The 54,214-nt window shown below is 39.3% G+C and overlaps 1 pseudogene; it reads right to left on the bottom strand.

Annotated features, from left to right (window-relative positions):
- Positions 1–954: 954 nt before the first annotated feature.
- LOC139175042 (zinc metalloproteinase-disintegrin-like MTP9) lies at positions 955–32,452 on the bottom strand (annotated as a pseudogene).
- Between the last annotated feature and the right edge of the window lie 21,762 nt (positions 32,453–54,214).

Below are 54,214 nucleotides of genomic sequence, written 5' to 3'. Positions count from 1 at the left end.
ATATTGGACTATCTTATCCCAAGGGTCTGAAAATAGCCTGACCATTTTTGGTGGAGCTCTTGTTTCTGGCCTACTCTGATGGACCCAGGGGTGGTCTGCTGCCCAGATGAGAGAGAACGCAGTAGGGTAGCAAAAATGGAGTTCCACCCCAGAGCACCGAATTTGCACTGAAAGATGTTCAAAGAAAATGCAGGGCATCCTGCATAAGCCACACCCACAGTGTGGTAGAACTTTTTTTTGGGTAGCCCTTTACTGGATATACCCCCCTCCGCCCCCCAAATCAGGAACAAATAGCACTGTGTTGCAGTGTCTATGGAGAGTCTCAATTATCCAGGTCATGGTTGTCTCAGAGGTGCTTTTCAAAAGACAACTGGACTTGAAGAACTGAAGAAGCATCTTGGATGGGCAGTGAAACGCTTTCAAGGAAAAACCAAGAATGTCCAGTTGCCTTTTGAAAAGCACAATGTGTTCCAATGTGCGAGTGATTTATATTTATGGGCTCTTTCTGAGATTGAATTAAACCGGTGACTGTGAATAAACTAATTCCAACTTCTTTAATACCAGTAGATAATTCACCTGGAAGGTTTAACTCATGATTGCATGCAAATTCTTGATGTGGTTTACTTTAGCAAATCAGATTTGAAAGATGAGTCTTTATAAAATTTAGAATGATATTAGTTTATTGATAGAAGCAGCTATGTCTGGGAAAGTCAGCATAAAATTTCGGGAGAAGAAGCATTGACATCAATTAAACCTTTGGTATTGTAGGTATGGCAGGGAAAAGGTTTGATTATAGTAAATCTGATTATAATCAGATTAAATATGGAAAAGAAATATTGCAAGCTAAGAGTGATTTACTAGTATGATAAAGACAGATGGGGTGTCTTTGGACTTGAGGAAAGCCTTCTGGAAGGAGGATCTCCAAAATCAAAAATGAGAGAAGACAGTTGTTCATCAGTAGGCTGTTTTCACGTCAACACATTCCCTGTTGCGACAGACCTGAAAGTTGAAGTAAGAGATTATCAACAGAGTAAGACAGCACCTTCCTACACAATTAACTCTGTCATACCTTAGAACTAATCCATACTTCTTTCTGGTTCTACATTGTATAATGTGGGTGTGGGTGTGGGTGATTCCTGATCCTTTAAGATAAGCTTTTGGGATTGGTTCAACTCTTCTAAGTGGCTTCATTGAACTGGTGTCCTTTAGGTCACAACCAGCTCTGTCCTGATTTTCTCGATGGTGCAGTGGTTACAGTACAGTACTGCAAGCTACTTCTGCTGACCACTGGCTGCCAGAAGATCAAATCTCAGTAGGCTCAAGGTTGACTCAGCCTTCCATCCTTCCAAGGTCGGTAAAATGAGGACCCAGATTGTTAGGGGAAATATGTTTACTCTCTTTAAAATGCTTATAGGGAGCTATATAAAGCACTATGAAGCAATGTATAATTCTAAATGCTCTTGCTATTCTCTCTTTTCCTTTCCACTTTCTCTATGGAGATACCTACAATTTAAGAGAAAGGACAGTCTCTTGACAGTCTGTTGAGAAAGTGCTGCAAAAGAGAAGCACAAAGCTCTGAGAAGGCCCAGCATTTTCTTCTTAGAAGAAAGGAACAGCCCTGGACATTCACTTCATTTGTTGTGGTTGTTGTTTGAAGAAAAAAACAAAAGAATAAGAAAACCTATTCTTTTATGTAGATTCACTGTAGTGAGAAAAATACCTATTTTAAATTAAATTAAAATTAAATTAAATTAAAATTAATTAAATTAAATTAAAAATACCTATTCTTTTATGTAGATTCACTGTAGTGAGAAAAATACCCATTAATTAAATTAAATTAAAATTAAATGAAATGAAAATTAATTAAATTAAATTAAAAATACCTATTCTTTTATGTAGATTCACTGTAGTGAGAAAAATACCTATTAATTAAATTAAATTAAAAATACCTATTCTTTTATGTAGATTCACTGTAGTGAGAAAAATACCCATTAATTAAATTAAATTAAAATTAAATTAAATTAATATTAATTAAATTAAATTAAAAATACCTATTCTTTTATGTAGATTCACTGTAGTGAGAAAAATACCTATTAATTAAATTAAAATTAAATTAAATTAAAATTAATTAAATTAAATTAAAAGTGCCTATTCTTTTATGTAGATTCACTGTAGTGAGAAAAATATAAACCTGGCTTTCAGCAAGATCCATTGTGACATTTTTAGTGATCAACCCTTGGAATCAGATTAGAGGTAATCTTTTACTAACCTTTCCATCTCCACATTTTGTTCCATGATCAACCATTCCATCATCTGGATCACTTCGCATATACTTCACTGAGCATGCTATCATGTTTTCCGGTGAACAGTATAACCTGCCACACTTTACATCCCTGAAAAAGAAGCAGGGAATACAGTCTAATTAAACAGAATGGAGTAACGAGAGGATTTTCCTTTGCTTGTCTCTTGAGTGACTTACACTATAATAAAAAGTTAGAAATGGCTTAAAACAATTATAATTAGAACAAAAGTTAAAAATAAAAGGCCATGATGGTGGGCAGCCTGGGTGGTGAGTATCATCAGCATACTGGTGGTAACTCACCCTGTGAACACCACAAGGTAGGAACCTAGGAGTCGACCTCTGACCCCCTGCTAACACCGACTGCAACCAACAAGAGCGGTAGGAGGAGAACCACCGTAGAACGGTGCCCCCTACTCCCAGCCCCTCCAGTTGGCGCAAAAGGATACTATGATCGATGGTATCAAAAGATGCTGAGAGATCAAGAAGCACCAGGACAGAGGATAAACCCCTGTCCCGGGCCTGCCAGAGATCATCCATCAGTGTGACCGAAGCAGTTTCCGTGCTGTAGCTGGGCCTGAATCCTGACTGCCAAAGGCCTAGAGAGCTTCTTCCAAGAACCGCTGGAGGGACACCACCTTCTCAACAACCTTCCCCATGAAGGGAAGGTTGGAGACAGGACAATGGGTGGCTGGATCCAGGGAAGGCTTCCTCCATTGTCTTTGATTTATTGGAGGCTGGCTAGAAGGTTGCAAAGATGATCATGTGATCTTGAGACACTGCACCTTTCATAAATATATACTGGTTGCCAAGCACCCAAACTTTGGTTACTTGACTATAGGAATAATGCAACAGTTGTAAGTGCAAGGGTCAGTTGTAAATCACAAATGGTTGTAAGTCAAGAATTATCTGTCATTTCTGACACAATCTTTTTAAAGGCAGTTCTATCCTCATGGCACTCCTTTTACACCCAACTTTTGTTATACCTTGTAACCCAAAATGGAAAACAAAGAAAAATTAGCCATTCAGAAATTAGCTCACATTTCTACTGCTTTAGCAATACAGTATTCATATTCCCACAGATGAGGACCCTAAAATATTTCTTATTATCCTTATATTATGTCATCATCATAGAAGGAAATAATTTAGATTGCTTACTTTGGTTCACATGGACTCCTTAAATCATTTACCCTTTTGCAGTAGGCATACTCATCCCCTTTCCGGTTATTTTGAAAACATACATCTGGAGCCACTGGTTTATCTGCAGGAGAGAGTGAGGAACCAACACAAACACATGAGTGTAAAACATGCCAATAGGATAAAAAAATGACTTAAGAGATCTCAGAGAATTAAATAAATTAGGATCAATACTGTATTTGCTTATTTGTAACCAATTATTTTGTAACCCATTATTTATCAAATCCTCATTATGCCTGAATTATATAATAAGAGGCATTACAGATATTACATGTGAGAGAGTGTGGAGACAGCTCCTCCCTAATAATTTACAGACTGTATTGTAGATGCAGACAATAGTCTTTAGTCCAGCAAGATTTTGTCTACAGGAGTGAAAGAAGAAAGAACTCAGCTTGGAAAAATCATCACGTGTCATTCTCGGTTTGAGGCTTATCAAATCCCAGGCATAAGCTTTTTGAATATAATGTTACATCATTTTACACTACTTAACTGACCAAAATAAAGATGTCCTTGTCTGAACTGAAATTTACATTTTCAAAGCAAGGTAACTAATACAGCAAGTGTAGATTTATTTTCTAAATCACATCTTCCATAAATCCAATATGGATCGATTATGTGGAACAATGTTTTAATATGCAATTCGGATTCTCCAATCACCATCACATGTCGTCTGACTTTTCATAAACTATTAAGACAAGGGGATGGAATGGGTGTTGGACCTACCTGATAAGCCCCTGCTTGTAGGTTGGAGATATTTAATTTTTGTTTGTTTGTTTGTTTGTTTGTTTGTTTGTCAAACAAATATAGTAGTTTGTATAAGAATAACATAAGTAGAAATTAATCATAAAAAAGACAATAGGACAGTAGGACAGGGATGGTAGGCACAATGGTGCATTTATGCACGGTCCTTACAGACCTCTTAGAAAAGGGGAGAGGTCAACTGTAGACAATCTAAGGTTAAAGATTTGGGGGTTTGGGGAAGAAACCATTGAGTTAGGTAGTGCATTCCAGGTGATGATCACTCTATTGCTGAAGTCGTATTTTCTGCAGTCTAGTTTGGAGCAGTTTACATTTAGTTTGTATCTATTGTGTGCTTGTGTGTTGTTGTGATTAAAGGTCACTAACAGGAAGGACATTTTGGTATATGGTTTTATGAACTACAGTTAAATCAGAATGGAGGCGTCGTAGTTGCAAGTTGTCTAATTGCAGTATTTCAAGCCTGGGGCAGTAAGGTATTTTGTTGCGAGAGGAGGAGTGAAGGACTCTTCTTGTGAAATATTTCTGGACTCTCTTGATTGCATTAATGTCTGATATGCAATGTGGGTTCCATACAGGTGAGCTGTATTCTAGAATTGGTCTGATAAATGTTTTTTATGCTCTGGTTAGCAGTTCAATGCTTCTAGAGAAGAAACTATGTAAGATAAGATTAACAACTCTTAATGCTTTTTTGGCAATGTTGTTACAGTGGGCTCTAGCACTTAGGTCATTGCATATGAGTACTCCAAGGTCTTTGACAGAGCGAGGGTCATCTACAAGTTCATTTCCGCCAAGTTTATATTTAGTATTCTGGTTCTTTTTACCAATGTGCAAAACAAAGCATTCGTTGGCTGAGATTTGAAGTTGTGAGACAGATAGCCTCCAAGGTTGGGAAGACACTGCCCTTTAGCCAATCAGGGCCAAGTCTGAAGTATAAAAGCACCTATCTACTGTCACACCCCTTCTTTTGATGAGGGACGGCAGTCAGACTTAATTGAATCTCTCATACCAGTCATAATGTGCCTTTTCATACATGAGCCAAAATACCTCACAGCCGGGTTGAGACAAAGGAGGGACTTGAAGGCCAGCTCCAATCTATGAGAATGGGTGTATCAGGTAGGAGAGCAAAGTCGACTGCTCAAACATGTAACATTTTGGGCTTTTACATCAGTCAGCAGTCATTAGACAATCCTGTCTCCCTGTCAGTTGTTAGCGACGGCCAGCTCAGGTGCCTGATCCCAGCGCAATTTGGAAATACAGTGGTACCTCATGATACGAACTTAATTGGTTCCAGCAGGAGGTTCATAAGGTGAAAAGTTCGTAAGACGAAACAATGTTTCCCATAGGAATCAATGTAAAAGCAAATAATGCGTGCAAATCCTTCAGGAAAATCCCAAACTTTAGAAGGGAGGCGGACAGAGGGCAGGGAGGAGCAGCTAAAGGGGGCGGGTGGAAGAAGCAAGGCTAGGCTAAAAGGTGTGTGGGAAGGAGGAAAGGCAAGGGGGGCGCCCCTCCCTTTTCTTTCTTCAAAAGACACTCTTTCAGTGCCTCTGCAAGCAAGCTGTTCTCTGCAAAGTCTTTCCCCCTCCAAGCCGCCCCTCCCTTTTCTTTCTTCAAAAGACACCCTTTCAGTGCCTGCAAGCACGCTGTTCTCCTACTTTTGTTAATGCAAAGTCTTTCCCCCTCCAAGCCGCCCCTCCCTTTTCTTTCTTCAAAAAAGGGAAAAAAAAGAAACCCCTTTATCCCAGCCGCGGCAGCTTGGGTTCGTAAGGTGAAAATAGTTCGGAAGAAGAGGCAAAAAAATCTTAAACACCGGGTTTCGTATCTTGAAAAGTTCATTAGAAGAGGCGTTCGTAAGATGAGGTACCACTGTACTCTATATCTACAAACTACAAAAACATCCTTTCCCCAAAGACAGTTTTTTTTCCAATTTCTTGTCTACAACTGCCATCATCTTGGACCATTGGCCATGTTCTATAAGAATAACTACAACTTTAAACCAGGAGATCTGGAGAGCTGGGCTCTAAAGTTTCCAAAGAAAGAACTTCACTTGTAAAATTATTCCATTTGTACAAATCCATCATAAGTTGTAGATGCTCCAACACTGGAGATCTTTTTAAGAAGAGGCAGGAAATGGTATGTGGTTTCCTACTTGAGCAGGGAGTTGGATGAGAAGACCCTCAAGGCTCCTTCTTATTTTATTACAAAATAGAAAAGTAATGATGAATTCAAAGGAGAAAATATTACATTAATGCTATGACTGTTGTTTGTAATACCACTGTTCTAAAATATTAAGATTGACTTACCTGGCCCAAAGTGAGCAATACATTGTTTTGTCAAGGTGGGACATTTTCCATTGTAGCAGTAACCTTGGTCCTTTTGGCATGGATGTCCATTCTGCTGGAACTCATCCGTGGGACACTCACCGGAACGGCCAGTGCAGCGTTCAGCCACATCACAGTCATCCTTTACTGCCCGACATTCAACTGTTGCTTTCTTAAACTGTGATTGAGAATGAAAAATACTTCCAGCTATCATTGTTTATCAGCAAGGATCAAGAAGTCAAACCATGATTCATAACACATTTCAAAATTTCCTCTTGATCTGTATGAGGATTACTAAGCAAGGAATCCCTGCCATTTTGGAATTGTGTATAGTGCCATGGTGGTGCAGTGGTTAGAGTGCAGTACTGCAGGCTACTTCTGCTGAATGCCAGTTGCCTGAAATTTAGCAGTTCCAATTTCACCAGGCTCAAGGCTGATTCAACTTTCTATCCTTCCGAGGTTAGTAAAATGAGGAGGTAGATTGTTGGGGGCAATAGGATGACTCTGTAAACTGCTTAGAGAGGGCTGTAAAAGCACTGTGAAACGGTATATAAGTCTAAGCGTTATTGCTATTGCTATGGGGAAATGATTGCAATGAAAATTCCTGTAACATCAGATTACAGATTGGCTGATCATAAAATGGAAATCAATTGGACTGCCATAAAAAGGCAGGGAAAAGTTAATTGATGAACTTCTCATGATATATTTTTATTTCCTTACATGGGAAGGAGCATTCACGGAATTTTCTGTTGTGCTGAAAAATACTTTCTCTTGCTGTGAATCTAGGCTTGTGATGAAAATATGGAAAGAACAAAATATTTTTGGCCCTTCTGCTCAAAATATTCACTGCAGAGTCAACTGGGATTACATACAGGAGGAATGAGGAACTTGCACCTCTCTCTTCACAATCCTGCAAAACCTTCAAAATAATTGAATGCAGAGCTTTGGAGAACATTAGAGAATTTAAGTGGAAAAAAGCAATTTTATTTCAAGAAGTATTCTGCACTGATTTTCATCCTAAAAGTCTCAGAGAGAAAAATGACACAGCATTACCAGAGATCTCTCAGAAGCTCCCAAAAAGTCAGGAAGTGAGTAGGGCATCAATTTCAAACATTGGCCAACTTTATTTAAACTGGGTTTCCATGCAAACCCAGCCAAAGAACAAATATATTATTTTCACAGACATGATTTAACATGCAAAAAGAGTGCATTTGCAATTGAGACAAGGCTGGAATTTTGTTAAATTATCCTTCCTATGGATATGTTCCCAAGGGTGAAATAAACTGGAAGAAGGGTTAGGAATAATTTTAACTGTATAGATCATAGTAAACAGTCAAGAGATATTACATATTTATATGGCTAGTATGGAGCAGGTTAAAATCTATCTTGGTGTTAAAAATAAACAAGTCTTACTTTGCATCTCTCACAACACTCTCCAGTGTCACACTTTGCTTGACCTCGCAGTTTACAAGTTGCAGCATTGCAGCAGACACTTTTACAATCCTGAAAACCAAAACATATCAAATGATGTTATAGACTTTTTGGGTTGATCTTTTTGAATTGGTCTATTTTGAAGAGGGAAACTGCCAAGGAAAACAAATATTTCTGCATTGTGTTCCTTCTTGTGGGTTCATGCTAGCAAATGCACAAACTGTTTTTTATTGCTATTTGCAAACTGCAATGCAGCTGCGAGAGCAATCATGGGCTTCCCTAAATATGCCCGTGTCACACCAACACTCTGCAGTCTGCATTGGTTGCCGATCAGTTTCCAGTCACAATTCAAAGTGTTGCTTATGACCTATAAAGCCCTTCATGGCACCGGGCCAGGTTATCTCCGGGACCGCCTTCTGCCGCACGAATCCCAGTGACCAATTAGGTCCCACAGAGTGGGCCTTCTCCGGGTCCCGTCAACTAAACAATGTCGTTTGGCGGGACCCAGGGGAAGAGCCTTCTCTGTGGCGGCCCCGGCCCTCTGGGACCAACTCCCCCCAGAGATTAGAATAGCCCACACCCTTCTTGCCTTTCGTAAGCTTCTTAAAACCCACCTCTGTCGTCAGGCATGGGGGAATTGAGATATTCTTTCCCCCTAGGCTTCTACAATTTATGTACGGTATGTTTGTATGTATGATTGGTTTTAAAATAAGGGTTTTTAGCTGCTTTAGTATTGGATTGTCGCATGTTGTTTTTACCACTGTTGTTAGCTGCCCCGAGTCTACGGAGAGGGGCGGCATACAAATCCAATAAATGAAATGAAATGAAACTGCAAATATCTACGTGAAACAGACTTGTCTGATATTTCCTATATGAAAAGGATAAAACAAATAAAAATATCCTCGTCTCCCAATTGTGAAGCTCACATAACCTATAGCTCTCATTCTTTTCTTATTCATGAGGAATATTCTACTCTTCTTGCCAGCCTTTGGGGTAGGCCAGAGAAGAAGCACCAACCATGAACATTAACACTACCATTATTGTAAAATATCAGTATTAGAATCTTTCAGTTCTGAAAGTATATTTCTACCCCCTCATTTTTATGGACCAAGGGAATGGGTGGGAGGTACTCCTCTTGAGATGTTTGCCATTCTCAATGGCTTCTGCAGGCTAATCAAAGTTTTATATGGCTGTTGAATAGACTTTTCCTTCTCCTTTTGTCTCTCAAAGAGATTCTTACAAATTATTACATTTATTATTTATTTATTTATTTATTAATCAGATTTGTATGCCGCCCCTCTCCGCAGACTCGGGGCGGCTCACAGCAATAATAATACAATGTAAACAAATATAATATTTAAGTTAATTTAAAAAACCCCAATTTAGAAACCAATCATACATACTAGCATACCATACATACATTTTTATAAGCCTAGGGGGAGGGAAAATGTCAATTCCCCCATGCCTGATGACAGAGGTGGGTTTTAAGGAGCTTACGAAAGGCTAGGAGGGTGGGGGCAACTCTGATATCTGGTTCCAAAGGGTCGGGGCTGCCACAGAGAAGCCTCTTCCCCTGGGTCCCGCCAAACGACATTGTTTAGTTGATGGGACCCGGAGAAGGCCAACTCTGTGGGACCTAACTGGTCGCTGGGATTCGTGCGGCAGAAGGCGGTCCCTGAGATAATCTGGTCCGGTGCCATGTTTATTTAACAATACAAAAAGAACACTTCACTAAATTACTGTCCTTATAAAAATATTATTTGGGATTAGAGCGTAGATTAAAAATAATAAGATCTGGGAGGAAACAGCTGAAGAAAATAATCAAACACATAATGTGTCCACATGAACAAATTAAGGGTTTTCAGTAGGGAAAGATTTTCTTGGAGAGGTAAATCAGCTATTTTTTTAAATACACAGTTAAATACTCAAATGGGAGTGAGATACATGTTCTTTATTCCTCTACAGCTGGTTCTCCAAATTCAAGAAACCACTGCATACATGCATGTACATAAAGGGCACAAACCTCTGACATTCACAAACCATCCTCTTGGGTGGCTCAAACCACTTCGAAATCTAGATGATATTTTTTTTAAGGATTCCTATTTTTGAGAATTTTTTTTCAAATCACTTTTGTTGATTAAAAGGAAAACTTACTTTGGGAGAGCCACAGTCGCATTCTTCTCCCACCTCCACAAAGTAATTTCCACAAACTGCAGGTGCAATAATATCTGTGATCAAGGGTTTGTTGAGAATGCATTCTGGCTGCTTTCTAAGAAGATAACTCCGGTGTTCCTCACGACTACAATTGCTGAACTCATAGAGAGGTACAGAACTATAAAGATGAAACAAAATAAGATCAGGGCAGCATCCATATTTGGACTAGGAACAGAATTCATTGCAAAAACATATAGGATGGAAAAGGGATGGCTAGTGAAGAATTACAGTGATCTTTTTCCTAAAACTAACAAAAAATAATAAAAAATAATAAAAATATTATTTAAAAGTCCTACCTGTCAATGTCTACTTCAGCTTCAACCACAACAATACATGAGCACACAAAAGATACAAGCTGAAAGTGAACCGCCCAGATTTGACTGTGGTTAATGCCTGGAACTCACTACATGACTCTGTGGTCTCGTCACCAAACCCCCGAGACTTTACCCTTAAATTATTCACTGTTGACCTCAGCCGATTCCTAAGAGATCAGTAAGGAGCGTTCATATGTGCACCAGCATACCTTCCATCCCTGCCCAATTGTTCCCTCTTATCAGTACCCATGTTAGGTATATAAACAATGTTATATCTATGTACATTACAAATACGTACTTAACTAAATAGAAACATAGAAACATAGAAGTCTGACGGCAGAAAAAGACCTCATGGTCCATGTAGTCTGCCCTTATACTATTTTCTGTATTTTATCTTAGGATGGATATATGTTTATCCCAGGCATGTTTAAATTCAGTTACTGTGGATTTATCTACCACGTCTGCTGGAAATTTGTTCCAAGGATCTACTACTCTTTCAGTAAAATAATATTTTCTCATGTTGCTTTTGATCTTTCCCCCAATTAACTTCAGATTGTGTCCCCTTGTTCTTGAGTTCACTTTCCTATTAAAAACACTTCCCTCCTGGACCTTATTTAACCCTTTGACATATTTAAATGTTTCGATCATGTCCCCCCTTTTCCTTCTGTCCTCCAGACTATACAGATTGAGTCCATTAAGTCTTTCCTGATACGTTTTATGCTTAAGACCTTCCACCATTCTTGTAGCCCGTCTTTGGACCCGTTCAATTTTGTCAATATCTTTTTGTAGGTGAGGTCTCCAGAACTGAACACAGTATTCCAAATGTGGTCTCAACAGCACTCTATATAGCGGGATCACAATCTCCCTCTTCCTGCTTGTTATACCTCTAGCTATGCAGCCAAGCATCCTACTTGCTTTCCCTACCGCCTGACTGCACTGTTCACCCATTTTGAGACTGTCAGAAATCACTACCCCTAAATCCTTCTCTTCTGAAGTATTTGCTAACAAATAAAATAAATAAACAAATACATACATACATACTGTACATGCATACATAAATAGCTAAGAGAACTCATTGTACACCTTGATCTTACTCCCAGATTATTCTCCCTCAATTTTATTTCCACCAACTTTCTTTTCTTTTTTAACCAAATAATTGTTCAATGAGGATATTAGCTCAATCAACTACTTCTTGTGTTTGAGTGGGCTGACTTTCATTTTCATTTTTTACTCAGCCTCTCTGTGGAAGACACTAATATAATTAAAGGGAAAACAATAGAATGTTGTTTTTCTTTTGGACCTTCACTGAGCAACATTGTTTTCTAAGCAAGATCTTCTGTACAAAACACTGTGAAGTGACATATTTTAATTACATGTAGCACAGTGACACCCAGTTACAAAAACCCACTTTTTTTGGTAACTCCCTGACTATTTCATTTTTGTAAATTCTTATTATATTTCATTTTTATAAATTCTTATTATATTTCATTTTTGTAAATTCTTATTATATTTCATTTTTGTAAATTCTTATTATATTTCATTTTTTTAAATTCTTATTATATTTAACAATTAATTGCAAGTATTTTGCAATTAGGTTATTACTTATAAATCTTTATAGATTATTACCTATAAACAGTAATGGGAGCCATTAATTAACAACTATCATGGCCAAATCATATGAATGGTGTGCTTGTGTGTTGTCTGGATAGTCTAATTACGGGTTATAATTAGGGTTTTATAGTTTTAGATGGTACATTTGACTTCTTTTTATTGTTTTGTATTTTATATTGTTGTAAGCCGCCCTGAGTCTTTCGGGATTGGGTGGCATAGACGTCGAATTAAATGAATGAATGAATGAATAGAAACATAGAAGATTGAGGGCAGAAAAAGATCTCACAGCCCGTCTAGTCTGCCCTGATACTATTTCTTGTATTTTATCTTAGGATGGATATATGTTTATCCCAGGCATGTTTAAATTCAGTTACTGTGGATTTACCAACCACGTCTGCTGGAATGAATGGATGAATTTAAAAATAACTTAATTGGAAAGTCATTAAAAATGTTCCTCAATCCTTACCTTATTGTTGGAGACATGACACATGCTTTAGAATTACAATTACAGGAACCTTTGTCATGATTAATGCCCAGATTATGACCCAACTCATGGGCCATTGTAGATGCCATCAAACTTGTTTGATTGCTATGAACCTGAAGAAAAGAAAATACTTTATTGTTATTCCATCAAGAAACTAAAACTGAATCCAATTATTATTAACACTAAGTGTTAAAAAATGTCACTAAGTGACACATTTTGGGTCGAGGATACCATCTCAGAATTCCTCCAGTTCTTCTGAATGCATGTTTGCCCGCCAAAATTCTTGAATATCCACAAATACATCCAGAAGAAAACTTTAAAGCCCAGAAGCTACACCACAGGAGAAGATCAAAACCTATGAATCCATTTGCCTTTTATTTATTTATTAAACTTATATGTAACTTCAGTTCAAAAATATTCATCGTTTTTTGTGTGGGTTAGCATTTTCAGAATATTGAAGGCTGAAGTCCTGAACAGTCTTAACAATGAGTAGTTCTTTCTAAATAAATAATGACTTTGAGCAAAGCAGTTTTGGATTGCCTCATACTACCCACATCCTAACTCTGATTATTAAGAAACAAAACTTTAGGAATTTTGCTGTATGTTTTTTTATTGCCATGTCTTTCCATTCGTTCTATGTGAATGATAAAATAGATTTACTGTTTCTCAATAAGAGGGGTGGCATACAAATCTAATAAATTATTATTAATAATAATTATTATTAACTAATGTGGTTTTCTTGCAAGACGTTAAAATACTGGAGTATTTTTTTCTTTTAAAGTAAATTTAGTACTTAAATTTTATTTAAGTAAAATTAAATACATTTTAAATTTATAAATTTAGTTTATAAATTTATTTAAATAAATTTTATTTAAGTACTGAAGAACTCTCATATTGTATTAATGTACATTAATTCAATCCTATGCAACCTAGATCCTAAATTTATTGGAAGAAAAGAAGAGTGATTTGCATTTGTCATTAGAATCACTAAGAATATTGTTCAGAGGTGTTATTTGGATGAATTGTAACCAGATTTGACCTGCTCATTTGTCAATCAGAGCTCAGTTTGACTCCGCCTGATCCAGAAATATTACAATATACAGTAGGTTTTAACTTAAATATAAATAGGTAACAGGTATGCTTTCTACTAACCTGAATAATTGCTGAAGAATACTTTGGATGGCAGAATTTGCCTACATAACCAAGTCCTAGAGTTAATCCATTAAATTTAATGGACCTATAAGAAAAAAGGGGGGGAGGATAAAATTTATGGAAGATAGAATCACATTATGTAGTCTTAGGGCATATATAACTCTCCATGGCTTTTTGCAAGTTCATAGTCCATCCTCAGTTACTTCTAGTCTTCAGAATGTTAGAATTCAATTTAGACTCTAGTCTCAGAAGCCATTTAGCTAAGCAAATCTGTTAAACATATTCAGGATGCATTTTCACTATATGGTGATGGCTGGTCTTAGCACGAGTTAGCTAGGGAGAGGGGTTAACGTGTTGTCTGAATCCAGTCCACTACATTCATTTAAATTCCATTAACTATGAAAACCCTGGAAAGGCTTAGCCAGCATTGCGGCAAGACAAACACTTTCCTCGGGGGCTTCTGAGGAAATATTGATATCCCAGCTCATTGGAGAGGTCTTGGTTTGACTTAAACCATCATGGAGAGATGATGAACAAGAGAGGCACGGACAGACATGAACAGGGAAATGGCAATTTCCCTGGGGCATTGGTTAAAGACACTCAAACCAGTAGCTAGAAAGATGGCCATTAAAGCCATTATAACCTGGGGAGGCCAGAACCACAAAAGGAGAAAGAAGAAAAGAATGTGGATTGTCTGGGTGAGATGATTGCCTTGATCTAAACATTTGTGCAGGAGCGGTGTTGAAGCAAAATTTTGAAGCCAGTCAGTGACTGCCCAACTTACAGATAAAAGAACATTTAAAATGAGGGGAGTGGCATGATATGACAAGGATAAAACAGTCAGGCAACTCACTAATGATGTATAAAAGATTAATATGTTGGTTTATTGCATAATAATATACAAATGTAGGTTAATACTAGATAAGATGTTATGGTATATGTATTAATATATATATATGTAACATTTTTTGTTGATAATGAAAAGGAAAGGAAACTACTATAGATCTATTTTGGGCTTATTAGCCTTCATCAGCTAGTCACACCCTTTTACTGGTATTTGAACCCTGTCTTAGCAATTAGGCTACAGGCACAACTCCTGTATTAGCTTGTACCAGGGAAGGGTATGTGTGATTCTTTTGTCTAATCACCCTGGTATATTGAAGGAACACCACAGCTCGTTTCTTTGTGTGTGTGTAATGTGGAGAAGAAAAAAATTAAAAGCTGAAAAACCCTATGAGAAACCCAAGTACATATTTAGTTTGTCTAGATTTTGTCTATCAATTTAATTGTGCAGTTATTAAAGACTAGATGGTATTAGAGAAGGAGATTGGGCGTCAAATCAACATTTGTGGCAAAAAATAAAATTGGGGGGTTTTTTTGGTATATTTTAATATTCTCCCATTCACTTAGATCTGCCCTCCATCTAGCCCCGAAGGTATTTCACAAGACCAACTTGTTATGCATGTATCCTATAGAATTGCTCACAAAAAAATTGTTATTTGCCCAATATCTTATAGATATAAGACAATAAATGTGTCAATTACCCACTCATAAAATTGTATGACAATATATAGGCTGATGTGGTGTGGAACTGAGTGGTTAAGAAACTGGGATTATTGACTGGAATGTGGACAGCTTGAGACCTAAGTACTGCCTGATGCAGGGAGGTTGTGTTACTTGCTTCAATTCCTGCCAACCAAGCAGTTCCAAAGCACACAAACATAAGTAGATAAATAGGCACCATTTTGGTGGGAAGGAAACAGCATTCTATGTGCTTTTGGAATTAATAATGCTGGCTATGTGATTATGGAAGCATCTTTTTGACAAGGTTGGCTCTTTAGCTGTGCTATTGCTAAGCACTATAAATAGATTTGAGTATTTTATTGTTTTAGTGTACTCTTGGCTTATTTGTTGTGTAATGTGAGCATTCATTTCATTGATGCAGAATGGGATTAATTACTTAATCAAATTAAAAATGAATGTGTAAGTACAGCCAAAGTATAGCAGGATAATTTACATTTGAGTTTCAATTTTAAATCCAGGTGAAATGAAATCAAGCATTTCTCAAAACCAGCTTTCACCTACAAAAAAAGTGGTTGACTTTGACCCAGAACTATAGTTCATGGTTTAAAGTACGCAGCATAGAACGGAAGTTCTGTGCAAGCATAACATTCCCATAATCCTCCACTCCCAGACTCCCCCACTCCCTTTCCCTCCCAATGAGACGTACGTGAGTAACTGAGCATTATCATGACTTCTGCGTGGCAGCAAATCTGTTTGTCTCCATGCTCCAAATAAGTCCAAAGTGACATTTGCCGCTTTCTGCACATTAATCTTATCTCTGTTAGACCAAAATTCGAGGCCAATCAGTGCTACATGAATATCCAAAGGTTTGTAAATCTGTCAGGGGGACATGGCAACAATCAGATATTCAAATACAAATAAACCTTCAGAAACCTTTCAAGATTAAAAAACAATTGATATTGGCTTCTGTGGGCAGGTGGAAAAAAATTAGGCATGGGCATCAATAGAAGAGAAATCTCCAGAGCTCTGGACTCAGTTGTGGAGTCCTTGGTGCTCTCTGAGTTTCCTGCTCTGCAGACACAAGTAAGTTGTTTAGTGAGATAATGAAATGTCTGCAAAGAAACTACCAAGCTCAGATAGCATTAAGGACTCTCTATATATTGGGGAATAATAATAATAATAATAATAATGATAATAATAGTAATAGTAATAATAATAATAATAATAATAATAATAATAATAATAATAATAATAATAATAATAATAATAATAATACAAAAAAACAAACCTTGGTTATCAAACATCCAAGAAATCTAATAAAATTTCACATTTGCTATACAGGGATGACCTGAAGCTGTATGGAAAAACTGAGCCTGAAATCTACTTTATGACCAATATTGTCCAAAACTTTAGCACTGATATCAGCATGGAATTTGGTTTGGACAAATGTGTCACAGTAACACTGAAGAAGGATAGAATCACTGAAAGCATGGTGATAAATACAGTAATACCTCGTCTTACGAACCTAATTGGTTCCCGGGGGAGGTTCGTAAGGCGAAAAGTTCGTAAGACGAAACATTGTTTCCCATAAGAAACAATGAAAAACGAATCAATGTGTGCAACGAAAAAAAAATGCAAAAAACCGCCGCTGCCCGGCTGTTTCAATTGAAACAGCCGGGCGCTTCTCAGCGTTCTCTCAATGCCAAACCCGGAAGTTCGGCAAAAGTTCGGGTTCGGGTGGCCACCGAGAAGCCCCGCCACCCAGCTGTCACCTTTTGAAACAGCCAGGGGGCTTCTTGGTGGCCTCCCGAACGCCGAACCCGGCAGTTCGGGTTTGGCATTCGGGTTCAGGAGGACGCTGGGAAGCCCCCCGGCTGTTTCAAAAAGCGACAGCCGGGTGGCGGGGGCAGGTTCGTAAGACGGAAAACGTTCGTAAGAAGAGGCAAAAAATATCCGAACTCCGGGTTTCGTATCTCTGGTTGTTCGTATGGCGAGGGGTTCGTATCATGAGGTACCACTGTATGCCTAAAGGTCAAGCCATAAAGTGTCACCAGCCAGAGGCCTATAAATACCTGGGCATATTACAACTGGACAACATCAAACATGGGCATGTGAAAAACATGGTCAGCAAAGAATACACACACAGAGTCAGAAAAATTCTCAAATGCAAGCTCAATGGAGGCAATAGCATCAAGGCCATAAACTGTTGGCACAATAAACTGGACACAGACTAAATTGGACTATTTGGATAGAAAAACAAGAAAACTCATGATCATTCAATATTCACTTCCCCCTTTGATTGCCCCTTGTGGGCGGCAATCAAATCAAATCAAATCAAATCGAATCGAATCGAGTCGAGTCGAATCGAATCGAATCGAATCGAATCAATGAATGAATGAATGAATGAATGAATAAATAAATAAATAAATAAATAAATCTGCCTAGCAATGAAAACCAGAGCCAAAAGCTGGCCCAGTAAAGTTTTGCATGGGCAGTTCCTTGACAAGATTGAAGGAAAGGTTTATAAGAAGAAGACCTGGTTATGGCTCACTAATGGAACATTTGGATCTGCGCACATCATACAAAAATACATCACACAGTCCTAGATGTCGTATTTTTTTCCCAATGAATTGTATCCTGCTGCAGCAAAAATGCATCCAAACATGCAGCCGCATATTGGATGCGTATTGGATGTGTTTTAAATCTGATTGATGCAGCATTTTGGGATGCAATTTATGGACAGCAGTATTCTGTTCAGGAATGCTGCGAAACGAAACATCTCCTACGTCTTACTTTCGGGGAATGCCTTATATTAGGCAATTCTATGAAACCTCTCCAATATCTTACTTTCGGGGGTGACTTATTTTTGGGGAAAGAGGGTAGATACCACAATCCAACTCAAATTGAGTTCCTTTCAACAGGTTTTTTTTTTTTAGGGATCAGTTACATAATCAATTGGAGTTTGGAACAGGCTGATTCTGTCTATCTCTTTCTAATGTCCAAGTTCAGAACCATTAACCACAGCCCTCAAAGAATCCAGATACAGTGGAACCCCGACATAAGAGCTGCTCTACTTAAGAGCAACTCGAGATAAGAGCTGGGAGGGGAGAGATATTTTTGTTCTACTTACAAGCCCAAATTCGAGATACAAGCGCCAAGGAGCTGTCTCCTGAAGCCAAACGCTAACTTCCGCGTTCGGCTTCAGGAGACAGCTGCGAAGCGGCGCGCGTGTTTTAAAAGGTTGCAGCCGGCCTGGGGGGCTCGGGGGGGGGGGTGCTTGCAGCTTTCTTTCTTGCTCTTTTTCTTTCTCTCTTTTACCTTCCCTTCCTCTATTTCTTCTTTTCTTTCTCCTTCCCACCTTCTTCCCTCCCTCCCTCCCTTCACTCATTCCTCTCTTACTCTCCCCTTTCATAAGTTTCCTTGCTTCCTTCCTCTGTTCCTGTCCCTTCCCCCTTTCTTTCTTTCTTTCTTTCTTTCTTTCTTTCTTTCTCTTTTTCTTTCTCTCTTTTACCTTCCCTTCCTCTATTTCTTCTTTTCTTTCTCCTTCCCACCTTCTTCCCTCCCTCCCTCCCTTCACTCATTCCTCTCTTACTGTCCCCTTTCATAAGTTTCCTTGCTTCCTTCCTCTGTTCCTGTCCCTTCCCTCTTTCCTTCCTTCCTTCCCACCCTCCGTCCATTCATTCACCCATTCCTCTCTTGATCGCTTAAAGCCGGTCCCTGGTGCAAAAAGGGTTGGGGACCTCTGTCCTACAGGATTGGGTGGCAGAGAAGTTGAACATATGTAAATTTAAAAGTTTAAGAAAGTTTACAAGTTAAGTGAAAGAAACTTCATTATTCATTTATATGTACATGTACATTTCTTCATTAAAAACATGTCTTTCTGCATAATTTAGACTAACTTTGTGAGTTTTTTGAGGGCTGGAACCAATTAAAATTATTTACATTAATTCCTATGGGGAAAAGTCGTTCGAGATAAGAGCTGCTCGACTTAAGAGCCCAGGTCCGGAACGAATTAAACTCGTATCTCGAGGTACCACTGTATAGGTGTAGTTCTGATTGAGCTCCTGAAACCCTTCTGGATCTGCATCCCCCCAACACAGAAGCTATATTCACATAACAGGCTTATTAACCTAGTTACTGAATTAACCCATTTTCTGGGATGGCCTTATATCCTGGATCACCAGCTGGCCAAATGACATAGTTTTGCCTCATTCAAAGCCACAAAAGTTAACATTCGTACATAAGTCCATCCCCTAGCTCTCTTTACCTGGTTAAGTGTGTTGTGTGAACACAGTGAAAATCTGAGAGAAGTTAATCTAACAAGTGAAATAATTTTTGCCATGTCCTCTTACCGTATTCATATTGTTGACAATTTCGTATACTTTTGTTCTTATAACACTTAAATTATTTGAGTATTTTCTGTACTACAGAAAAGACAAAAAAGTTAAGATGAGGTCATAATTATAAGAAGAAAGGAGACAAAGAAAATATTAGTAAAAGGATCGTTGAATTTGTTGATTCAGACAAATTAGAGTATACAAATGCCTCTTTATTTCATAAATATTAGATGGTCCCAATAATAAAAAAATATCAAATATTTATTGTAAAACACATGTTAAAAGAAATCCAGTTAGGATATTTGTTAGTCTTAAAAAATGCTCACATTAAAAAAGGTGTAAATCAATGCAGAAAAAAAAATAGAATTCTATCCAGGATACTTACCATTCCATTGTCCAGAACTATGAAAAACTCAACATATTTTTTGGAGTCCAAGTATGTGTTTTGCTAAAGAAAACAATAAAAGCAAAAAGCTGTTTAGACATGTTGCTGCCAGCAGCCAACAAGAACCTTGGTCATCATCAAATAATCAGAAAACTGCTTGTTACATTTCCTGGTCAAAATACTGGAACTTTAAGAAATATTGGTTGTTTGAAGAAGACATTTATAGGGGAACGGATTGTTGAAATTTTAGCACTTAGAGCAGGGGACCACTGCCCACTACCAAGCCTTGGGACGAGTTGGTGATCATTGGCATGAGCATGTGCATCTCCTCTTGCATGGCCAGCGAGAAAGCATGGATGGGCATGCTCCATTCGCACATGTGTGTGTGTGTGACACTACTCACACAAATGGAGCTGGGCACACACATGATCCTTCTGCTCACACAGAAGCATTCCCTCTCACCACTGTCAGCCTGCAAAGCTGGAAAGGTTGGGGAACTCTGAGTTAGAGAAGGTGCTGGTACATTTTTGAGGATAAATGGATTGTCAAACAGAAACAAAAGGTTTTTTTGTTTTTTTTAAAGGAATAAAAAACAAGCATGGGAAGAAATCGCTTTCTTTGACCTATTTTTTAGCCTGATGTTCCAATGACTTTCTCACTTTCTCTTCCTTTTCCCTAACAAAGGATATCAACCAATCGTATGAGAAACATGGAGATGTGGTCATGTTATGTAACCAATTAAATGCAATGGTATCACACTCTGCATCAAAGGCAAGATAATAGTTCTGGCCTATTTCATCCTGGGGTCTTTAAGCCCCTACACTTTAAGGCCCAGAATTCTGTAAATCTGGAGCTCCTGCTCTGGCCTCAGCGGATCTGTCCCAAGATGTCACAGACTGACCTTTTGTCTGAGACAAAGGTTCTTCCATCACCGCCTATATTTGTTGAGGTAGTTCGAAGGCAACGGGCCTCCCCTGCTTCAGGCCCTGCTCTTTCTTCCAACACTGGTGGGGGTTTTTTCTCATAGGAGTGGATCTAGCATCCTCCCTCAAGATACCTGCAGTAGATGCTTCTGTCAACGCTCTCTACTCCTCTACTAATATGCTAGGGCACCCGTTGCAGTTTTTGAGACCAGAGGACAGAGGAACGGAGCAGGTGCTCCAAAAGACTCATTAGGGTGCAGGTGGGTGGTGCATGCAGCCACCACCACATCCTTCTTCAGTCACACATCCCTGGTCTGGCTATGCAAACTCCAGGACCAATTACTTCCCTCTTATCTCAGGGTGCAACAAGACTAAGGAACAAGAGTAGGAACATATTATCACATCTGGTGGTTATGCCCGGAAGCAAGAAAATTTTGGACTAGAACTCAGAGCTGTCTGGAAGAAATATTGGAATATAAATTAGAAACAAAACCAGAAATGTATTTATTAGGAATAATCGGAGCTCAACACAGCAAAGAAGACTATTATTTAATAACACACATACTAACATCAGCAAGATTGGCATTCGCACAAACTTGGAAACAAGAAAAGACACCAAATGAAGAGATGGTGATTAAGAAAATGTTAGACTGCGCAAAATTAAGCAAATTAACGTATGAATTACAAGATAAACAAAATAAGAACTACTACAGAGTGTGGGAGAAACTGTATAACTGGATAGAAAAGAAAAAAAACAAGAAAAGGAATTAGTATTAAGGGAATATAATGTAATAAAAACAGAATTGTAAAATATTAATTATTATGCATATAGATAAATAGAAATGTTTAATGTTGTTTGTATGTTTGTTGGTATAAAATAAAAAATAATTTAATTTAAAAAAAAGACTAAGGTGACTAGATGTCCCACTTTCCGCAGGACAGTCACACTTTTAAATTATTTGTCCCATGTCCTGCCGGCAGTGTTCCCTCTAATTTTTTTGGGGGGTGGGCGGAAAAGTATAGTGTCTGAGCAGCAGTCCCCTCAGGACTGGGCGGCACAGAAAAAATAAATAAATAAAATAAACAAACAAACAAACAAACAAACAAATAAATAAAAAACCCACCCTGTTTTGCCTCAAAGAATTTCAAAATAAAATACAGTGGAACCCCGACATAAGAGCTGCTCTACTTAAGAGCAACTCGAGATAAGAGCTGGGAGGGGAGAGATATTTTTGTTCTACTTACAAGCCCAAATTCGAGATACAAGCGCCAAGGAGCTGTCTCCTGAAGCCAAACGCTAACTTCCGCGTTCGGCTTCAGGAGACAGCTGCGAAGCGGCGCGCGTGTTTTAAAAGGTTGCAGCCGGCCTGGGGGGCTCGGGGGGGTGCTTGCAGCTTTCTTTCTTGCTCTTCTTCTTTCTCTCTTTTACCTTCCCTTCCTCTATTTCTTCTTTTCTTTCTCCTTCCCACCTTCTTCCCTCCCTCCCTCCCTTCACTCATTCCTCTCTTACTCTCCCCTTTCATAAGTTTCCTTGCTTCCTTCCTCTGTTCCTGTCCCTTCCCCCTTTCTTTCTTTCTTTCTTTCTTTCTTTCTTTCTTTCTTTCTTTCTTTCTTTCTTGCTCTTTTTCTTTCTCTCTTTTGCCTTCCCTTCCTCTATTTCTTCTTTTCTTTCTCCTTCCCACCTTCTTCCCTCCCTCCCTCCCTTCACTCATTCCTCTCTTACTCTCCCCTTTCATAAGTTTCCTTGCTTCCTTCCTCTGTTCCTGTCCCTTCCCTCTTTCCTTCCTTCCTTCCCACCCTCCGTCCATTCATTCACCCATTCCTCTCTTGATCGCTTAAAGCCGGTCCCTGGTGCAAAAAGGGTTGGGGACCTCTGTCCTACAGGATTGGGTGGCAGAGAAGTTGAACATATGTAAATTTAAAAGTTTAAGAAAGTTTACAAGTTAAGTGAAAGAAACTTCATTATTCATTTATATGTACATGTACATTTCTTCATTAAAAACATGTCTTTCTGCATAATTTAGACTAACTTTGTGAGTTTTTTGAGGGCTGGAACCAATTAAAATTATTTACATTAATTCCTATGGGGAAAAGTCGTTCGAGATAAGAGCTGCTCGACTTAAGAGCCCAGGTCCGGAACGAATTAAACTCGTATCTCGAGGTACCACTGTACTGTACTGTGTGTCTATAACAGTGAGCTCATAATAGGGCAACTCTATCAATATCAAAATGCCACTTAAATAGTTGAGCTAGTTTCAAACTAGATTTTGATTTTCTTTCTCTCTTCCTTACTCCCATTCTTTTTCTTTCTCTTTTTCTTCCTCTCTTTTTTCTATCTGTTTCTCTCTCTTCCTCTCTCTCTCTTTCCCTCTCACTCTTTCCCTCTCGGCTTCTGGGCAGGTTTGAAAAACTCTGAGTTGATGATGATTTTTAAGTGAGCCATGGCTCACTGCTCAGCTTAGAGGGAACTATGCCCGCCGGGTTTCCAAAATGTCCCAATTTTGGAATTGAAGAGTGGGACGGCCAGTGGCTGGAGGAGAAGAGCAGGAGGGGAGCCAAAATGTCATCAGCTGAGTCAAGTGCCAGCCTCAGTTGTGCATTGCAGGGCATCTGGGGTGTTTCGGAGGATCTTCTCCGGGTGACCCCCAGAGCTCCTGAGCCAGACTGGACCAGGCAGGCTGGACCGGGGATGCTTGGAAGGGATGCCACCACCTGGGCAGAAGCCGCAGCCACTCGGGCACCACAGGGACCCCTTGGGGGCGTTTTAAGGGCAGGATAACTTTTCCCACCTTTCTTTCCTTCAAGAGTCCAGCCCAGCTTTGCATTACAAACGATGGGATCTTCTGTGGTAGGGAGAAGGATGCACTAATTGTGCAATTGGCATGCAGACACTGACCACAAGTGGTGCCTGGCATCAGCTCCATACAGGGGAGTCTCTGGATCCCATTTAAGTTGAATCCAGGGATAAACAAAAAAAAATCTCCCTTCCCTTTCCAGAGAAGCCACACCCACAGGACTGGTAAGGAATTTTTTTTGAATTTCACCCCTGGTCACCTCTCTGATGAATTCTATCTAATCAGCCCCCAAAGAATTTATCCTTTGTTTTACATTTTGGAAACAAATAAATGTATCCCTGTTCTCAAATCTCTGTAAAAGAGTATTTCAATGCTAGATTTCACCACTAGAATGCCCAAATTACTCTGGAAGTATGCCTATACTCAGGAAGTACACTTATGCTCTTTTACTTTATATTTTGGAAACAAATATATGTATCCCTGTTCTCATGCCATGTTATATACTTGAGGGTTTTTGAGACTCACTTGTTCAGGAGTAACAGCTAACTGAGATATCTTTTCGATGGGCTCATCTGATTCCCAAGTAGTCTCGGTTACGCCACAGATTCCGAGGGCATTATCCTCCTTGTCTAGACTTTCATATTTGTATACTGCATGGGCTTCATTGTTGGAAAGATCCAAGGGTTCAATAAAGTATGTCTCCCCTTGATGCTTGAATTGTCCTCTGTAAAACAAGGTAGAATAAGGTGATCAGAGATGGACAACTGATAGATGAGAATATTGTTAGTTCAGGGATGACCTACACTAATGTTACCTAGTTGGGTAATAAATTGTCTGCAAGGGAACAACTAAGCTCTGAGAGCCATTTTTTTTAAACCATTAACACCATTTTATTCAGTTCAGGTAAGCAGTACAATTATACATTGTAAGGTATAGGTTATAATACATATAATTCTTGGTAGAGATGTTGTATTTCTTAAACGTTGTAAATAAACAGTGAATAGAAAATATCAAAGATTTCCTTAGATTATGATAATAAATGTTACATCTCCTATTAATATATATTGGCTAATAACAAATTAATGAAATTATTTTCTAAATTTGAAGAATAAAAAGAGAGGATGAGAAAAAAGAAAGGGGGGGAAAGAAGAGAATAAATAAAAGAAAGGAAAGAGTGCAGAAAAGAAAAGAAAGATCTGCGTATGACGCAGACATTTTCAGGGACGACTTTTGTAAAAAAAGTAGTAGGAGGAGTATGTGCACAATATAGTAAATGTATTCTATATATATAAAAGGGGGGAAAATGGAGAGAAAGAAAAAAAAGAATAATAAGGAAGTATATGTTAGTAAATATTAGTAATGATATGTTATGTAATATGTATTAGTTTAAAGACGGATAAAAAGAGATATGATATAAATTTTGTTGCAAATTGATTGGGTTTTGGCGCTAAGTCTTTTAATTGATTTGAATTTAGTTGAAACGTTCAAAAGTGGGATATAGTTAATGGTTTGATAAAATAGTGATTTTATAATGTAAAAGTTTGATATTTTTTGTGTGAAACCCCTGAGAGTCATTTTTAACTAGGTAACCCTATGTTTTTTAATAATAATAATAATAATAATAATAATAATAATAATAATAATAATAATTGCTATTATTATTATTATTATTATTATTATTATTATTATTATTATTATTATTATTAAAAATCTGCTTGGAAACTCCTTTGTCTAGACCTGATTTAGCTGCCTAGTATCTCTACTGGCGGGCAGCAGCTCATCTTGGTATTCAACCAAAGTCTTAATTCATGCAAAACTGATGTCCTTAATTTTAAGCTGGAGTTATGACAACTCCAAGAGTAGTATTTTATTCTTAATAAAATCAATCAGAGACTATCTTACTTCAAACCATTGCATGCACTGATGACTGCAGTTGAGTCAGCTTCATTCTGGATGTGTCCATGATAATAGCAGTGATCCTGTATGGGGGCAAGAGGATGACTCTGGTTAAAGCTTGTTTGTAGGGTGGCTTGATGAGCAGAAGAGCAATGCATTCCACCACATCAATCAAATATGAAAACATTTTGATTCAGGGGGACAGAAGACCTACTCAATATTGATTGTTCCAAAATGAACATAGGATAATACAAGTCTCCATAAACACTAGTCAGGGTGCAGGGGGAGCCCCGTTGATGGTAAAATGCTAAGAACTGTTGGGCAGACAACCAACACACACATAAAAAATACTCTATTGAAATTACAAGCCTTTTTCTCCACCAACCTTGTCTCCTTGGAAATCAATTCTAGTGATGAAGCACAGGATTTGCTGCATAAATTTTCAGTCTTGATGATTGTCTTTACATTCTGAAATCTTACCATACCGCATGAAAAATTCTACATTTACTAATGATACCAATTAATTATTATTTTCTTGAGCCCACATAATGAAAGTTTTAAGAAATATACAAAGAGATATAATTCCTAGCATCATATGGAAGCACGATTGATCTCTCCAGGTTCCTAAGAGGCCAGTAAGGGGCGTACATAAGTGCACTGGTGTGCCTTTCATCCCCTGTCCAATTGTCTTTCCTTTATCTCATATATCATATATATTTTCTTCCTTTCATATATCTTCTCCTCTATTTTTACATATTATATTTATATATATATTACTTCATGTCTATTCTCTTCCATATGTATTGTGTATTGGACAAATGAATGAATAAATAAAATAGACATTAAAGTCAGAAGATTTCTGTTACACACTAAATTGGAGGCATTTTGATGAACTTTGAAGATGCTAAACTGGAAGTAGATAATTTTCAGACACAGAGGATAAAATTTTAGATCAATTTGGGGAGAAGGGGTGAAGGAGTATTTTAGTGCTGTGATATTTTTGGAGCTGGTGGGGCCATGTTCTAGGTCCTTTTAATATGAGAGTATCCAATAAACTTCTCTAAAGGAGCAAATAAACAAATGATTTTGCATTAATCACGGTAATCTGGTTTAAAAATGAAAAGGTAGAAATTATGAACCTGATGTTCTCATAACAAATATATTTGTGAAACTCACTCCCCCAAATCAAAAAATCAAAAAAGCACAACAAAGAATGTTCTTTCTGCACCAACTCAGGAAGCTTTCCCTCCCACTTAAGACTGTATGACTATAACTTGTTGCTTGTATCCTAAGATTTCTATTAATATTGATTGTTTCTTTATTGCTTATTTGACCCCTATGGCAATCATTTAGTGTTGTACCACATAATTCTTGACCAATCTATATTTTCTTTTACGTACACTGAGAGCATGTGCACCAAAGACAAATTCCTTGTGTGTCTAATCATACTTGGTCAATAAAGAATTCTATTCTATTCTATTCTATTCTATTCTATTCAAATGTTTGCTTCTAACCAGGAGGAAAGAACTGGTTGATTGAAAACTTGCCCTACTAATTCAATGAATAAAACAAACTGGATTTAACAATAAGAATCATACATTCTTATATGAGTATTTCAGTCTTTTACACAGTACATATACATTCCTTCTTGCTTGAGTAGCTTGGTCTGAGACGTACATATTTGGAATATTGTGCTCAAATATTCCTCTCAATCTATATCCTAAAAATAAGAAACTCTAGATATTACCTGAACTAGAGGGTTGGTGGTAATTTCTCTGCCATCAGGGGAATAATGAGTTTCACTGTAATCTTCTGAAAAAAGTCCTCTGGAAAGAATGCAAATATTCATATCAGGCATTAAAGAGGACAGAGATAATTTTATAATAAGTTTACAACTACTGCATATTAAGCCTATATTGTTTGGTATCAAAGGAAAGAAGCAGATATTTCAACCTCATGAGGATGCCTGTTTAAGAGGAGTGCTGAGATTCACCCCAGGAAAGATCTGCACCAAGGAAGCTGTGCAATTCTCTTCATAAAGGCTCAGAGGTGGTGACATTGACCAGGAGAAGACATTCTGTATTGCCTCTTCTTTTTGTTCTTCTGGTCTATGCAACAATCTGATGAAACGTCTTGGTCCATTGACCTCTCCTCCTTTCTAAGAGGTCTGTAAGGGGAGTGCATAAGCGCACCATTGTGCCTACCATCCCTGTCCTATTGCCTTCTTTTGTTACTTTTTATCATTACTTATCTAATGTTTAATGTGTACAAATTATCACCCTATAATTGTTTGATAAATAAATAAAATAAATAAAATAAATAAAATAAATAAAATAAATAAAATAAATAAAATAAATAAAATAAATAAAATAAATAAAATAAATAAAATAAATAAAATAAATAAAATAAATAAAATAAATAAAATAAATAAAATAAATAAAATAAAGTAAATAAAGTAAATAAAGTAAATAAAGTAAATAAAGTAAATAAAGTAAATAAAGTAAATAAAGTAAATAAATAAATAAAATAAATAAAGTAAATAAAGTAAATAAAGTAAATAAAATAAATAAAATAAAGTAAATAAAGTAAATAAAGTAAATAAGGTAAATAAGGTAAATAAATAAAGTAAATAAAGTAAATAAAATAAAGTAAATAAAGTAAATAAAGTAAATAAAGTAAATAAAATAAAGTAAATAAAGTAAATAAAGTAAATAAAATAAATAAAATAAATAAAATAAATAAAATAAATAAAATAAATAAAATAAATAAAATAAAGTAAATAAAGTAAATAAAGTAAATAAAGTAAATAAAGTAAATAAAGTAAATAAAGTAAATAAAGTAAATAAAATAAATAAAATAAATAAAATAAATAAAATAAATAAAATAAATAAAATAAATAAAATAAATAAAATAAATAAAATAAATAAAATAAATAAAATAAATAAAATAAATAAAATAAATAAAATAAATAAAATAAATAAAATAAAATAAAATAAATAAATAAATAAATAAATAAACTCTTTACTTTACTCTTTACTTAAGAGTAAAAGGAAGCAATCTCAAAGAAATGGATGCCTTGAACAAAAACAGCTTTCTTGAAGTTTAAAACCAATATATGGAGTCACTTTCCACTCCTAGAGTCACATCTATGCACCTGGCATTGCCTTCTATTTTTCCTTCCTAGTCTTCCGCCTCTAGCCCTGTTTGGCTTCCATGCCAAAAAAGTGATCATCCAGCCCTTGAAATCCAGTATAGTCTTCATATTTAACCAAAACAAAATGGTACAGTAGAATTTCTAAAGCACACATTAGAATTTAGCATGAAATGTCTCCAGTGGTATAAGATAAAGTGACACACAGATACCCACGTAGGCTTCCCATCTATGCAGTACAGGGACAACCATAGTAATTTCAATGGTGATGTGACCTCTACAGGTTTGAGGTTAATGAAAATGGCACATTTTCTTTTAGTGGTGTTAGTGGTGTGTTTACATATGAGAAATCCAACCTAGAATTAAGAGAAATTTCCTGACAGTGAGAACAATTAATTGGTGGAATTTAAATTTTCCATATTGTTCTAGTAAAATTAGAAGAACTTCTGAGTTCACATACTTATTTCTTTCTAGGTGAAGGACCACTGGCTCTCTATTCAGTTGAAATTGATATTGCATTGTATCTTCATAATCGGTCTGAAATGTAAAGAATTCAGTGTTTGTTTTTTAAACAAGAGGCAAATTAATAGCAATAGCATTTAGACCTATATACCACTTCATAGTGCTTTTACAGTCTTCTATAATCAGTTTACAGAATCAGCATATTACCCCAACAATCTGGGTCTTTGTTTTACCCACCTTGGAAGGATGGAAGGCTGCATCAACGTTGAGCTGGTGGTGACATTTGAACTGCTGAACTGCAGCTAGAAATTTAGCTGAAGTAGCCTGCAGTGCTGCACTCTAACCACTGTGCCACCCTGCTCAATCCACAAACAAAATATGTATCTTCTAAAAATGCCCCGAGTTTTCGGAGAAGGGCAGCATACAAATCTAATAAATAATAATAACTCTGCCCTTGTGTCAAATGGAGAGCTATAGTCAAATTGTTTATTAGATTTAGAATATTTCATCTACTGTTTGAAGAGTTTGAATAAAATCTTAAATTAAATAAAACTTTCCTGCATAAGTTCAAGATCTCATTCTCTGAACTTCTTGATGAATGAAGTTGGGCTGGGACAGAGAGGCTGATTTGAAAATTAAACTTTCTTGCATAAGTTCAAGATCTCTTTCTCTGAACTTGGTGAATGAAGTTGGGCTGGGACAGAGAGGCTGACTTGAAAGTCATCCAGTGATGGTCCTGAATCTGGTTCTTCATCCTAACCTTGAGCTATAACCACCTATAACCCTCTTCATCTAGAAACACAACTTCCTCTTCTCTTCGGAACAGATAGATAAGATGTAATGGAACTTCCAGGTGTGTATGTAAGAGAGAGGGGGGGAGAGTGAGGAGGAGGGATGGGGAGGGTGGGAGGGAGAGAGGTTGAAGAGAGAGAGCAGATTTCACTCCTATATCTGTTGCAGCTATGAAATAATTCAAGGCTACTTCCCACTTTGATCCCTCTTCTGTATATGTATATGGCATTTCTCAACACTTTATTTTTATATAGTAACCAATTAATATTAGGAAATTCTGTTCTAAGTTGCTAGGAATCTCCTCAATATTGTGTGAATTGGGTGGCTATATAATTTTGTTAAATGAATGAATAAGTGAATGATTGATAGATAGATAGATAGATAGATGATAGATAGATAGATAGATAGATAGATAGATAGATAGATAGATAGATAGATTGAGTGAGTGAGTGAGTGAGTGAGTGAGTGAGTGAGTGAGTGAGTAAATAAAGCACTTAGGTTGCAATGAAAAAATCCAGATAATCATTAGATGGCAGCGAAGGGAACCCAAAAATTCTGTTGGCTATCAAGAAATATAGTAATTTACTGAGTTCTTTTTCTTACCTTTGGCACGGCATTCTGAAATCCTCTTTTGGGCAACACATGGACTTTTTGTGGATACACTACTTCATATTCATTAACATTCCCAGATTCCAAGATTATAGAGCTCCCTTCATAAGGGGTGGAAAAGAAGAAAAAAGGTTCTGAATTTTTTTCCCCCAGTTATCATGAAGAATGGAATCTTTTTCTAGTGGAACACAGCGCAGATTCTCTCTGGGGATGCAATTTGCTGAATGGTGTTTGAGAGCTGAAAGACTATCTAGAACCCTTGTTTGGGCAAGTGGAAAAGAAAGATTTTTGAGCTTGAATGATCAGAAAACTAAATAAATAAATCTTAATGAATGTGCACATTTGGTCAGTAAGAGATAAAGGTAACATGAGAGCCTGTAAATCATGATAGTCTGATTCACATAATTCAGGAAACCATACTACATTAGGGTTTGCATATTCATCCGTCAAAAAGCTAGCAAACTTAGCTTGTTATACAAATACAGTTTATTAGGAACTCCTTCCAATTGAGCTGCTATTACTTCTTAATGGGTTGGTTGCCTTTGCTTTCTTTCACTTTCAAAAATACTCCATAGCATCATAATTATCTCTTGGGGACCTAACATGTACATAATCAAATTTAGTGATTTCAGAATTAAAACAACGTTGAAGAATTTAGAGTTGGTTACTCTGTACACATTCAATGGTCACCTGCTATTTGTTCCTTAGTATATGTGGTAGTCCAATACATACAATATTCCTGGATATATGATCACAACTGCGGCCAACATTTGTTAAAAGATTAATGGACCCTATCCCACAAAATGAATTTCAATGTGGAGAAAAATAAAATTTTACATTAAAACCTATAAAGAATGGTTGCAGGATTTGGGTTTGGCTAGTCTGAATAAAAAAAGAATTGGGTTTGCCACAAAGAAGAGGCAGTCAACTTATTTCCCAAAGCACAAGAAAGTAGGATAAGAAACAATGGTTGGAAAGTAATTAAAGGTAGAAGCAACCTGGTATTAAGGAGAAACTCCTAACAGTGAGGACAATTAACCAGTGGAACAGCTTCCCCCCAGAAATTGTACTCCAGTACAATATAATTTTAAGAGGAAGAGGGAGATGGAGGGAGAGAGAGACTGGGTTCTAAGCATAATTGGGTTTTAAGATAATTTAAAATCTCGCATTGAGCAAATTTAGTCATATTAATATGACTACATTATAATATGTAGTCATATTACCTTGACTACAGTTGAAAGATTCTCTATAATAACAAGAGCACTTTCTTGTGTTTGCTTGGCTGAATAATATGCTTGCCTGATTACAGGATGTCTAATTGACCAATTTAAAGAAAAGTAAAACTGAAAATGTTTTATTTTTCTTTAACATTTTGTTCTCTGGAATTGTATTGCCACAAACTCTGCCTCTCTGTACTTTTCTAATACTTTTTTTACTCACATTATTGAGAAATATTCTCTCCATGATGGTTAAGCCAAGAACCATATTTGCAATTTTAGAACAAAAGTGATCCTTGAAAGCAAGCACTCTGTTGCTAGGTCTGCAGAAAGTAGCAAATTTTGGTTTAAATATCTAAAGAAAAGCCATAGAAATTTGTTGGGTGCCATAGACTTTTAGCAGTAAGAATCTGAACAAGAAAACTGAAAAGAACATCTTACCTTGATATGGAAAAAACGCGAAGTATATAGTTACCAAGAGAGCTTGGATCATTTTGGAGCCTGGATGGGTTGGTTGGCCGACAGGAATCTATTTCTGCTTCCCAGCCAACCTGAGCTCTTCTCTTTCAGCTCATTCATGCCTTTTATGCAAAGGTGTTTGCTAAAGGATTTGCCCAAATTCTAACTTGTAGCAATATTACTGGAGGGCAGTTTTCCAATCGGCTTAATGCTTGTCACTCCAACAATGACATCTGAAAGAAGCAACAAAGAGAAGATTAAAAGCTCACAGCATTGCTTTCCTTGGCTCACATGTCAATACAACTAAATTCCGGGCCTCTTGGACATGGGTTCTTAAATGCCAAGATTTGGTTTTTATAGTGTAGTATGAGTTAGAGGCACTTTTTGAGCAATCATGCATGCTTTTAATATTGCTAGATTTAGCGCTGATTGCTATTAAGAAAGCTCAATGACCTTACTTGTGGCCTCTGAAAAATGATCTTATTGTGAGAAAGACTGAATCCATGTCAATGCATTTACCTAAGGGATCCCTAACTTCACTACAGGGAGAAAAATTCTTATACCATAATAGATTTCTCCCTTTGTAGATAGTCAAAACCTTTGTAGATAGTCAAAACAGACTCAAGCTCAACCCAGATAAGATGGAGTGGCTGTGGGTTTTGCCTCCCAAGGACAATTCCATCTGTCCATCCATTACCCTGGGGGGGGGGAATCACTGACCCCCTCAGAGAGGGTCCGCAATTTGGGCGTCCTCCTCGATCCACAGCTCACATTAGAGAAACATCTTTCAGCTTTGGCGAGGGGGGCGTTTGCCCAGGTCTTCCTGGTGCACCAGTTGCGGCCCTATCTGGATCGGGAGTCACTGCTCACAGTCACTCATGCCCTCATCACCTCAAGGCTCGACTACTGTAATGCTCTCTACATGGGGCTACCTTTGAAGAGTGTTCGGAAACTTCAGATCGTGCAGAATGCAGCTGTGAGAGCAATCATGGGCTTCCCTAAATATGCCCATGTTACACCAACACTCCGCAGTCTGCATTGGTTGCCGATCAGTTTCCGGTCACAATTCGAAGTGTTGGTTATGACCCATAAAGCCCTTCATGGCACCGGGCCAGATTATCTCCGAGACCGCCTTCTGCCGCACGAATCCCAGCGACCGGTTAGGTCCCACAGAGTTGGCCTTCTCCGGGTCCCGTCAACAAAACAATGTCGCTTGGCGGGACCCAGGGGAAGAGCCTTCTCTGTGGCGGCCCCGGCCCTCTGGAACCAACTCCCCCCAGAGATTAGAATTGCCCCCACCCTCCTCGCCTTTCGTAAGCTCCTTAAAACCCACCTCTGCCGTCAGGCATGGGGGAACTGAGATATTCTTTCCCCCTAGGCCTTTACAATTTATGCATGGTATGTTTGTTTGTTTGTATGTTTGGTTTTACAATAAGGGTTTTTTTAATTGTTTTAGTATTAGTTTTTAGTATTGGATTTACATGATGTTTTCTACTATTGTTGTTAGCCGCCCCGAGTCTATGGAGAGGGGCGGCATACAAATGTAATAAATGAATGAATGAATGAATGAATGAATGAATGAATGAATGAATAAAGGCAAAACAACCTCCTTTTCTTTTGGAAACAAGGAGGCATGTGAGCCTCTGAAACTCTCTTTGGTGCCCACCTTTTCTTTCAGAATTTCTGCTCTTACCATCACCAGAACTCTTCTCTTGCAATGACCCTAAATTAATGAAAAATAGCAAAACCTCTTAGGGAAAGAACTATAAAAGTAGCCTCAAGCCACATATTTTACTGAATTAATTTTTGTTTGAGGGGAGGATAGCAATAGCATTTAGACTTATATACCACTTCACAGTGCTTTCTTATCCTTAACATTGTTTCTTATCCTACTTTCTTGTGCTTTGGTTAATATCCTTCTCTATGTGGTTTGCAGAGAGTAAGCATATTGCCCCTAACAATCTGGGTCCTTATTTTACTGACGTTGAAAGGATGGAAGGCTGAGTCAGCCTTGAGCCTACTGAGATTCGATCAGCCAAACTGCTGGCAGCCATTGATAAGCAGAGGTAGCTTGCAGGCACTGCACTATAACCATGCACCACTGAGACTCTATAGTATTATAATATGCATACTTCTGCAAATAACCTGCTTTTAATATTTTTCTTATTTCTTTGATGCTGAATTTTATCTAAAATTTCTAATTTTTTCTCCCAAAAAAAGGGAGGAAAACTTTCCCTCTCAGTCACCTTAAAAATAAATAACTCAATGAGCTTTCTTGAAATGAGAATTTCTCCAATGCGCTGCTAAGGAGAGTCCAACTGGGTCATACTTCCGTCTGATTGGTAGGGACTGAGTTTAAATTTAAATATTTAATTAGTTAACCCTCCCAGCTGCCCAGAAGGTCAGTTTTTTAAACTCAACACTCACATGTCAGTAGACAAGGAAACCTCTTGACCATAACATTCTTTTCCCCTGTGATAACTTTATCCATTTCCAGGTGATTCTGATTACCATATTTTTTCTGTGTATAAGACGCACTGGTGTGTAAGACGCACCTAGATTTTAGAGGATGAAAACAAGGAAAAAAGTATTTTGAACCAAATGATGTAGTAGTATATTGTTTAATACAGTGATGGCGAACTTATGACATGCGTGTCAGCACTGACACGCGTAGCCATTTTTAGTGACACGCGGCCGCCGGAGAAACTTTCGGAGAGAATGCGCCAAACGCACGCGACGCGAGCCAAAAAAAAAAAAGCCTCCTCACTCTCACCCCTCCCTCCTGTTTCACCTTCATTGCTGCTTGGAGAAGCCCGCGCCTCCTTCGCCTCCCCCCCACCCAGGAAGGAAAAAGCCGGCAGAGCGCAAGCGCAGGTTCTTAAAGGATCCGCGTTGTTGATTTCCGAGCACCAAAAAAAAAAAAGGACGTGCGAAGAGCGAGAATAGGAGCCCGGCCCGGCTGGAGCTTCCCTGGCGGTGATGGCACGTGAGCTTTTGGGGCCCGGTGGGAGGGCGCCGGCCATTGTGTGCCCGCACAGCCATTAGTAACCCCCTCCCCTGGCAGAAATTTTTGAAGTGGCGCAAAGCCACGCAGTCCTGAATCGCTCCCTTCTCCGGCCAGCAAAGTCAGCTGCCCAGGAAAGCACCGCATTTGAAAAGCGCGCGTTTAAAAATCGTGCCACTTTCCCTGGCAGCCGGCTTGCTGGCCGGAGAAGCGAGCGATCCGGGACTGCCTGGCTTTGCGCCGTGATGACAACAACGGTGCCATGGTGGCCTTCAAGCGTCGCCCTTCGTGGCGCTCAACCACCCGTTCCTCAGGTAGATGTCTGGCGCGCTACCGGGAGGCGGAGGCGGCGCGTGGCCAGGCGCTGAGCTCCATGGACACCTGGGAGGGCAAAGGGGTGAATGTGGCTGCTGCCTCTTAGGCGGAGGCGAAGGCGATGGCGGAGTCTGTGCTGGGGCCATGCAGGGACGCTGATCCAGGGGGCCACAGACCGGCAAGCCGCCCTCCACTCTCTCTCCACTCTCTCTTTCTCTCTCTGTTGCTGCCGTGGTGCACGAGAGAGAGAGAAAAAGGAGGAGAGAGAATAAGAGAGAAAGAGAGAGAGAAGGGAAGAGAGAGAGAGAGAAAAAGCAAGGGAGAGAGAGAGACAAAGAGTGTGTGTGTGTGAGAGGAAGAGAGAGAGAGAAAGAGAAAGAAAGCAAGAGAGAGAGAAAAAGAGAGAGAAGGAAAGTAAGAGAGAAAAAGAGAGAGAAAGCAAGAGAGAGAGAAAGCAAGAAAGAGAGGAACAGAGAGAGAAAGAAAGAGAAAGAAAGCAAGAAAGAGAGAGAAAAAGAGAGAAGGAAAGTAAGAGAGAGAAAGCAAGAAAGAGAAAACAAGGGAGAGAAAGAAAGCAAGAAATAGAGAAAGGGAGGAAGAGAGAGAGAGAGAGAAAGAGAAAGAAAGCAAGAGAGAAAGAGAGAAGGAAAGCAAGAGAGAGAGAAAGAGAGAGAAAGAAAGAGAGAGAAAGAAAGAAAGAGAGAAAGCAAGAAAGCAAGAGAGAGAAAGAAAGCAAAAGAGAAAGAGAAGGAAAGCAAGAGAGAGAGAGAGTGAGAAAGAGAGAATAAAAGAGAGATAGCAAGAGAGACAGAGAAAGAGAGAGAGAGAGAGAAAGCAAGAAAGAGAGAAAGAGGAAAGGAGGGAGAAAGAGCAAAAAAGAGAGGAAGGAAGAAAGAAAGAGGGATGGAGAGAGAAGGGGAAAGAAAGAGGGAGAGAGAGAGAAATAGGCGAAAGGGAGGAAAAGGGGGGGTGGGTTGTCCAAACTTTTTTTCTCAAGGTGACACACCACCCGAGTTATGCTTGGTTTTTTGGCGAATTTTGACACACCAAGCTCAAAAGGTTGCCCATCACTGGTTTAATATAATAACACTGTAGCAGAACGCTTTTTGCAATCATGTATACTTTTGAAAACAATGTATACTTTTGAAAACAATGTATACTTTTGAAAACAATGTATACTTTTGAAAACAATCTATCCTTTTGAAAACCATGTACACTTTTTACAAACTTCAAACTTCACAGCTTTAACACTTGTGGACTTCAACTCCAAGAATTCCTCCACCTGTCATACCACACTTGGCTCTCCTCCTGGTTATCTCTCCCACCCCCATACCCACTCACCCCATGGTTCAGATTCACACCCCCTCCTGCTTTAGCTGGATTTAGAGCTGGCATCGCTTTGCAACTGTATGACAGCTCCAGGCTCTGATGACATAGCAGCCGTGAGTGGGAAGCCAAGCCCAGCTGATGAAGATCTGAGGAAGGCTACTCACCTGGTATCAGCTGGGGTTTGAGTTCAGCTGGGGGCGGCTCGCTTTCCACCAGGTTACTTTCTTTTAAAGAGAGTGAGAGAGAAAAGGGGGAAGATGAATAACTAGCTTCTCTAGAGAAAGAAATGTGTATCTCTCATCAATTGCAGTGTAATTCTGTCTTTCTTTCTGTCTTTCTGTCTTTACACTTCAATTGATGGGAGATACACATTTCTTTCTCTGGAGAAGCTGGTTATTCGCCCACCCCTTATCTCTCTCTCTCTTTAAAAGAAAAGAACCTGGTGGAAATCTAGCTGCTTCCATCTGAACTCACACCCCAGTCGATCCCAGGTGTGTAGCCTTCCTCAGATCTTCCTTACATTGCAAATAGAGCAATGGAAAAAACCCTGCAAAGACTTAGGGCTTGGAAAACATTATTCTTTGCAGGGAGTAACAGTAAAAGAGTTTGCAAGCGGGTAAGAGCTGGGAACATTGTTAGCATCTGGTAGGGCTGGAAGGACCTTTGAACTTACCTGAACGGTCTTCTCGATGCATTGCAATGTGATGTCCAACATGGGTAATACTTCAGCCTTATTGGCAGGGACTGAGTTAAAATTAGCATAATAAATAGGTCCCGCCCAGTGCCCTATCTCAGTAGGTCAGTCAAAGAAAAAAAATGAAGGAGTAGTGAAAATACAAATAACTCTTTATTAAACAACTTAACAACCAAGAAACTGTGCCCCTGGGCCAAATGGCTGGGTGGGTTTGGACTCTCCTTGCAGTGCATCAAGAAGACCGTTCAGGTAAGTTCAACGGTCCTTCTGTGGAGAGTGCAACATGGAATATACCCAAGCTATGAAGACAGGGCGGGAACAGGCTGGACCGGGGCGCATGAGTTTCGCACATCTGTTGCAGCACTCTTCGACCGAAAGCCACTTCTGCGGACCTAAAGAAGTCCAGTCGGTAATGTTTGATGAAGGTATCCGGGACGGCCCAGGTAGCCGCCCAGCAAATGTCCTCTAGAGAGGCCTGCGTAGCCCATGCTGCAGATGTCACCGCACTCCTCGTGGAGTGAGCCATGATTCCAGATGGGACAGGCAGGGATTGAGTCTCATACGCTATGGTTATGCAGGAGCTCACCCATCTACTAATTGTTTGAGGTGATACTTTACCCCCATGGATGATGGTAGAAAGGAAATGAAAAGGGCTTCAGTTATGCATAAATGTGCAGTCCTGCATATGTAGATCTTTACAGCTCATCTGACATCGAGTTTATGCCAGCATAGCCGAAGTGGATGGGAACCATGCACGCAAAAGTCCGGAAGGAACAGATCTTGGGATTGATGGAAAACAGAGTTGACCTTCGGCAGAAATGTCCCATTTGAGTACGGGTCCCATTTGAGTATGGTGGAAAGAGCCACTACATGCCTCCGTAATGTGTTGGGAGCAAGCCCTTTGTCAAAAATGGTTTGCAGGAAAGACAGAAGATTCACTACAGATGGAGAGCGTGGATCTGCTTGTATGGTGTTACAGAATTTACAATAGGCCGTCCAAGTGGTCTGATAAATTCTGGTGGTGGCCGGACAATGTGCAGCCTGAATTGTGGAGATTATCATGTCCGGAATAGCAGCCTGCCTCATGCCATCCCCCTCAAATGCCAGACAGCTAGGTTCAACCACTGGGGGTCCGGGGGTAACACCGGCCCCTGGCTGAGGGAGACCCAATGGCTTGGGATACACCACGGGGAGGAGACCATCAAGTCCATGAGGTCCCCGAACCATGGGCGCCAAGGCCAATAGGGGGCCTCCAAGATGAGCTCCGCTCTTTCCGAGATCAATTTTTTGATTACCTTCGGAATCGGGCACGTGGGAAGGAAGGCATACAACAGACCTTGCAGCCAGTGAGCTCTTAGAGCAATGGTGTCCTCCACTCCCGATGATGGAAAACGGGAGAAATAGCGTGGGAGCTGCGTGTTCAGGTGTGTCGCGAACAAGTCGATCAACGGTATGCCGAACCTGTGAGTGATGTCCTGGAATATTGCTGTATCAAGATGCCATTCTGATGGATTGAGCATTGACCTGCTCAACCAATCTGCTTGGACGTTGGAAACCCCAGAGATATGTTCAGTGTGGAGAGAAAGTAGGTTTGCTTCCGCCCAGGTGATCAGGGCAAATCATGTAGCCACATTGTCCATCAGGATGAGTACGTGTTCTCCCCGCACCTGGTTCCGGAATGCTTGTAGTGCCAGGAACACTGCTCTTAGCTCCAGGAAATTGATAGTCACACCTGTGAGGTCCTTGGGGGTCCACAAACCTTAGGCTAACTGTGAATTTGAGTGGGCACCCCAACCACGTAGGCTTGCATCCGTGGTGATGACGATCTCCTGTTGCCTCAAAAAGGGAGAGCCCTGAAGCACCCCTGCTGAACTCCACCACTTGAGGGAGTGTCTGACCCTCCCCGTCGGTGTAATGAGCCAAGTAGAGTGGCTCGTTCGTTGTTTCTGGAACGGCAGAAGGAACCACTGCAGTGGTCTGGTGTAGAGACAGGTCCAGGGCACAATGTTTATACAAGAGACAAATGTCCCCAGCAGTTGGGAAAGAAATACTAGAGACACTTGCTGGTTGCGTTGAAGATATCTCACCATATTCTGGATCTTCTCCCTGCAGTCATAGTTCCCTCTAAGCTGAGCAGTGAGGAATCGCTCACTTAAAAATCATCATCAACTCAGAGTTTTCCAAACCTGCCCAGAAGCCGAGAGGGAAAGAGTGAGAGGGAAGGAGAGAGAGAGGAAGAGAGGAAGAGAGAGAAACAGATAGAAAAAAGAGAGGAAGGAAAAGAGAAAGAAAAAGAATGGGAGTAAGGAAGAGAGAAAGAAAATCAAAATCTAGTTTGAAACTAGCTCAACTATTTAAGTGGCATTTTGATATTGATAGAGTTGCCCTATTATGAGCTCACTGTTATAGACACACAGTACAGTATTTTATTTTGAAATTCTCTGAGGCAAAACAGGGTGGGTTTTTTGTTTGTTTGTTTGTTTGTTTGTTTGTTTGTTTGTTTGTTTGTTTGTTCGTTTGTTCGTTTGTTCGTTTGTTCGTTTGTTCGTTTGTTCGTTTGTTCGTTTGTTCGTTTGTTCGTCCGTTCGTTTGTTCGTTTGTTCGTTTGTTCGTTTGTTCGTTTGTTCGTTTGTTCGTCCGTTCGTTTATTTATTTATTTATTTATTTATTTATTTATTTATTTATTTATTTATTTATTATTTCTGTGCCGCCCAGTCCCAAAGGGACTGCCGCTCAGACACTATACTTTTCCACCCACCCCCCCAAAAAATTAGAGGGAACACTGCGGCTGCAGTCTTAGGAAAGATACACCTTGCCTGCCTGGGTATCTATCACTGTACCCAGATGCTGAAGACACATGGTTGGGACCAGGTGACTCTTGGGAAAGTTCACCATAAACCCATGTGACTGTAACACCTTGATCGTGAGGGAGAGATCTCTCTGGGCCTGCTCTGGGGATTTGGATAGAATAAGTACATCGTCCAAATACGCCATGAGATTCTTTTCTTAGAGGTAGCAATCATAAATTCTTTTGTGCATTGAATGCAGGAAATGGTTTTGGTTGTTTGGTTACTTAAACATGGCTATCCTGAATCTAATCCAACATCTTAGCCTGTATCCCACTGGCCCTTGAAAAAGATACCAAAGTAAAACAATTGTTAAAAAATTTCATTGGAAAGTCTAGGATGGGCCTCGTTAGATTTGCAAGTGATTCAAAACATTTAAAGGTTAGGTAAGGAACCTCATATTTTCTCCAGGAACTTAGAATCCATTTCACCCCACTCACCAGTTGAAAGAAGCATCTTTACAAGTCAAGGAAAACTGAAAATATTTGTATGGGCACAAACTTTGGAGGTTGAAAGATCTTCTGAGTCACAACACCAATAGAAAAGAAAAGTCAACAAGGTTTCATTTGTCATTTGGGAGCTGTCAGTCAGATGTTCTCATCTGGACAAGAGCATGGTGTTTACTATACTTAAGAAGAAATGGCTCTTTGCCAAACCACAATATAACTGGCAGCAGCCATTTCAAACACACTTATAGTATTGTTGCACTAGGATTAAGGTCTTAACTTTCTTGGAAAGTAGACATTAAAGAAAGAAGGGCCAGGTTATAAGTCTTTGGAACCATGACCAGTCCCTGAATTTCAGCACTACCCACAATGTAATACTACCCATAATATAATTATAGACCTATTATCAGGTGCAAATAACTAAGAACAATCCTAGAATGTAGAATGATAAGGTTGGAAGAGACCTTCTAGTCCAAGCTCTATTTATGGAAGGAGATCCTATACCATAGAGACAAATGGCTGTTCAAACTCTTGAAAACCTCCAGTGATGGACAATGTTCCTTCTAATTTTTTTTTCGGTGTGGGCAGAAAAGAATAATGTCTGAGCCACACATGTTATGCCTGCATGTTTTATTTATTTATTTATTCTTTGTCCAATATACAATACATATGAGAGATAATAGACATTAGGTAATGTATATAAAGATAGGAAGTAAAAAAGAAGAGAAGAGGATAGGAAGAGAATATATATAGAGGAGAGAATATATAAGATAAAAGGTAAGGAAAGAGAATTGGACAGGGGACGATAGGCACATCAGTGCACTTATGTACGCCCCTTACTGGCCTCTGAGGAATCTGGAGAGGTCAATCGTGGAGAGTTTAATGGAGAAGTGTAGGGGATTGGGGGTTGACACTATTGAGTCCGGTAATGAGTTCCACGCTTCAACAACTCGATTGTTAAAGTCATATTTTTTACAGTCAAGTTTGGAGCGATTAATATTAAGTTTGAATCTGTTGTGAGCTCTTGTGTTGTTGCTGTTGAAGCTGAAGTAGTCGTTGACCGGGAGGATGTTGCAGCGTATGATCTTGTGGGCGATGCTCAAATCGTGTTTTAGGCGCCGTAGTTCTAGGCTTTCAAGGCCCAGGATGGTTAGTCTATTTTCATAGGGCATTCTGTTTCGAGTGGAGGAGTGGAGGGCTCTTCTGGTGAAGTATCTTTGGACGTTTTCGAGAGTCTTGATGTCTGAGATGTGGTGTGGGTTCCAGGCAGATGAGCTGTATTCGAGAATGGGTCTGGCATAGGTTTTGTAGGCTCTTGTGAGTAGTGTGAGATTGCCGGAGCAAAAGCTGCGTAGGATCAGGTTAACAACTCTGGAGGCTTTTTTGGCGATATTGTTGCAGTGGGCTTTAGCACTTAGGTCATTGGATATTAGTATTCCAAGGTCTTTTACTGAATGTTGGTTGGTAGTGAGGATTTGTTTATTCAGTTCATTTATGTGGTTTGGATTCTTTTTGCCGATGTGGAGGGTAGAGCATTTGTTGGTTGATATTTGAAGTTGCCAGGTGTTGGACCAATCTGAAACGAAGTCAAGGTCTTTTTGGAGGGTGAGTGTGTTGTCAGTGGTGTTGAAAAGTTTCACATCATCGGCAAAAAGTACACAGTTGCTTACGATATTATCGCAGAGGTCATTGATGTATAGGATGAAAAGAGTAGGACCTAGTACGCTGCCTTGGGGAATGCCGCTTTTGACAGGGACAGGGGAGGAAATGGCGCTTCCGATTTTGACAACTTGTTGCCTGTTTGACAAGAATGCGGTAATCCAGTTGTGGAGGAGACCTGAGATGCCATAGGATTTGAGTTTTAGGAGAAGTTTGTCGTGAACCACTAAGTCAAAGGCTTTGCAGAAGTCAATGTAAATTGCATCGATGGATTTTCCTTGATCAAGGTGGGTAGTCCAGATGTTTTTGCAGTGAAGTAGTTGTAGATTGCAGGATAGTTTCTTTCTGAATCCAAATTGTTTTTTTGATAGTAGGTTGTTAGATTCTAAGTAAAGAGTGATTGAACGATTTATAATTGATTCCATGATTTTACAGGGTACACAGCATAGTGATATTGGTCTGTAGTTGTCAACTAGTGATGGGTCTCCTTTTTTGAAGATGGGGATGACTACTGCTTTTAACCACAGTTTGGGGAGAGTGCTGGTCATGAAGGAATTTTGGAATATAATGCTTAGGGGTTCAGCTATGGCAGATGAGAGTTTCCTTAGGAAGTATGCACAAAGACCATCTGGACCGACAGATAGGGAAGGTTTGAGATCACGGATTGCTTTTTCAACGTAGTCTGTGGTGAAGATGATTTGGCTTAGGTTATTTAATGAGTTAGGAGTGCGATTTGCGAAGAGGGGGGATGAGTCATTACTGCTAACAAAAACGGAGCCAAAAAAGGAGTTGAATAGATTAGCTTTGGATGGGTCGTCGTGGTACTCTTTGTTGTGTGGTCCAATGAGAGGTGGAATAGGTCTGGAGTCGTTAAGTTTGTTGTTGACGAAGTTGTAGAAGGCACGGTTAGATTTGGTGCGTAGGAGGTTTTCCTTTTGTTCACTGTGATAGTTTAGACATTCTACTTTTATTTGTTGGCATATTCTTCTGTAGCGGTTTTTAAAGTTGTTTACAGGACCTTTTTTGTTTCTACGCCAGAGGGATCTTTTTTTGGTTTGTAGTTTCTTTAATGAGATGGGAACGTTGTTTTTCTGTTTTCTTCTAGGAGAGGTAATTGGAACATACAGATCTATAAGTCTATTGATTTGGAGTAAGAACGTGTTGTAGAGGTCATCGATGGAGATGCAGTTGGAGAAGAGGGATTGCCAGTTAATAAATGAGAGATTGACGTCTATGAGTTCATAGTTGGCTTTCCTGAAATTGTACTTAGGTGTCGCGTTGTTCTGTTGAGTGTTATGATGGCGTAGGTTGAGGTTGAAGTTGATCATGCTATGGTCGCTGTTGGAGAAGGGTTCTATGATATGCAGTCCATAAATAGCACTTTTACTATTGCAGAAGATGAGGTCGAGGCAGCTGTTGAGTCTGGTGTTGTTTAATACTAATTGTTCCAGTCCCAGGCTGGTGACGGTGTTGTAGATGGCGGTATTTATAGGTTCGGTGGAGCATTCATTTAGTGTCCAGTTGATGTGTGGTAGGTTGAGGTCACCTAGGAAGATAATGGGGTAGGGGCAGGAGGATGCCCATGTTAGTAGGGAAGTTAATTTTGATGCATGGGAAGTGTCATAGTTTGGAGCTCTGTAGCACAGTAAAAAGCGGAGAGTGGTGTTGAGGGAAAGATCGCAGATTAGGGTTTCAGGAAGGAATAAATCTTGTGCGACTTGAATGTTTTTTAGATTGAGTGAGCTTTTGTAGAATATGGCTACACCACCTCCTCTGCGGGATTCGTGGTCGGACCGGAAAACCAGGTAGTTATTTTGTGTAATGATGGAGTCAGGAAAGGAACAGTTCAGCCATGTTTCGCAAACAAAGATTATGTCAAATAAGTTGGTGTTGAGTAGAAGGAGGAATTCTGATAACTTGTTGATTAGGCTTCTTGCATTGATTAGTTTGCATTTGAGGTTGTGTTTGTGTTCAGGAAGGGGATTGGATTGGGTTGAGTTGTGGCAGGATTGAGGCGAGGTAGTAAGGGGCGCATTTTCCTATTCATTGCTGGAGGTGCTGGGGAGGTCCGATTGTTGATGTGGGATGGTGGGTGGAGAAGTGTTGGAAAGTTGAGGAAGGGTAGCGGGTTTGACGATGAAGGGAGGGTTGTGGGGTTTGGTTCTGATGCAATCAGAGCGGTAGTCAATGTAGAGGTTATTTTCGCCGAGTTTGCACCATCTCCTGAGTTCGGCGCGTAGTTCACGGGAGCGGATACGTTGGAGTAATGTTAAGTCAGGTCTGCATCTGAGTTTGTTGTATTTGGTGTTGTTTCTGGCAATGGTGTTCATGGTCCTGATGAGTTGTTGTTTGGAAGTTTCGTTAGTGTAGACTATTCTGCACAGTCGGGGAGCCGTTGATCCGTCGCTGTACTTTAGTGTGGGGCCGCTTCTGGAGACCTCTAGGATGACATCAGGGGTAATTGTTTGAGGATGATGATTGTGGATAATGTCTCGTATATTTGTTAGGTCGGATTCACCGTTTTCCTCGAGTCCAAAAAGGATGGCATTGTGGCATTTTTGTGCCCTTTCCATGGCATCGTTCACCAGGGTGGGGATGTCGGTGGTAGGGTTTGGGGGAAGAGGTTTTGGTGGCCTAGGTAGGGAGTATGGTGGTGGTTGTGAGGTGGTGTGGGGTGCTTGATTAGGTGTTTTAGTGTTAATCAGGTTTTGGATGATTTTTTCTAAGGAGGCGATCCGTGGTTCGATGCTATCAGTGTAGGATTGCTGGGTTTTGGAGACTGCAGATGAGATTACCTCGGACAAGTTCTCGAAGGAGTCCTGTTTGGGAGTGCAAGATGGGCAGGAATAGTAGAAAGAGGGGTTGTCGTGTAGAAAGGTGGCAACATGTTTGTTGATGTTTAAGCAGGTATGGTGAGCTGATTTTTTGCAGGAGTGACACTTTGTGGTTCCTTCTTGTGAATTTATATTGTTGTTGCATATAACGCAGTTATTAACAGAAATGTTAACTTGGATTGTTTGGGGTTTCTTCTTGGATGGCATGGTTGCGGGGGTGGGGTTTGTAAGTCTGTTAGAGGGTTCTGAGTGTCTTGCGTTGATGTGATAGCTGGGCTCCGGGCGAAAAGACTAAGTTGGTTTACCGGTGACTTCTGTATGTGCGATTGTTATTATATTATTATGGTCTTCAGGTTGTGTTCCGGGCGTCTTCTGCTTTCTACTTTGGCTGTGTGCTTGGTTGGGTGTGAAGGCTGGGCTAAGGGGGGGGTGGTCAATTTGGCTATCTCAGGGGAGTGACACTCGACAGCTGGGTGTTAGGTGAGGCCGGCAATTATGAAGGGCTCGGTGGAGGGCTCTAGGCAGTTTACGTTCAAGCGAGGCTAGAGCTTCTTCCTTCGCTGATGTCTGGGGGTTCTGGGAGACCTCCCACGTCAGCTAGGTGTAGGATGCCAGCAGGGTCGTATGTTAGGGCTTCTTCTGCTGTTTTGTTAGTAGAGGAGGTTGTGGGAGCGAAGCCGGGTCACAGAGCGGGCTTGGGCTTCTTCCGTTGACGTTCCTATGTCAGCTGTAAGCAGGTGTCAAGCTCCGCTGTCAGCAAGGTGTTGGGATAACTGCTGGGGGTAAGAGGAGGCTGCGGGTGCAAGGCCGGATTGTGGAGCTTGGGCTTCTTCCGCTGACGTTTCTATGTCAGCTGTAAGCCGGTGTCGGGCTCCGCTGTCAGCAAGGTGTTGGGATAGCTGCTGGGGGTAAGAGGAGGCTGCGGGTGCAAGGCCGGATTGTGGAGCTTGGGCTTCTTCCGCTGACGTTTCTATGTCAGTTGAAAGCCGGTGTCGGGCTCCGCTGTCAGCAAGGTGTTGGGATAGCTGCTGGGGGTAAGAGGAGGCTGCGGGTGCAAAGCTGGGTTGTGGAGTAGGCTTGAGCTTCTTCCACTGACTTTCCAATGTCAGCTAAATGCTGGTGCAAAGCTCCGCTATTTGCTGAGTGTCAGGATTGCAGCTGGGTGCAAGGCAAGGTCGACAGGTGCAATCGATGTGGATCGGTTAGAAACCTGGTCGTTGGCCTGAATCTGGCTTCTCTGCCTCCCCTCCCCCATTGTCTTTGCTTGCGAGACGGTCGCAAAAGGGGGTCATGTGACCTCAAGACACAGCAATGGTCATAAATATGAAACAGCGGCCAAGTTTTGATCACACGGTCGTGGGGCTGCTGCGAAGGTCATGTGAAAAAGGGGCATAAGTCAGTGCCCTAGATGATAGGCTCAAGATCCAGATGGATATTGATAGACTTGAACAATGGGCCCTATCTAACACAATGAAATTGTTCTGAACTACCATCTGTAAGAAATGCTGTAGGGTCTGCATTAGTGACGGATTGGACTAGATGACCAACAAGGTCCCTTCCAATTATATCTGTATTAGATAAATGAGCATATCATGACTAAATTCAATCATTATAAATTCTGTATTTAAAAGAAGCCTGCATTTTGTAGTAATGTTGCTCTAACTGTTTTAGTTCTTTTTGTGTTAGGGACCTTCCCATGTGCATTTTATGAGTTGCAAGTTACATAGTAGCCTTTTGAAAATGGAGGTTGTCATCAGAGTTGACCATTCTAAATTATTGAAAACCTGAGAAATCCTCTTATCTATTTAAGGTTTTGTTTTTGTTTGTTTATTTTTTCATAAAATAGACAATACTGACAAACATAACATTAAACATAAAATGGGGTTGTATCTTCCCTGCTTATTCAAAAAGTAAAAATTTCAGTACAGAAAAAAGAATACTTAAAAAAAAATACTTAAAATCATCTTATTAATGTCAATGAAAAGAAATTTGTTTAACTTTTTTATAATGGGTCTTAATAAACTAATTCTAACATAATTCTAAAATCTTATCTCTGCTAATTCTAATATAACACTTAGATCATAACTCTACTAATACAAAAGATTATGCTTTTTTAATTATTATTATTCATTTCTTCTTATTTATCCATATCTCATAAAATTCTGTTTCTTCTTGGTCTTTTAACCGTCTTGTCATCATATCCATTTCAGCGCAGTCTAATATTTTTTTAACAACCTCTTCTTCTTTGGGAATACTTTCCCCCTTCCAATTTTGCACGTATATTATCCTAGCCGCGGTCAAAATGTGAATAACTAAGTACAAAATTTCTTTTTTGTATTTCTGATTGGTTATTCCCAGTAAATAAAATTCCGGAGTTGTCTCTATCTCCTGTTTTACTATTTCTTTTATTATTCTTTCTATCATTCTCCAGTAAAGCTTAACTTTACTACACATCCACCATTGATGACAGACTGAAGAATTTAGGGAGATTATATTGAAGCAGAGTTTCGCCCAATGAAATTTTGTCCTAGAAATAAATCTGTTTTCTTTGTTTGTTTTTCTTTTTTACAATACTTATAATTCAGCTTTGGAATTGGCTACTATGTGTTGTGAGTGATCCTCAACCAACTCTGGTAATTTATTTATTTATTTATTTATTTATTTATTTAGATTTGTATGCCGCCCCTCTCCGCAGACTCGGGGCGGCTCACAACATAACATAACAGTTTGTAACAAATCAAAATATAATTTAAAACATTTAAAAGAACCCCATTTTGTTAACAAGCATACACTCAAACATCCCATAGGGAGAGTAGGGGCAGTTCTAATCTCTGGGGGGAGTTGGTTCCAGAGAGTCGGGGCCGCCACAGAGAAGGCTCTTCCCCTGGGGCCCGCCAACCGACATTGTTTAGTTGACGGGACCCGGAGAAGGCCCACTCTGTGGGACCTAATTGGTCGCTGGGATTCGTGCGGTAGAAGGCGGTCTCGGAGATATTCTGGTCCAGTGCCATGAAGGGCTTTGAAGGTCATGACCAATCACAATGATAGATCCCGAGGAGGATGAGCCAGGCCCATCTTGGTAACCTGGGCCAGTGATATTGCCAGTGATGCAGAGAGTGAGAATGAGGGAGAAATAGACCTAGATGAACCTGAAGGACCACCAGAGGTGGTAGACATGCCAATGAAAGTAGGGTATGACTTAGAGGAAGAGGAGGAGAAGGAGGAAGACCATGAACCTTTGTTACATGTTCACTTTAGAAGACTGAGAAAAAGACAAGAATACTTGTATGGGGAAAGGAAGCAGTCTGTAGTTTGTTAACTCTAGGGAATTGTTGACCACTCCCCATAGGTATTTAAGGGTGCTAATAGGAATTTTGCAGTGGAGTTTCAATGTTTTGTAATGGAGTCAGTTGATGTTTGGGGTTCCAGCCATGTTACGCTAGCCAACTGTTATTTCTCTGCTAAAATCCTTGGAGTAAAAGTGCTCTGTCTGCGGAGAGTCTGGAAAGCTGTAAATGTAAGTCAGTGAAACTGGAGATTCTTTATCTCATGAACGAATGCACAATTAGCTTTGATCTTCAGAAGCAGCCTAGCTGCTGGACTGTTAACTGTTAACTCCTCTCACTGAGAAGCTGCCAAGATGAACTCACATGCATGACTTTGTATAAATGATGCTTTCTATATAAAAGGATTGATTTGAAATATCAGCAAACTTATCCTTACTTTTAGTTTGGATCTCTCTTGTCCTCCTCATTATGATATCCCCACCAGTAATGGAAGACACTTATCATGTCCCCCTTAATCCTTCTCCTTAGAAACATAGAAGTCTAGACAGAAAAAGACCTCATGGTCCATCTAGTCTGCCCTTATACTATTTTCTGTATTTTATGTTAGGATGGATTTATGTTTATCCCAGGCATGTTTAAATTCAGTTACTGTGGATTTATCTACCATGTCTGCTGGAAGTTTGTTCCAAGGATCTACTACTCTTTCAGTAAAATAATATTTTCTCATGTTGCTTTTGATCTTTCCCCCAACTAACTTCAGATTGTGTCCCCTTGTTCTTGTGTTCACTTTCCTATTAAAAAAACACTTCCCTCCTGGACCTTATTTAACCCTTTCACATATTTAAATGTTTCAATCATGTCCCCCCTTTTCCTTCTGTCCTCCAGACTATGCAGATTGAGTTCATGAAGTCTTTCCTGATACGTTTTGTGCTTAAGACCTTCCACCATTCTTGTAGCCCGCCTTTGGACCCATTCAATTTTGTCCATATCTTTTTGTAGGTGAGGTCTCCAGAACTGAACACAGTATTCCAAATGTGGTCTCACCAGCGCTCTATATAGCGGGAACACAATCTCCCTCTTCCTGCTTGTTATACCTCTAGCTATGCAACCAAGCATCCTGCTTGCTTTCCCTACCGCCTGACTGCACTGTTCACCCATTTGGAGACTGTCAGAAATCACTACCCCTAAATCCTTTTCTTCTGAAGTTTTTGCAAACACAGAACTGACAGACTAGACATACAAGGCTCCTTCAACCTTTTTTTTTTTGCTTCAGAAAACAGTTTGATCAATTCCTAGAACTCATAAAAATAACCATATAACATTACCTGGCACTGTCCACATTTATGTTTACAAAACTTTCATATGACTTGTGATGTCATTTCATTGCCTTTCTGGAAATGGTCTTAATCCTTAAAAGACAAATACAAAACATTTAGCCCAATAAATCTCATCCATGCCAAGAACCTGTAATAATAAACACACACTCTGACATTTAGATTTCTCATGGCATTAGAAAATAACAGGAAAACTTTACCTAATCACTTCTGCAAAGGAAACTTTTTTAACAGAATGAAGATGCTAAAGCCCTTATTTATATTTTATAGCTGTCCTAATGAATGTGATGGCTTTTTTCTCTGGCATTTGATGGTATGTTATAGTCTAATGTAATAGCCCAACTCTTGATAAAAAAAATAACAATCTTAAAATTTCCTGAATCACAAAGCTTTTCTTAATATTTTAGCATTTATGATTATGATTTCACAAGTTAGTGTCTTCAGATAAATATTCAGATTTCAACTTTTTTTAAAAAAAGTACTGTATGCACTTTGATTTTATTTATGAGTTTATGGGTATCTTTTATTTATTTATTTATTTACTATTATTTATTTATTTATTTATTTATTTATTTATTTATTTATTTATTTATTTATTTATTTATTTATTTATTTATTTATTTATTTATTTATTCGTTCATTCATTCATTCATTCACTCATTCATTCATTCATTTAGTCCAATATACAATAATATACAATGAAGGTAATAAAGGACACCTTCGATGAAATTGAATTAGGGAAAGAATAGAAGAGAGAGCATCGGATAAAATAATCAATGAGAGAATAGAAGAAAGATATAAGGATAGAAGAGAAGATATATGGGATATAGGAGAGACAATAGGACAGGGGTCGGAAGGCACTCTAGTGCACTTATGCACGCCCCTTACTGACCTCTTAGGAATCTGGAGAGGTCAACCATGGACAGTCTAAGGGTAAAATGTTGGGGGTTAGGGGATGATACTACGCAATGAGTATCCACGCTTCAACAATACTATTACTAAAGTTGTATTTTTTACAGTCAAGTTTGGAGTAGTTAATATTGAGCTTGAATCTGTTATGTGCTCTTGTGTTGTTGTGGTTGAAGCTGAAGTAGTCGTTGACAGGCAGGATATTGCAGTATATAATCTTGTGGGCAATACTTGCTGCCAACTATTGTCCATCTCCCATTTGGATTTTTGTAATGTCTCATACAGGAGGTTTCCCTTTAAATGTATTTAGAAGCAACCTTTGAAGAGTATTTGGAATGTACAAGTAGTCCAGTTTTGGTGTGGACAGTTTTGGAGGCACCTCGGATAACAAATGAAACACCTTGTTAAAGACGCTGCCTTGATCAGCTTGTCTCATTTAGAATTTTCAAGACCAAAGTGCTCTGTTTGGAAACATCTACCATTAATATCAACTTGTCTCATTTAGAATTTTCAAGACCAAAGTTAGTACCATCTAATAAAAACTAGAAATGCCATCATCCCTTCCTGTCTCTTGGAACCTGTCCTGGGTGTGTCACCAGAACAAAGTGTGTAAAAGATTTGGCACCAGTAATGCAAAGTTTATTTTGTCAATGTCTTTACATTGGCAAAATGTAAGCACACATAACTCATGAGCTTCATTTAACTGTATTGCTCCCAAAATCCTCTGGCCAAATATGATATGAAAAACTATCGAACATTCTTACCAATGCATTAAAAATGTGTCTGACTCTAGGGGGGCGGTGTTCACCTCTGATTGACAGCTGGAGAGCTTCAATGGTCATGTGGCCAGCATGATTATATGACAAATATATAGCATGTCTTTAAGGATGCAGTTGATTTTCATGCACAGTAAATGTCAAAGTTGCTACACGTACAAAGATCTTTTTAAAAATCTTCTGTTTTTAAAATCTAAATATTTAAAACTGATTTAAGAGTATAACATGTCGGCAGGATAACAAATGATTTAAGAAATCACAAAGGAATTCCAAACAATTTGGTTAATATTAAACTACTTGTAACCTTCTGCTGCACGAATCCCAGCGACCGATTAGGTCCCACAGAGTGGGCCTTCTCCGGGTCCCGTCAACTAAACAATGTCAGTTGGCGGGCCCCAGGGGAAGAGCCTTCTCTATGGCGGCCCCGACTCTCTGGAACCAGCTCCCCCCAGAGATTAGAACTGCCCCTACTCTCCTTGCCTTTCGTAAGCTCCTTAAAACCCACCTGTCGTCAGGCATGGGGGAACTGAGACATCTCCCCCGGGCCTATACAATTTATGCATGTATGTTTGTTTGTATGTATGTTTGCTTAATAAATGGGTTTTTTAAAAAATATTTTAAATTATAATTATTAGATTTGTCATGAACTGTTTTGTTTTGTTGTGCGCCGCCCCGAGTCTATGGAGAGGGGCGGCATACAAATCTAATAAATAAATAAAATAAATAAATAAACCCCTTTTATTTTATGCACAATTGCTCATTTTCAGTATACCTGAAGCATTCACTATCTCATAAAGTGTTACAATAAACTTGCTTATTCCCCTTTATAGACAGAAAGCTGGAGCCACTATTACGCAATTTGCAAAAGACCACTTGGTAAATCCATAGTTGTAGCAGAGCCTAAATCCAGATTGATTCCTCTATGTCCTCCTTTTCTGACTTCAACACTGTCACAAATACATTCCTGTGCTGGAATGCAGTAAGGAAATGGTTTTGCAGAAAGGATGGGGTGAAATTCAGGGGAGTAAGAGGCAACGCTGCCTGGATTTCCTGTGAGAGAAAGAGGGTGAAGACAGCTCCCCCACTCTTGATTGTTCACAAATGATATTGCAGATAGTTGAGATATGTAATGTCCAAAGATACTTCACCAGAAGAGCCCTTCACTCCTCCACTCGAAACAGAATACTCTACGAGACTAGACTTTCAATCCTGGGCCTAGAAAGCCTAGAACTAAGACGCCTTAAACAAGATCTAAGTATTGCCCACAAGATCATATGCTGCAACCTCCTGCCTGTCGGCGACTACTCCAGCTTCAACCACAATATTAATATTAACCGCTCCAAACTTGACTGTAAAAAATATGACTTCAGTAACCGAATTGTCGAAGCATGGAACTCATTACCGGACTCCATAGTGTCATCCCCAAACCCTCAACACTTTACCCTTAGATTATCTACGGTTGACCTATCCAGATTCCTAAGAGGTCAGTAAGGGGCGAGTACAAGTGCACTAGAGTGCCTTCCGTCCCCTGTCCTATTGCTCTCCTATATCTCCTATACCTTTCTTCCATTCCTATATCTCTTCTTCTATTCTTTCATTGATATGTTCTATTCCTATACCTTCTTTTCTATTATTTCTTAGATATATTTTACTATGAGTATCTCCTCTATAACCTTCATCATGTATTTTACTATGTGTATATAGATATATACCCACTAAAACCCTCATTGTGTATTGGACAAAATAAATAAATAAAATGTAGATAAAGCATACCTGAATATGTTTTCTCAATCCACAAAGTAATGGTGGAAGCTTGTTACACGCTTATGGGAACTCATGCTCTGACAGAACTACTAAAAATTAGGGGAGATTTGCTGCTAGAGAGAAGGTAGCTACCATACTTCAGATGGCAGGCTTTGAGTGTCGTTTGAAATTATATTTATTTATCTCAGATTCTCAGCTAGTCTGGAGAACTATCATTTAGATTTTTCCACTGTAGGTTATTCATCTATCTTTTTTAGTTTATGGGCTTCATCCTGGAAATTTTGCAATCAGATAAACAGTGTGGTACCTTTTTTTTTTCTGGCCGGCTGGCCACCCAACAAGGTAGTAGACAAACATACAGACAGAGAAGCTTGTAAAAAGCAAAGGTTTCTTTATGTACAAAATTGGATAAAAGTCACAGCAACCACAAAAGGAATGCTGATTTATGAGTTCAAGGGTCAGGGTTAATGACTCAAGCCAGCAACAAAAGTCTTTCTGGCTTATTTCAGCCAATTACTCACTTGGCTTGAGTGTCAGAATTCCAAAATTGTCCAAAGGAAGAACTAAACCACGAAGCATCAATGTCTCTCTCTCAAATCCGAATGATAATTCCCCACACCGCCTTAAGCAGCACTTCCCTTTTTAACCCTGCTGCAGCTTCCTTGATTGCTGATAGCTATGCCTT

The sequence above is a fragment of the Erythrolamprus reginae genome, chromosome 12 (genome assembly GCF_031021105.1).
Source record: "Erythrolamprus reginae isolate rEryReg1 chromosome 12, rEryReg1.hap1, whole genome shotgun sequence".
In the NCBI taxonomy this organism is placed as follows: Eukaryota; Metazoa; Chordata; class Lepidosauria; order Squamata; family Dipsadidae; genus Erythrolamprus; species Erythrolamprus reginae.
Note: the sequence above shows the minus strand (reverse complement) of the source record. Positions and strands in the feature narration are given on the sequence as shown.